The following is a 72,089-nucleotide window of genomic DNA, read 5'->3' as shown; positions in this document are numbered from 1 at the left end:
TTCTCACATGCCCATGATAAAATAAATAAAACTAATAATCTCATGATAGAAATGTTCAGTGGTTTTAGTGTTGTGTGTTTGTCAGGCACAAACAAGCAAATAACCATAGTCCCCATTTGTCACATTAACCTGTTTATGCATTTGACTGTTGAGCCTGTTTAATGCTTCTGCCCTGCTATGTTTTATGACTGAAAACATTTGTATGACCTGTCTATTCAGTCGCGGGGCACCAATTGTGATTGTTTACTGAACGACAGCCAGCAGCAGTCGTTTGGATGACTTACTGGTTTTATGACACCAACAAAAAAGTGTGTACAAAACTGGAACAGCTGGTTTTATGTGTACGAACACAATGTCCATGTTAATAACGTGGCGTTTACGGGCACAGTGACTGAGCGCTGTCACAGAACAGAGAAGTGATTGTTCAGCTAGTTAGTCTGCAGTCGCTGTTTATCAGAGGGGTCAAGGCTGGCGGTTATTGTTTGAGTGCAGCCACTGGTCCTCATGCTGCACGTACATGACTGTAATGAGCAAAAGGTTACCCTCGCTGATAACTGTCAGCAAACCAGAGTGTCACCACAGACATCAATCATTCCTCCAGCTGCTCAATTCGCCTCTTTGTGTCCGTTCTTTCTTCCTCTGTTTCCTTTTCTTTTCTTTCCTTTTTTCAGTCTTTTTTTTTTTTTATTACCCTGCAATTACAGCTTATCTACAGTGGTAAACTTGGCCCCTCCACTTCCTTATCTCTCTGGCTGGGCAGAGCAAGGGTCTCTTGGGTAAGAAGACAGGGAGAACAGAAGGAGGAGGAAGGGAGAGAGAGAGAGAGAGCAAGAGATAGTTGAAAATAAGAGATATCTTGTAGACGGAGACCTCAAGAAAATGAATGGACAAGATGCTAAAAGGAAGCAGGCTTTAGTTATAACTTCCACATGTATTGTCCCAGTCAGCACAATACATTTTCTTTTTATTTCACATAAAGACTTTTTGGTTTTTGTATGTTTTGCTGTATTGCTCAACCATTATGTATTTACTGATTTTTAATTGTATAGTACAAGTGGTGTATTGTGTCTTGTGTTATACGTATGTCTGCGTCTACTGTATGATTGTATCTCTGTGTTGTGACTGTTTTAGTTGTTTTTGTTCTGCTTTTTCCTTGATGGACTTGGAAGAATATAATAGTCAATTTCGACTTAATGTTTGGACTCCAGGAAGAATAGTTGTGCTAATGTGCTGGTGGTGCTAATGGAGATCCAATAAATGAAATGAAATGAAAGAAAATAGCTGGATTAGGTTTAATTCACATTTACAGAATAATGCTATAGGTTGAGGTTGAGTTTGTTTTTGTGTTTTACTTTTACTAAAATGATGAATGTCTTTTAATCTACTAATCTGTCAGGTTCATGCATATTTGCATAATCAAATATTAACCCATGTTTAACCATCATCACTTGTATTCAGACCTTTTCTTTTTTCTCTCAACCATCCCCCATCATCCTCATCTTTCACTCCCTATCACCGCTCCTCAGTGTCTCCTCTGTTGTCCCGGCTGGTCAGTGTGTGTATGTGTATGTGTGTGTCTGTGTGTGTGTGGTGTGTGTGTGTGTGTGTGTGTGTGTGAACGGGCAGAGGGGTTAGAGAGTAGACCTTGGCCTTGTGGTCTGACCCCAGAGAAGAGACTGGTGTCTGGGTCTGAATGCCCTGTCTGACCTCGCTGTCAAAGCCTGTATGTGTGTGTGTGCGTGTGTGTGTGTGTGTGACAAGATGCTTTGTGTGCACATCTTCCTGTGTTCTATATATTTGTGCTTATGTCTTCCTCTGCACGATTGCATGCACACACGCACACGTATGTTCATGTGTGCATCCGTGTGCACCTCCTCTTTTTATGCAACTGTTTGCATGTGTGCATTAGTCTTTCTGTTCTTGTCTTCGTCATTGTGTGTGTGTGTGCATCATCAAGTCCTCCCACTGTGTGTTTGGGGGGGACGGGGGACGGGGGGGGGGGTGTAAGGGAGCAGGGCTCTGGCCAGACGAGACAGAAGTGACAGGTATTGATCATCGTTCCAGTCAAGCAAAGACCCTCTCCAGCCTGTGTGCTTTGGGGAGAGTCCTGTCTGCATCCTGGGAGAGAGCGGGAGATAGGGACGACCACAATCGATGTCTGATCCTCCTTTCAGAGCGCTGGGGTCAGTCTGGATTTACCTCTCCTTTTTGTTCCTGAATGACAGCAGTAAAATAAGACATGTCAGTAAATGAACGTGAAAAAAGCAAAAACATTAAGTTTGTTTTTTCCTTATTCTCCCTGTTGAAAAAAAAAGGGGGATAGCTAAAGGAAACAATGATGACATAATAGTGAGTTCTGCAAAGAAGTTTGTCAGGTATGAAACAAGTTGTGCTAAATGACCACAGCTGTTATTCTGACTGTGACAACACAAGCCACATCTGTTTGTCCTGATCATATTGAGCGCTTCTACATTTTTAACGAATAATGCAAAAGGGAATGACATTGTCTTAGATTTAAAGGCTATGGGTTTTTCTGTTTTTTGTTTTTTGTTTTAGAAAAATATCATTATTTGTGGTATCTCCTGACTGGATGACTACATACATCTTTACTTGTCTGTTGTTGTGTGACATATTTGAGGGGTTTGGGTCAGTAATGTTTTATGACCTATATGTGTCTGACAAATGTAAACATTTTTGGAGTCCTGGTCGATGGGTTTCTCACATGCCCATGATAAATTAAATAAAACTAATAATCTCATAATATAAATGTTCTGTGGTTTTAGTGGTGTGTGTTTGTCAGACACAAACAAGTGAATAACCACAGTCCCCGTGTCACATTAACCTGTTTATGCATTTGACTGTTAAGCCTGTTTAATGCTTCTGCCCTGCTATGTCTTATGACTGAATGATGACATAATAGTGAGTTCTGCAAAGACGTTTGTCAGGTATAAAACAAGTTGTGCACAACTTGTTTATACAGCTTTTATTCTGACTATGACAACACAAGCCACATCTGTTTGTCCTGATCATATTGAGCGCTTCTTCATTTTTAACAAATAATGCAAAAGGGAATGACATTGTCTTAGGGCTGGAGCCCGGAGGGTTGCATACCTCAGGCTTTTCATCGTCCTCAGCGCTCCACAGCCCCCCCCCCCCCCAATCCCACCTCCTTGCCCTCACCCCTTCCACAGACAAATTGATTTGCAAGGGTCCGGAGCTGGCGAGCCCTCAGAGCACCACCTTTTTTGCATACAGAGCGCTGCGGGGATAGCACAATGACTGAGTCCAACAAAAGATGCGAGGAGAGAGGGATGAGGAGAGAGAGAGAGAGGGAGAGAGGGAGAGAGGCGGGAGGTTTGTACGGGTGGTGGGTGTGTGTTGGTGTGTGGGGGTTGGTTGCACCAGGCCAAACTCAGCAGGACAGAGAGAACTGACTGGTTCAGAGGTCCACCATATCAACTAACACACACACACACACACACACACAGGCAAATGCATGGATATCACCATGGACTCAGTCACACGCACACACACACGCACATACGCATGCACACACATATACACACACTCCAGTGCCCTCATGCCCTCAGCCCTCCCTCCTTGTCCCTTTATCCCTGTCTGGTTGGAAAGGTCAGTGCATGTCTGGGAACGGGGGTCCCAGGATCCCCAAACCCTCTTCACCGCACACACACACACACACACACACACACACACACACACACACACACACACACACACACACACACACACACACACAAAGACACATATATCTAACACCTCTGTCCATTCATTTCTATGTAAATTTGCCGTTACTGTACACACTTAAATATAGGTTGAGTTGGTGTTATGTGCAATGGTCAGCATCAGCTGAGCGCCCCCCCCACCCCACTTCAGACAGTGTAACCCTTACTACCCTAACCCCCCCCCCCCCAGGGCTCCAGTGAAAGAAGAGAGTGAACACATTCAAATGGAAAACACAGCCCATTGTGACCAGTGTTTTGTCTCCTCATGATGTAAATAGCTCCACTGGCCGGCAAACAGAAATGTGCAATAGTAGCAATAGCAGATAACAAGGCAGTGATGTCATCATATCACCTGTCATGTGACTCGTAGTTCTCATGCTTTTCTCGCTGTATTTTTGTAACATTTCTGTGTTTGTTTTTTACCCTCTGGATCAGTGTTGGCTCATATGCACTTAAATCACTTTATTATGCACACGCTCCAAAACTGCTGCTGCAGTATGAATGCCATGGTTTTTATTTTTGTTTAGATTATTGTCTTCTTATCCGATACGATTTTAACTTGTTTGAATTATTTATTATTTTTAATAAAGCACTGCGAGGAGCTGGTGAGAAACAGTATTTCGTTTCAGCCTATGTATTTGTACATACATCTGTGAGAAATGACAATAAAGTGTCTTGAGTCTTGAGTGTCTTGATATCATCTATACAACATGATGTAAGAGTATAGCCGTATAAAGTCAACTCCTATAGACATACATGTATATGTGTGTGTGCGTGTTTGGGTGTGTACAGGGATGATCTGCTGTCTGGCTCTCTTCCTTTTCCCCTGATGCCCCTGAGACACTGCCCCATGCACACACACACACACACACACACACAGGAACGCAGACACATAGTCTACGGTGGAGAGGGAAACCCTCTATATCCTTCATGAACCTCCTGACCTGGAGCTCTATAGCCTACCATGACAGGGGGGGAAAGAGGGAGAGAAGGGGGAAGGAAGGAGAGACCATAGGCCCAGCTGGGGTGTGGGAGGAGAATAAAAAAAACCTCCCCTCCTTCCCTTTTCTCCCTCACCTCACCCTCTGCTCTCTGACCTGCTGCAAGAAGGAGGACAAGCCATGTCTGGTCCACTACACGGCTGAGGATGAGTCGCTGAGCAGGACGCTGCAGAGAGACGGACATGTTCCTCCACTCATCTGCTCTCCTGCCACTGTGGAAGAATCTATCAGTACTGAGCAAACACTCTAATGTTACACTAAGCAGTTAGTGAAACTTAAGTATCAGACAGGACAACCGCCAATATTCAATCACAAATAGAAAACGCATTTCAGGACATTACATCCTCTGGGTACATAAAGAAGTTAACAAAGTTTGCATGTGGACATTTGATTTTTAAATAATAGTGTAAATTATTTACATATTTAAGTTTGTTAACTTAGTTATATATAGTTTATCTATTGCAGTAATATGCATATACATGAACTTCTATTTTCATCTCTGTCTTCTCATTCTGGTGAAGTGGTTTCAGACTTTTGGATCCCACTGTATAGAATATCAACATACTGTGTTGGCAGGCTGTTGATATATGTGTGCAAAATAAGCATATGTTTGTGCATATAAGTATATATGCACATTTGAATATTTGTGTGGGCTTTTAGAGATATTGTTTACATGTTTTATTTTACGTATCAATTAAATATGCAAATGTATTACATTACCATAGTAATACTAGACTAGAGTTCAGATTTGGATGAGACTGTTTTATCTTACTGGTAAATTGCATATAGAGCCACATTTGTTTCATTTTTATTACTGTCATAGCTGTTTTGAATGTTGATTTGGCTGGTGACATTTGATTTTAATATGATACATTAGTTTAGGCCATTAACACAATTTCCTGTGCTTATCACAGAGCTGTTTGCTCTCATTTAAACCAAGACTGTAATTTAACAATATAGGGTAATGACATTTTTACTTTGTTTAGTTTTCTCTCCTGTTTCTTTGCAGACTTTTGCATTTGTGTGCAAGCAGCTAAACTGATCTCTCTCCCTCACACATAGCCTATGTTGTTAGCAACTAACTTCAAAATAGAGATAAATTACAGTAATGAGCTAGGTGTCAAATCTAGAAGTACTGATCAGTGATAATGGATAAGAGGCAGAAATTTACATTGTATTGCATCATTTTGCTGTGAGGCACATATGATGAAAAACAAACAGGAGATGATGAAACGGAAGATGTTATGCTGTCGAATACACCATCATCAGGAGGGAAGAAAAGTCAGAACATCATCTGGAGTTTTCTATACGCTACATCAAACACTTGTCAAGGATCTTTGGGCACATAGCACTGGTTACAGGTGATGCACTGGCTCTATGCCAAGCTATCCAATTCCATTTTCCATAGTGTGGCTTTTACCTCTCACAGTGTGCCCGTAAGCAAGGCAGGTAACCCTCACCTGTTCTGCTTTAGAAGTGGCAAACAGCAGAATAGTGCTTTATAAAAGCAAACTCCTTGGGACCAGATGTCATGGCCGTCGATGAAAAGCAGCGTTCAAGACGCCGTTCCTACGTGTATAAAATAATGCTGTTGCAGAGGTTTATGTGTGCTGACCGAGACAAAGCTGCTGGTTGTCGACCTCAGCTTGAAAAGGGACCTCTTCTTCTTCTACTTGCTCTTCTTTGGTGTGATCTGCGCTCTAAAAGCAGCTGCCTGTAGGAGAAATGTACAGACAAAATAGTGACATGGACCAGCGTCAAGGACAAACACGCCGATAAGTCACAAAGAAAGACAGCGAGAGCAGGGGAGAAGGTGAAGGCTGTATTGTGTCTGAATCTGTTATTTGTCCGTGACACTGATGGAGTGCCATCGCTTTGTCTTTGCCTGTGTACTATTTGTATATGCACGTGTCTGTGCAAGAATCTGTATATTTGTGTGCGTATGTACCGTACGTCTGTGGTTACATATTTATACATCAGTGCTTCCGAAAGATAGGACCAAGGGTGATCGTTTCTTGGTTCTGCTTCACACACGCACGCACACACGGAGAGAGAGACAGACACACACACATTTCTGCTGGTCTTGCCCCTGATCTGGGTCAGGGGAGACTCCATTCAGGTCCATTCCATCCCCCCAGAACCCCCTGCTGCTTCTGTGCTCCATCCCCATCCCAGCAGCCTCTCACTCGCCCATGCCAGGGATTGTTTCCAAAGATTAGACTTAATATGAATATCCATAAACAGAATGGGACTCCCAGACTGTGAAAGCTATCAAAGACATATTTGCATCTAATCCTCAAAGAACCCCCCTCCCACCCCTTACAGAGAGCTTGCTACCCCCTTTCGGCCCCCCGAAAAGATCCTACTAAACCTCCCCCGAAAAAACCCTCAAACCTGCCATCCCCCCGGCACCCCCCAAAAAAAACCCTCCCCTCTTGCCCCCCAGACCATCCCATCCATTCCCCAACCGTTGGGCCAGACAAGACCAGACCAATTCTGTTGGGGATTATTTGGCTTAGTGATGAATAATGGATGACCATCTCCCCTCTGGCTCTCCACCACAGCAGCACCTCTCAATTGGCCTTGGCATGGAGCCATTCACTGGCCTGTCTGGATGGCTGTTTGGCCGGCTGGCTGGCTGGCTATACCCAGCCCAGGAGATCTACAGGGTGATTGCAATATTGGGAAAGTATGGGCAGAATATTAGTCATGAATATTGTAAAAAAAAAAAAAAAAAAAAGTTCATTTTAGTTACGTGTTGTCAGATCTGTAATTTCTCAGTAGAGGCGGTAATATCAGCTGTTACAAAATTCCTTCAGAATATCATATAATACGTGTTTAATGCTCAATATTAAATAACATTACAAAATTTTGTAATTGTCACCTGAGAGGGTTTGTCTCTCTGAAATATTCAGCATGGAGCTGCTCACTGAAAATTAAATTACTGAACACCTTTCAATAAATTAAAATATAAACTGATGGTCTTGGACATTGAGTAGACCACGGGGGCAGGGAGAGTGTTGTACAGAGCGTGGGAGAAAGGCCGGAACATTGTCCTTGCCCTGAAAAGCAAGGAAGCCACTCTTCTTTTATTCCTCCTCTCATCCTTGTTTTGCACTTTATCTCTTTTCATTCGCTGCGCTCTCCGTCTTATTTTCAATGGAGCACTTGGGGCCAAAGAGATGTCAATTCTGTGGATATACACACACACACACACATATACATGCACACTCACAAACACACACACAAGGACACACCTGGGCATAAGAGCGCCATCTGAAAGGAGACAAGTTCATCCAAAGGGCCTGGCTAACAGTAACACAGGAGGGGCCAAGTCCCTTTGTGCCCCCGGTCTGCTCAGAAGCTTCTTACCCCTCACTCTTCCTGAAGACAGGCTCCCAAGGTGCAATTCGACAAGATGGTTTTTGTACACTCATTATTTGTGACCCTTTTTTGTCTTTCATTTTCTTGTTTTACGGCTTTGTTTGTTTGTTTCTTTCAGCCGAGGGTAGAGTAGCCCTGGGTCTTTTGACGACAGCTGTGCTGCTGAGCGCTGCATAGAAACAACACAAGTTCAGCACAATGACTGACAAGCGCTTTGTAAGACAGGAGGCCCACAATGAATGTGTCCCCACTAAAGACCACCGGTTGGCCCCATAAAGACCAGAATATCAGAGGCTGCCCGGACCTAGAGAGTCGACTGCGCTCCTGCAACCCCCTGGAGTAGTTTGGACAACTGCGAGCTCCGTGCTCCGCAGGACGCCAGCATCTAGTCAAACGGTCTGGCAGTGAGCTTGGACAGGCTGACCGAGGACCAAAAAAGGAAGGAAAAGGTGTGGATGGAGGTGGAAACATGTACTTTCAAGACTGACAAGTGTGTACGTCTGAAAGTAAAGAGCGAAAAGGGGAGAACGAGGTGCAAGAAACGCTATGAAATACCAAATATGGACTTGACGCAAACTCTAACGCTCCCTCGCCTATGACTCAAACACATACTCTTTGTTTCTGACACTTTGTTTACTCAGAGGTAGGTAAAAGAAACCTCCAAAACATACAAGTTCAACTGTACTGCACAGAGGAGGAAGTATGTGCAGGGTGTAATAAGGTCAGTCTGGAAGGTCGAGCATGTGACCGCGGCCTTGCAGCCCCTCTGCCCCCTCTCCCCCCTCCCCCCTATCCTGCTCTCCCTGACCCCTGTGCCTCAGGAATGAACCAGTGAGTGAACTAGGAGTGAACCAGGATTGGCGCGGCAGTTCTCAGAAGCTTCCAGAAACTTCCTGAGCCCTCTCACCCCACAACCTCGGCCGGTCTTAGCCTCTGTCACCCCTGCAGCAGCTGGAGCGGCTCAGAGAGCTCTGCTGGCCCCCAGAGGGAGGGTCAGTACCGCGGAATACACCTTTAACACACACACACACACACACACACACACACACACACACACACACACACACACACACACACACACACATGGGAATGCATGTAGGTAATTATAGGCTAGATAAGAAAGGATAGAGAAAGAGTATGTAAACATGAAACATCTATGAGAACAGGGTCCAGCAGGGCTATAGCGAACTTTTACATCAAGTGTCATTGCTTTTAGAACTGTTGTTTTTTTTCACTATCTGTGCATGGCAGCCCTGCTGTGGTCAGAGTCAGGGAGAGATTGTAGTTCTAGTAAAATTATGGTCGAGGGTTGGGCAACCAAACGGCTTAGTTCAGGTCAGGAAAGGAGGAAGGACATTAAAGAGGAACTAAGCAGGATTTCTCCTGTGGCTATGCTACATTTTTACCTTCACTAAAAGCTCTGGAGTAATTGTGGTAGTTAACTACATGACTTGTGACTTGTTACAGTGACAACAGAGGCTCTCTGCCTTCACCTGGTGTCTCACAGCTGAAAACCAACCTTGCAACATGCCGCCCCGCTGTCCCAGCCCTCGTCTCTGCACACCGCGACACAAACGCGCTCTGTAACCCGTGATCTTTTGTTCATGACGGTTAAGAAGACAAACACACGCCGTAACATCGTATATGTTATGTAACTTTATCCACCGCTCCATTTATTGATTTTTCGCCGGGCTCGTTGTAAACAGATGCACGTGGGCGAGAGGAGCGTAACCAAAACAGAGGAAAAGTGAGCGGACTTGCATAGTTCCCCTTTAATGCAGCACTCATGTCATTCACCAAAGGGCTGAGATATAGATCAAACTCCCTGTTCACTTTTATACACTGGTATGTGAGTAAGGGGAAACTCTGTTCACCTGTAGTTAAACAAGCCAGTTAAAGCAGAAGTAAACGATCCGGTCATTTTGGCTAACTTCCTGTCATCGGATGGAGTTAGCAGTCCCTGCCCGCAAAATTTCTTTTACAACTATGGCCACGCCAAAACCCGCCTTACTAGGCCTCTTATTGGCTTATCACGATGTCCTCTACTCTGCCAGTTGGGTTTAGGTATGAAGAAGGGAGTGGTTAAGGTTAGGGTAAGATGCAGGTACAGGCATAGCCTTGCAGAGCTCAGCCAATCAGAGGCTGTAAGGCGGGTCTTGGCGTGGCCATAGTGGGAAAAAAGTATCGCTCCCTGCCCTTGTCCCTACGTCACCACATTCACCCCTTGGCTGCACACACAGAGAGGACCGCCCCTTTATGCCGTTCTCTCTCCTCATTGGATAAAGGTTGTAGGATACAAGGAAAGTTTTCTCCTCGGCTTACAGCAGAGCAGAGTGAAAGTGTGTGACTAAAGTGTCACAATATCAATCCACAGACCAGCAGGAATAAATCTGGGTGGGAATCAACATCACTGTGGTGCTTTTAACTCCAGCTGCATCAGTGGACAACTGTGGTTGGACTGGGGAAAATTCATGTAGGAGAGTGTGCAACTGTGTGGATGTGATGACGTAAAAGACACATTACCACAAAGGTTTTAAAAAAAGAAAAGAAAAGAAAAGAACATGTTTTATATTGACAGGCTGCTCCAGTAAAACCACAGGCCAAAAGAAATTATGGATTTCTCAGAATATGTCATTTTTTTCTTTATTTATCATCTGTTTCTTTTTTTTTCTTCACATTTTCTGTGTTTTTGCATTTAAGTGTTTCAAAGTGATGGTGTAGAAAATAATTTGTCAAAGGAGAGTATAATTTCCTTTCATTTTATGACCAAAAATACAATAACACAATACATACATGTACAATAAATGTATGGTTTCATATGTTAGAATAGGTTTCAACTATAGTGACTGTGACCAAACTGAATGGAATCTTGCAGCAAAGATGAATTGGTGGGGTGGACATCACTGACCCCTCACAGACACCAGCACCAGTCCATCTTTAATCTATACAGCGATATGCTCCAGGTGGGTCCTTTTTATTATAGTGAGTTTTCACAGATCTGAGGAATATTGCATTTCTTATTATGCTCCTTGGACATGAAAAAATCTGCAGCAAAGTCTAAAATGAGATAAATTCATATCCATTGAAACTGTTAAAGCCAATCATAAAGACTGTAGTAAATGAGACGTGTACTTGTTTTTCTTGAGAGGCCATTGAGCTCCAATTGCTGTCATGCCGTATACATGGTGTTTTATGTTTTATTCTGTATTTCAATGTGGTGAGCTTGAATGGCTGCTTTCTTGGCCAGGTCTCCCTTGTAAAAGAGAGTTTACATCTCAATGGGACTTCCTGGCAAAATAAAGGAAATAATAAAATAACTGAATGTCCCCCCAAAAAGTTTAATCCATTGCTTTAAGGATATTAAAAAAACATAAAGAATCTGACCTTCAAAAACCCCAACATAAACTCTGTGTCCTCAGTGGCAGTTATAGACCTGGACACAAGGCGTCAAAGTCTGGAGTAAAAATAGCTCTGCCTACCAAAAAAAGACAGTTCCTATACGTAGTATTGCAGTTCCATGTCAGCTGAAGTCAATCACTCTGGGTATAGCCCAACTGTCATGCGTGACATAGTTTACAAGCTATAAATGATGTATTTGCTGAGTTAGTGTCCAGCCTTCACTGACACTGAAATATAGTGGCATAAAGAGGCCAAAGGATGAACTTTGCCTCTTTATTCGCAGGACAGTAAACAGGCGCCCTACTGTCTCCCACTGCACACAGCATACAGCTCACACAAACAGAGACACACACATGCAGGTGCATTGAAAAGCACACACACAAAGTCAGAGGGTACTGATAATATGACCCTGTTTTACTGGTCATATAAATTTAGCCAGCGGCATTGCACCTGGAGAACACACACACACACACACATTCAAATATGACCATAAGCTCACACTAACACAACCATGTGCACGCATGTGAGTGCACACCACCGCCCCCCGTGCACACGTTTCTCCCCTTTTAACAGAAGCTGACACGCAGGTGTAAACAGCGTATGTTTTGCCCATGGCCAAGCCGTAACAGTTAGAACACGGTGCCACTCTGAGCTCAAGGTCAGACCAGCCGGCCTGTGGAATCTCCTGCCCCCGCCCCGCCCCACCTCTCTCACCCTCTGACCCCCCCCACCCGCAACAGCCATGCTCTGGAATGAGCCACCCCTGCAGCGTGCCAAAGGAAACCCCTTTCAGCGATTAGCCTTCGTCTTGTGTCAGCATTCTGCTACCATCTATGATGTTAGGGTCAGTTTTGACCCGTGTTTTAAATCAGCTGTAAAATACACTGAAACAATTATTTATCATCCCATTTGTTTCTCGCCTCTTGGTTACATTGTTAGGCTTCCTTATCCATGAAAATATTGGTTTTAATATTTTTTGGTGTGGACCCCTGGGCCTTTTTTGTCAGTCTACCCCTTGGCTTCAATGTAACCTTCCTCTTGTCAGCTTTCTGCTACCATCTATGGTGTTAGTGTCAGTTTTGACCCAAGTCTTAAATCAGCTGCAACACACTAAAACAATTTGTTTCTCATCTCTTTTTCACATTTTTAAGGCTTCCTTATTTATGAAAAGGTTGGTTTTGCACTTATGAATTGTTCTTATCGTTATAACCAGGTCAAATTGACCCTAAGACTACAAATGTCATAATTCTAACCAGAGCATTTTTATTTTATTTTGTTTAAATTGAGGTTCCTGACAAAGTCAAAAAGCCTTGATGCTATAAACAAATTTATGTGGTACTTGTATGAATGGAAAACCTGAAAACGGGTCACTGGTGACCTGAACACCAGAGAAAGATTAGACCAACCACATACTGATACTGTACAGTGCAGCTCTCACTGAAATAGTGCTGACCTGTACAAGGCCGGCCCTTGTGTATTACTGTAGCGTGCACACACTGTACACACACGCACACACACAAAGCTGTACAAACACTTGTGACACTGGAGAGTGAGTGTGAAGGAATGTCAGACGTCCAAGAGGTCAGTAATAAAGGCAATACCTTAGGGCTCATATCTGATTGTGCACCATGAAACCAAAAGAGGCCACTCAATTATGGTCGCCGCTGTATTCAAGACATTCCTCCTCCTCCTCCTCCTCCTTCCCCCTCCCCCCACCTCACCCCTCAGCCCCTGTCCTTCTTTTTCACTCCAGGGTCAAAGTTTTCACCTTATCTGGAAGCCATCAGCAGCAGTACCAGTCCCACCTCTGTGACTCATTTAGTCGAAACTGTTGCATGTCGTTAAAATCCCTCTTTCTATGTCTGAGTAGTAGGAAAAAAAAAAAAAAAAAAAAAAAAAAAAGATTGCACACACAGACATTTAAAGCAATACTTCACAGGCGAGGTAATCCAGGTCCCTGCCAAGATTTTCACTGCCAGTTACAGCGCATATTGTCTAGCGGGCAGACTACGACTCAGATGTTGTGAAGGGGAAGGAGGAGGAGGAGGAGGAGGAGAGGGAGGGGTTGGATTCTGCTGTGATCCAGTTTACTATTTTGGCTGGGGCTTTCTTCTCGCTGTGTGGTCATGGGGGGAGATCGGCACAGCCAGCAGGCACTGCATGAGGACACTGGCTGGCCACAGCCCGACACAGAAGCCACATGGTCAGAGAGAGGGAAAAGAGAAGGAGACTGAGTTAAAGAGAGAGAGAGAGAGAGAGAGAGAGAGGTGTATGGAGAAAAGGCAAAAGCGGAGCTATAGGGGTGAGGAATGCGGGTGAGGTTATTCTGGTTTTCATGTCCTCACATTTTCTCACTCCCCGTCTCTTCTTCTTCCTACTTCCTCTTTCTTTCTGCTCCCCCTTCGCTCTTGCACTTCAACTTCAGCCGTCTCTGCCTGACCAAACTTCAACTTAAGCTTCGTCCTCCTCCATCCATCCATCCCTCTGTCCCTCTGTTCTCCCTCCCTCCCTCCCCCCCTCCGCTACTCTCTCCTCAGACAGACACAGCTACCCTCCTGGACGTTTCCTTTCTGCTGGCCTGCCCCAACAAAGGTGCTCAGTCATGTGAAACCTAATCTCCAGCCCCCCAAAACCTGACCCTTGACCCCTTCAGTCTTCACACAGCCAGAGGGGGAGGGGAGCCGGGGCAGGAAAGGGAGGCTTTTGGGAAAAGGTCACATTCCCGAGGACACTTTTGTGTACGCACGTGTGTGTCTATGTGTGTGTGTGTGAGCGTGCATGCACCCAATCCATTATGTGGTTTGTGTTCCAGCATCAGCATGTGTGTTTGATTCCGTGTCTGCGTACAAATGTGCATTAGGGGAAGTTTGCCTGTATACTCCTGTGCGCTTAGAAGGCCTTTTAAGTTTTTGTGCATGCATGTCTATTGTACAGTAGCTATGAGTGTGTGTATGCATATGCACACAACTGTATGTGCGTGTTTGTGAGAAAACACTTTCAGCCCTGAAGCGCCGCTGCCCATAGACAAAACACAGACTTTGTTTTCCAGCCAGGCCAGACCTGTAAGTCTTGTCTGGGCAGAGCTCCTCGCCTTCCACCCTGCACTGACAATCCTCAGATCTTTGTGCGTGTGTGTATGTGTGTGTGTGTGAGGCACAGTGTGTATGTGTGAGGCACTGGGTGTCAGCTGTCCTGGGTGATTAGTGCTTTTATATTGTTCCAAGGAGCCCGGACGAGGCCCCCTCTTCACTGCACCACAGCACAGCTGCAGTCTGCCTCTCCATCTCTGTTCTTCAGCCTTCCTCTACTCACTGACACTCGTGAGATGGGCTCGGACCCAAGAAAAAATGAGCCTGAAACAGAGGCAAGAACTAGAAGAAGGGGAAGGGACAAAGAGACAGAGCAGGACAGGACAGGAGTGCATGGGGGTATACAGGACATGAAGAAAAAAAGGAGGGACAGGAGGACAGATAAAGAGACATGATCCGGTGACAGTTGACATGAGGACGAGACAGTAAGAACAAAGAGGAGGAAGGCAGAGGAATAGAGGGAGAAGCAGCGGACAGGGAGAAGTGGCATATTAGGAGGATTAGAGAGTCGATTCAATGAGCCGACTCTCTCCTGGACAGGATTTCCCCAGCTATGCCTGGGAGGCCTCCCCTGCTTTAAACACACAGGCAAGTCAGGACAGAGAGGTGAAGGAGGGGAGGAACGGAAAAGCAAAAGAGCGAGATAGAGAGAGAGAGAGAGAGAGAGAGAGAGAGAGAGAGAGAGAGAGAGAGAGAGGAGAGAGAGGTGGGGGGATCTTTATCTATTCACGAGTGTTTGTGAACTACTTTCGATTAGCATAATGAACTAATAAATTCTTGCCCTTCAACGGAGAAATCGGCGTATCCCCCGAAGATTTGCCAGAAATTAGAGGAACAAAAATAACACTTTCATTTTTCCTCTTAACATCTTGTTTTACAAATGGAAAACAAGTTTGATGAAGAAAAGCTATTCAAACAGGACTGTGGGCATTATTCCCCGCACGGCCAACTTTTTTTTTTTTTTTTTTTGGAAAACTCTCCTTTCAATCAGACACCACGAGTTACGAGTTAAGGACATATGTCTACACGAGGAGGAAGAGGAGGGGGCAGGGGACGGTAGGCAAGGGCCAAGAGTCTGCTATGGGAGAAGTATGTCTGCTATGCATGGGTTGTTTAGTGGCGGGATTTGTGGGCCAGAGCATTGTTGCTCTCTTGACATTGAACTTGGGAGAGACAAGAGGGGTGGGGGCAACCGCCCTCCTAAACATTGTAAGTGCGTATATGTGCGAGAACACACACAGGCTAACACATTTCTCACTCGCAACACCCACCCAACCGCCCCCACTTCCTTGCAACTCTGCTTTATCTTAACTGTCAACACCTGGCCTAAGCAGGAACCTCTCTCTATCTGTGAACTTTAATCTGGCCCTGCTAGGCAAACAGCGCCAGGCTCGGACAAGGAGAGCGATTAGTCTGTCACGTTGCCCTCCAGTGCTTCAGCGGGGAGAGGAGGAAACAGGGAAGGGAGAGATCGGAAGAAAAAAGAGAGAGACTGGGGCGGAGGAGGATATATGAAGTTAGATACAGCGTTATGGAAAAAAAAAAAGAGAAAAGGAGAGAAGGAGACACGAATGAAGTGCAAAGGCTGAGAGGTTGGTGTGGTAGGAAGAAAAAGAGGACGGGGGGAGGGAGAGAAGAGGAGATGGGAGGGTTGTTTGAGATATAACGCAGACACTTAGCTGACCTGACAAGGCCACAGACCAGAGATATGGAGGTGAACTTCCACCCCCATGACGGGTGACTAAAGCTGAGCCATGCAAACACACCTGGGCGCCATACATCCAAACAAATATGCTCACAGTGCTGAAGCACAATGAAGCATATGTTATGTGTGTGCTGTGGGGGTTCGGCTGGGTGTGCAGATCACAAGAAAAAATGAAGAGCAACAAATTCAGATATGTATGTAATACTTTTTTATTTTTTTCAAGACAAAATGGCCAAGTGAAGAGAATAATGCAGACAACAGCTGAAAATAGAGTGGCATCTCCGTAACTGAAAAATAACAACAACAAAATCTGTAAGTCAAGCAAGAACTCATAAAATGTTGGTCAATGACCTTTGGTCATCAAACAGAGAAATTAAACCATCACAATTCATCAGGAGGGAGAAAAATGAACTGATTTGTTTTGCAGTGACTCTGTTCTGAACAGAGTGTGTGTGTGTGTGTGTATAGTCATAATAAATAATGTCGACCAATGCCATAGGTCAACTTCAAGTTCAGTTCAGAACAAATAGCTTGAGAGTAAATACAGAACACAGGATGAAGGCAGGCTGAAGACCTAAATGTACCTCAATACCATCAGCAATGATAACATGTACCAAACCTTTTTCTGTCTATGATTTCACTTACATTTAGAATATGCCTTGCATATGACATGTACCATATTTAAATTATAAAGCACCATGGTTCTTTTGGCAATGACAAAACAAAATTCAAAATAAGGAAAAAAAAACAATCTGTAGCAAAAAAAAAAGAAAGAAAAAAAGGGAGAAAAAAAATGCTTTTCAGATTGATGTTGAATTGATTGCATATGACAAAAGGTCTTTTTCAAAAACGGCTGGAATGTTATCAGGTGGTACATGTTCAAGGACAGTAAAAATTTGGCTACCGAGAAAACCCAACAATAGCTTGTATTACTGCATATAAAATGGCAGGAGAGAAAAATATATAAAACAAACTAAAAAGATATGTACAACCACCTGTTTTTACCTTATTGTGGTCACCACAGCGGGACTGCCTGAAAAGGCCATTACATGACCTCTCACCCTTGGGGAACACCACAACATTTTATTTTTCAAAAACATACTTATTTTCAAGCATACAAATTATTCACACTATATTATCCTGCCAAATTAAGAAAATATACGGTGGCAGCTTGTTGGGATTTTTTTCACTACAGAAAAAAAAGGGTACATTGAAACCTTTAAAGAGTACAGGCAAAACAGTTAAAAATACAGGCTCCAACATAAATACTATAAGTGCCTACACTAAGTGAACATTAATTTCAAATACCATTCTAAATACAGGAAAAAAGTAGACCATAAATGTGTTTTGAACATAGGAACTTACATGAGTGTGCATTTTCCTATGTGTTTTAAGTTCTCTCTATATATTTATATATCATAAATCTCTCCCCAATGCAATTTTTTGTTCAACCTGAAGACTTGTGTATAGTAAAGGCAAAAAAGATGAGAGACATGTTCATCACAATTCATTACATAGTGATCAAGTGCCGGATGTCACCAAGACAGAAAAGAGAAACAACAATAAACAATAAAAAAATAAAATAAAATAAAACAAAATTTAAATAAGATTCTCCCCCAAAGATATCAATGTGTTACTTTTAAAAAATCAACAACACAATTTACTTATCTTTTTAAATCAAATTTGTAGAATTGTATCTTTCTGTAATGAGCACTATATTTCTATAGTTGGTATGAAGCAGGATATTTGTATGGCGGTTCCTGCATTGATACCCCTGAGAGGCTAAACTGATGTTTAGCTCTCAGGAGGAGACATGGCTGGCGACAGTTTCTAGTTCAACTCTTTTTCTTTTTTTCTGTTCGGTTTTTAATGCAAAGCAATGACACCACACTAATCTGTCAGCATAAGAGCAAGTTTTCCCTGGAGCGTCCAACTGTAAACTGGGAAAATTGAACAGTGCACGTAGGTAGTCCCAGATCTGAAATCTGGTCCTCATTTTATACTCAACCACTGTACCTCCGATTAGAGAGACAGATACAGAATCCAAGGCAGAGTGACAAGTGCTATATCATCAAAAATGACAGGGGATGGAGATAAAGATATAACTACCACAATGAGGTCTAGAGCATGTTAACATAAAGAACACATACTGTGAACATTTTACTCTTAAAAACTTGTGTGGAGGGGGTACTTTGTTACAAAAAAAAAAAAAAATCATTTTTTCATTTTGTTTCACGAAATTCTGATTCTTGACTTTTGATTTAAGATCATTTCCAATGTGAGTTAATAAAAAAGTTTTCAGATTACTTAAGGGTTTCTAAGATCTAATGCAGTAAAGAGAATAAGCGCTATAAGGACATAAACATTTGAATTGTAGAGACACCTGGTCAACCCACTCCCCACCCACTAGTCTGACCCTCCACCCACCCTTACCCTCATACACCCAGCCGAAACCCCCACCCCACCTGACCCCTCACCCAAAATCTGTCTGGCTTAGAACAAATAAAACCCACTCTGTGGTCTTCAAGTGGCTGCTGGCTACACTGCCTGCCTGGCTGACACTGAAGGAACATAATTTTGTGCTACTTACAAAAAAAACCCCTGCAAACTTTTAATTTTCAAAGAAAATAAACACTCTGGAAAATTAAGAGCTTTACGTTGGTTGAACGACTCGTCAGAGTACCCTCTCAGTACGGTACACACGTACCAGAAAATAATAAACACCTAAATCAAAATTCTACACACCAAACTCCTACTCCTCTTTAGCATGTAACATGCCAGTAAACAGAATCATAATCTGGAGAATAACAATATACATGAGTCAGGCAGATAAATGATTTACCAGAGATACACATCATCTTTTTTTCGTTTTTGTTTCAGCTGGTTCCTTATGCTCTGCTAAGTCACAAAACGACAGGGTCGTACAGGCGCTTGATGCAAGTACCTGCTTATTCCATATGTGCACAAAAATGTCCTGTAATCTTCGATAGCTGAAACTCCGAGCTTATAGCAAAAAGGAGGATTAACTAATGCAGGTAAAATATCCAAGGCACTCTTTGTTGTCATTTCACACCATATTGTTAATTTCATTGCTGTTTGTAAAAGAAATATTTAATGGCGCCAGTGCCTAGCTTTTCATAGGCAGCCCAATTATTTTCATATATATATATCTTATCTCAATCTTGCATGGAAAATCTTTCACAAAGATCAGTTTTACGTGTGACCCTGCTTGTCTTGATGTTTTGATAATATGACACTGTCCAACTATGTTCCAACACAAAACTGTACATGATATGTAAAACAGTAGGTACTGTATGCAGCATGGGTTCTCATTACTAACGTTGTTTTTTTTTATGTTGAAGAAATCAAAAGTATCAACAGCAACACATGTACAACCAAACCCACCAGCCGAGGACAATTTTCTCTCTAAGTAGCCAAAACACACCGAGCATGCTGTCCAGTTACAAAAAATACAAAACGTGGAAATTATTGCACAATAGAAAGGCTCAAAAAGTTTTGCGTTTGATGCAATAGTATTGCCCCAATGATGGATCATGCATTTAGCTTTTTCCAGTCTGGGATTTTAACAGGGCTGTACTGTGTACTGGTGTCTAACCCTGTTGTCCTTTCCCCTCACTTATCGGCTAGTTAGCCAGGGTCGCTTTTTAGCCGGGGGAGCTGAGAGAGAGAGCTGCCAGCATGCTGCTCTTTGCCTACTCAGTCTTAATGTCATTAGCCAGAGGGCGGTCGTTGTGCCACTTCTTCATGTGTTTCTCCAGAGTGCTGTATACACTGAAAGGCATGTGGCAGATTTCACATTTGTACACGTCCTTGCCCATCTGTCCGTGGGTCTTCATGTGGCGGGTGAGCTTTGAGCTCTGGGCACATGCATAGCTGCACAGCTCACACTTGTAGGGCCGCTCTCCAGTGTGACTGCGTCGGTGCACTGTCAAGTTGCTGCAGTTCTTGAACACCTTGCCACAAAACTCACACGTGTCACTGCGGCGGCCATCCTTGGAGTTTGGCCTGCCGTTCCCACTGCCGCCGTGAGGAGTGCTGGCCCCGCTGCCGGTGCCGCTGCGTCCCGAGGCGGCTCGCTCCCCGTCCAGCTCGCCGGGAGGCGTGGAGAAGCGCAGGCTGCCGTTTTCCGACGAGTGCTCCGACGAGGAGGCGAAAGGCGATTGTCTGGAGTCCCCACCTGTGAAAGTGATGAAGGGGTCCTTGAGTTGTCGTGAGGCAGCGTAGCCGGCGAGCCACTGGGAGTACACGTTCTCTGTGTTGGGGATGGTGGGCATGGGGGGGTCCAGGTCCTTCTCCACCTTGATGCGCTTGGACAGGGGGCTGAGGGAGCCGGGGCTTACTGCTCCGCCCAGCAGCTTTCGGGACAGGTTGTCAGAGGACAGAGGTCCCAGGCCGTTGATGGTGGTGGTGCCTCCGTCCTCCGCCCGGTCCGACTCCAGGGCTGAGTCCTCGTCCACGGGCTCCCGGGACGAGCTGCGGCGGCGGGGGTGCAGGGCCTCGCTGTTCTGGTGGTGGCGGGCCCCTTCTAGCCGCAGGCTGAAACGATAGTCATTCCTCCCCTCTTCTTCTTCCACTCCAGGCTTGCTCTCAATTTCCTCCTCCTCCTCCTCTTCTTCCTCCTCCTCTTCCTCCTCCTCCTCTTCCTCTTCTTCCTCCTCTTCCTCCTCCTCCTCCTCCTCTTCTCCGTTTTCAGGCATCAGGCCGTTGTTCTCGCTCTTGAACTTGGCCACCACCGACTTGAGGGCGTCGGTGGCGCTGCCCATCAGCTCACTGGTACCGGGTTCAGGAGAGCTGGCGGTCGAGAGGCCGTCATCTGACTTGGTGTTGAGTGCTGACGACTTGTTCTGACAGTGTGTCTTCATGTGTCGCTTCAGTTTGCTGGCCTGAGTGCAGGCGTGGTTACAGAGGTGACACTTGAATGGCTTTTCCCCCGTGTGGCTCCGCCGGTGAACGATTAGGTTGCTCTGGAACTTGAAAGTCTTCCCGCAGAACTCGCAAGACTTTGCCTTGAGAGGTGTGCCCGGCTGGACTGCATTAGATACGGTATTAGGGGTGGAACGTGAGCCAGAAGGTGACTGAGAGGTGGAGAGGGGAGGTGTAGCTGAGAACGGAGGCTTGGATCCTGGCTGGAATGGCTGCAGCAGCCGTTGCATAGGGTTGGGCCTGTTAGGGGAGAGAGGCGGGGAAGCGCCGGTGGCGTTCCCAGCCAGCTCGCGCAGACGCCTGGAGAAGTCCATGGTCGGAGGCGGATCTATCGGCACCGAGTTGAGCCTCATCACCCTGTCAAAGGCGCTGGGATGGTGGGTTGCCAGGGCCAGGTCGTCAGGGCTGAGATGATGGCGTGGCGGCGGGCTGAACAGCGGCGGGGTCCGGGGGTAGCGACCCTCACGAGGTGTGGATGCCGATTCCCGACCGGACCCCGAGCCCGGCATCCTCAGGAGGCTGTAGGGACTGCCGTCGGCTAAGTGGACGGCGTGGAGTGGGGGCTGAGAGGAGGCACAGTCGCCGCCCATCCCAGGAGCTGCAGCGACGCGGGGGGTGAGGGGGCTGCCGGGCTCGCTCTCCAGGTAGATGCGGAAGCCGTGGGTGTTCTGGGCGTGCTGCAGCAGGAACCAGGCGCTGCTGAAGGGCTGCTTACACGTGGTGCAGGTGTAACTGCTGGGCTCATCTTTATCTGAAGGAAACACAGAGAGGCACAACGTTGTTATCACCCTGACAAAAGACTTCCTGAACACTCAAGTCATTATTATGACAATTAAAATGATTTGAAAATATATAAAATATCCAATATGATCATCAATAATTGAATTGATTTGTTATGATTTAACTCATTTGCTAATGTCCAAAAACGTCCTGATGTCTATATGACCTGATGTTTCAGACCAAAATGACTCTTGAAATGGCAAACATAATTGGATGAAAATAATTATAACAAAGAGAGACTAAGCTCCTGTTTTGATAGTGTAAGCAAGACTGAATATTAACACAATGTTGTTTAAAAATTGTTATTACAAATATGTGCCACCCTGAGCTACACAGTAAAATATGTTAAAGCTTAAATATGATTTTTTTTTTTTTATAATTTCATCAAACCAGCATTAACTTGCAGTGGGTGTTCACTCAACAAAAGAATGAATAAAACAATCACGAGAGGTATCTCAGGCAGCAAATACACAATTTACACAGTCGAGAAGACACAGGAATATTTCAAACAATAATTGACTTTCAATAGCACTTGCACGCTGACCTGAGATTTGCCTGACAATGCACGCCTAATCTCGTTAAACACACTCATCTCCCCTCCAATGCCTTGTTTACAGAATTAGCAAGGCTAAAGTGGGACATGTATCTGATGCTGCATATTAACGCTGAATACAAATAAGAGGTCACATGTTCATAAATTGTACCAGCGTTTATCACGAAAAACACACATTCACAGCGACAAGAAGCGAAGGGGAAAATTGTGTGTGTGTTTGTGTGTGGGTGGGGAGGCTTCTATGAAAATGCATTTCATGCATTACTTTTCTATTTCTGATATTTCATGCTTTATGGATTTATTTAAATCCTCTCAGGTGAATAGAAAAGGAGAAGAAGGGGAAAGCAGAAGTGAGAGATATGCAAAATAAGAAGCATCCGCCACTTGCAAATGTGCTCCCTCTTTCATCTTTTGGCTTTCTTATCCTTTCTTCTCTTTTTTCTTTTTTCACTGGAGGGCATTTTTCTGAAGTCATTTGCAGACACTGAACCCAAAAACCATGGCCACAGTGTGCTGGAGAGGGAGAACAAGGGAGAGGGAGGAAGGAAGATGGGTCGAGCTCATGTGTGTGTGTATGTGTGTGATTGCGACTATGAGATTCCTAAGATGGTGGATGGACAGTCTTGCATGTTTTAAGCCTGCTGTGGCTCAGAGACAAAGGGGTGAAGAAGGGGCAGAAAGAGAGGACGGCGGCGGAGAGAAAAGAAGGATGTTGTGGATGAGCAATAGAGGGAGCAGATTGGTGTTTTGTGGTTCTTGTTTTTCTCTCGTGTGTCCACGGCCACCGTGCCCCCTCTGAACAATCTCACTTAAAGACCAGAACACGGCATAAAATGTGCACCCAATCAGACCTACACGCAAACCTTTTTCTCTTGACTGAAAAGAGTTGGAAGGGGGGGTATACTGGTAAATTATGGATCATTACAATCTGCAAAAATTACAGTTAATTGCTGCCACCTGCAAGGGGCTTTGACCCACTATGGAATTTTTCCATCATAAAAAAGCCATTTGCCCATACACGTTTTTGCTCCCTCTCTCATAAGCACAAATAAAATGTGCCCATTACATTGGTTTGGCTATATGCATGTTTCCTGATTATGTGTGTTTTTATGGCTTTAAATAGAAAGCCCCATATCACTCGTAAAACGGTTGTAATAACCTGGCTTCTCCTGTTCACTTTCCTTTGATTTGCAGCCTATACTCACTTCCCTCTGCTAATGTGTGAGCAGACAGTGTATATGCATGAGGAGGAAAATGAATTTTCTGTTGTTGTGAAGGACGAGATAGGGAGATGGTGGGGAGGAGGGGCGGGGGGTGTTGGCTCGAATGTCGTCTTCTCCTCCGAGACACAGCCCGCGTCCGTCAGAGAAAAGAGAGCGCTGAGGGAAGGAGAAGTAAGGAGGCAGGGAAAAAGGAAGGGAGTGAAGGAGAGAGAGAAGTGTGGCGTGAAGGGGACATGCCTAATGACAACCCACCACATGTCTGAAGGACACCACAGCCACAACACAGCACTTCAAAGGCAGTAGTCAATTCGTTTTCTTATGTATCAAAAAATGCAGTGTCTTGTGCTATGCAATCACAAGCCCATCAATGGGCATTTGACAAACAGTGCTCATGCCACAAGCAGCGGCAATAATTGTTATGCCCATGCAAGAAGTGGACACATTGATGGGCATCAACAAGCCAGACCAACGCATGCCCATGAATCACTACACTGACAGGAGAAATACCTAAATAAGGCCACCATTGTCCTTAATAGCTGTCCTCAAAGGGACGAAAGGACAGTTATTCAAAAGTAGAAAAGACATTTTACAAGGCATTTGATGGCCTTGCAGGCTTTTTTGCTAATATAGAAGAGCAGAGAACTGTGCAAGGCAGAGAGGATGATCTTATAAACGAGTCTGTCCTCTAATGGAATAAAGGAGAGTTCTCTCTCACACTCTCCGTCTGCTTCTCTCCTTCCAGTAACTCCAAGTCTGTGGTGAGTTAGGGCTGGAGAGCAGGAGAGCTGGGGCTAATACTGGATCTCCAGGTCCCTTTGAAATAGGATCAGCAGAGAGGAGAAATCACACTGACAACCCCTTAGCTGCCATTTCATGGCAGGGGCTGAAAGAGGGGACTTTGGGGGAGAAAAGACAGAAAGCGTAGAGTGAGAGGGAGCAGGAGGATCAGGGTCAGAGAAGTAGGAGAACGATAATCAGAAAAAAAAGGGGGCAGAACTATACTGTAAGAAGTATAGAAGCGGAGCACAGAGCAGAGACATTGAAGGGGTGGGGGCTTAAACAACTTCTTCAAAGCCATTTCAGCACATTGCAACACAAAGCAGGGGGAAGCTATTACAGTGTCTAACGGACATAGTGTGCTGCTATCAGGCAGAGAATATGATCCAGGGCTCAGGCAAAAAGAACAAGACCAACTGACGCAACAAGGGCAGAGGGGAAATGATGGCGCCGTGGACAGCAGATGTGTTGGCCTGTAGCTGCTGATCCTTCTCACACCGCACCACTGTTGACCATACAAAGCAACACACACAAAGCAAATACGGTGAGGCTGAGGATTCATGTGCACTTTGTTCATACAGAGTGCCTCCATTGTCAGGGACACAACCCCCAAACACAGTCACACACACACACTTCTTCCCTCTGTCATCCCACACACAGTATCCAGCAATGACAGGTTAATGAAAAAAAAACGTCATTGTCTTTCTTCCTTGATCACTCAATCAAATACAACATGCACATCGATCCACCTGCTTGCTTAAACTTTCCAGTCATACATCCAAAATTTAGCAGACTTGGCTTGACCCCCAGTCTTTTTTTTTTTTTTTTTTGGTGTTGTCCTTGACCAACCCTGATAGTGGGCACAGGCCGTCCTGGTGTGACCACGCAGCTCTCACTGATATTGGTCATTTAGCTAATGGAGGAACGAGCTAACAGGATTAGCCCGCAGGCCTTCCAAAAGCAGAAGGAGGCGGAGGAGGAGGAGGAGGAGGAGGAAGACACAGAGACACGGAGACACGAGCGGACGCAGCATGTCACTGCCATTTCCCAAAGTTATCCGTCGCCCGGGCTACTGAGCACTCGCACACACCTGAAAAGTGATTATGCTAATAGCAGGTCTTTGCCAATATTCATAAGTGTTTATAGGTGTTGGAGTGAGTGGCTTGGGAAGACGGAGGGTTGTCAATACAGTACCTCTTAAGAGCGCCTCAGCCGTAACTGGCGTTAATGTGATTACTACTCTGTTTATGTCATTAGGGTATTCACAGTCAGGGATTGGACAGGGGTGAAGGGTGAAGCAGGAGAGGAGAGGCTGAGGAGGAAGATGGGGAAGGAGTGGAGGCTCCCATTAGAGCTCTTCTTCAGTTTCTGATTTCATCCTCTTGTACATGACTTTCAGCTGACTTAGCTGGCAAGGGCCTTGGTGGAAAAACTTTGAAACAAACAAATGAACTATAATTATTCATCAGCTTTCATATTAGGATGTTGTGTGGGGTGTCTCACACAGAGATGCTGTGGATCTGTCCCTGGATCAATTTGCATTTGTGAGAATACCTGATAGAGCAGCTGGCAGGCACTGACCTTCCTCCTTACTTCTCTATCTCCCTCTGTTTGTCTGTGTTTCAGTGCCACAGCCACACACACACACATACACACACCCCTGCTCATACACTCACTTCTTTGTCCCGAGCCAGACTTGTTGTGGTGAGCTGAGCCACTGGCCAGAGACAAAAGGCTTGTTTGACCAACACTTGTCCCTGAGACAAAGCCGGATGCAGGAAATACGGTTTACTAAACAGAAAGCCAGCCAGGGAATAGAACAGGCCTAAATCCCAGCCTTTTACAAGTCCGGTGTGGACCGGGGCCTGCAACGCTGGCTGGTGTTGGAGTCACACATTACACAATTGGGAGAAGCTGACCACTAACCGCTACACACATTACACATGGAGAAAAAGAAGAAAAAAAGGCGGGGGGGCATAGACAGAGGTGGTGGGGAAAAGAGAGTGGAGCCAAAGATGCGGACAGAGAGAGGTACACCAGGAAAAGAAAAGCCACACTGGCATGAACAAGCAAGGGGAGGGGGCAGATGGCCAGATAAAGATGCATGGTGGTCTTTGAGGGCCGGTGCCCAGTAGAAAGTAATCTGCTGGCTGAGGCTTTGTCTCCAATCAGACTTTCACACTTCTTACCTTTCCTTTCCGCTTCTCCTTCTCCTGAAAGTTGATAAGAGCAACAGTGGAACTGGGCCGTCTCTGAGCCACTAAGAAACCATTATGGACAGATGGTCCTCACACAGAGGCCAATGAATGTGTGCACCATACGCAATAGACACATGTGTGTATGTGTGTGTGTGCGCATGCTGGGGAAGTCAGTGTATTTTTCATATGGATGCACTTTTGCGTGTGAGTGAGTGTATCTGTAATGGGCCTGTATGCTCATTGTCAGCGAGTATGACCACATGATTGTGTCCATATATCCCATGCATTCAGGTATGTGTGTGTGTGTGTGTGTGTGTTTTGTGTGGGTGTGTGTGTTTGTATTTAACACACTTGCCGCAATCATTTTAAAATTAGAATCGCTCTATGTTGTCTGCAACCTTAGTCCCTTTGATCTTTTCTCGGTTGAACTGTATTTGAACTGACCATCCACCTACCCATCCGTTTGTCTGTCTGTCTCTCTCTCTATCCCTCCATCTATCTATCCATTCATCCATTCCCACTAAGCCCAGCTGGACAGCTTCGTGCTTGGGTGCGGCTGGGTCCGGCAGACCTTATAATAGGCTGGGCCGGCCGTGTCTCTGATGCAGATCATTATTTGCTCTCTGCTTACCAGCGACGGTGGGAGGCCGCACTCTGTTGTTTCTCATCCCAGCTCTAATGGTACAGTGAAAAGACCTCTGGGCTTCTAAGCTTAACCAGTCTAATTAAATGGACCATCGCTTATGTAAGCATCCGCAGAGATTATTTATTGAGTTGGGATCCGCTTCACAGGATCAAACTGCCGTCAACAAAAGCCAACGCTCAGTAGAGTAGGTATTAAATAAAGGAGAGGAATCAAAGAAACTGCAAACTGCCAAGTGTCAGTTTAAGCACACATATCCAGGTACATAAGAAGACTTAATCAAGCAGGAGTATTTTTGGACTCGGGCAATATCCCAGATGGGCAAGGAGTCTCTGAGCACTTCAGAGGGGAAATGTGAAAAGTGTTCTGTCAAAGAAAAGATATGTCTCAATAAACCGCAGCTTAGGGGGAGGAAAGTAGAGTAAAGTAGGCTAATGAAGAATCTAACAGGGTAGAAAAGAATTGAATACAACACAATAGAGTAGTGCATATTTATACTTTCACAATGCAGCATTCAGACAAGAGCATCTGCTGTCTTTCCTTACAAGCATCATCCCTGTTTGAAGTGCACAGACAAGATAGCCTCAGTGAGACATGAGGCCAGCAGCCTCAGCTTCACTATCTCTGCATAGCTCAGCTTATGACAGGCTGGCGTCCCTGCAGAAAGGATGGAGGGGGACCAGGGAGGTCGACTAGCTGCACATTTCTGCATAAATCTCCAGATAGATAGCATCAGGAGAGGAAAAACAGGGTAGGGAGGCAGGCAAGCAGCGAGGGATGATAAGGCCCCCGGGGCAGGGCATTCGACACTGTCAAAACTGTTTCGTCTCCGGCTATTGGACGAGTGGAGCGCGTTATGAGCCTGCATACCATTTGCCGGGACGCGATTTGGCTTCACCGGAGCATACAGGGCCCTGTATCTGACCTCCCCGCTTTCCCCCTCTTCAGTCTTCATAGACATGCAGGGAGATGGACAGAGCAGCACAAACACCACCGGGAAAAACACTATGAAGATCTGGAGTGAGACTGCTTTTTTCTAAGATGTTACCTGTGAATATTTAAGCAAGATGAACGCAAATCACAAGAGGCCAACATGTCAGAGGTTTAAGATGCCGTGTTATTTGACAAGCTCAGGAGTTTGATCCAGAACAAGTCAAACCCCACGAACAGCAAGGAGCGGGAGTGACAGATGAAGGCTCACAGACGGTAATGAGGCTCAAAAGTCACAACATGTTTGCTAAATGTAACACAATGAAGAATCAGCACCTCTGTGAGATAGATCTAAAAACATGTGCGCCTTTATAAAAACTGCATCATTTGAGCTTTACAACATTGATCTATGTCATTTTGAATCACCTGTATGCAAAGACCTAGAGCCAGAACATGTGAACTGCTAAACTGCAGTTTTGTTTTAACCTTGTAGCTATTTCATTATTTTCTTCCATCATTAATTCATGTTTACCGACAAAAACCGAGAAAGCCTTGGCTGTATTTTACATGTAGTTTATATATTTTATTTAATCCTTAGATAAAGAATTATATATGTCCCCTCTGGCAGAGGTACATCACCAGCAGCACTGTATCATCTTTGCATTAAATCAACTAGCTTAGACAGGCAGGAACAACCTCCATTTTATAGTAAAAATGACTGAACCTTTTTATTAAAGGTTCTGTGCTCTCAAGTGTGACACAGATTTTCTAATTCTCTGGTATAGCGGGGTTTTCCTCTCTAAGAAAAGGTCTCATTGAGTAAAATGTTTGACATTGCTGCCGTATAATGTCAGTGTTTCTGTTATTGTGACCACCTTTTTTGACTGTATTCCCGTATTAAGGACTAACTACTACTACTACTAAGTGAAATGGTTGGGTTATGTATGAGGTAAAATCAGGACTCAGTCTGCACTCATAATGAGCTTCCACAACACAGCATATATGTTACACACAGACATATACGTATAGTTACAGTCATGAATTAAAAAGTGCAGGTGAAACAAAAAGGCTGCATGCTCTGTTGGGAGAGATGAGGGTGTGAGAGTGAGTGAAGAGGGAAGAGAGAGCAAGTGAGTGAGTGAGAGGAAGAGAGAGTGGGGAAAAGTTGAAGAGGAAGAGTGGGCAGTGAGGGTTAGAGACTTTGCCTGATCTACAGGCACAGACCTGCAGCCGGGGTATGTGAGCTGATGAAATACACACACACACACACACACACACACACACACACACACACACACACACACACACACACACACACACACACACACACACACACACACACACACACACGCAGTCTATCTGGACTGAGTAAACACTTCAGTGTCTGGAGGATAGAGTCATTGCCTCCCTCACTTGCTCTCCGGCCCTCATGCAGCCTGCATGCTCCTCCGTCACTCCTCCTTCCATCATGCTATTTCCTTAACATGCTCTGATGACAACACTGAGAGAGGTTAAAGTGGGTCTGTCTCACACAAACACACACAGACTCACATGATCTCCCTCACACATTTTCCTTTACCTCTAAAATCTCTATGCTTGGTCTATAACACACAAAACACGCTCACACAGTCATTCTTTTCTGAAGCTCCAACAGACGCTATACATTTGGCCATAAAACACCTGGGCCACGATATACCTCTCATCTTCTCCACCCACTCATTTAGTGGCAGACTGATCTCAAACTCCATCCATCAGGCCAGTCTTTTTTTTCCCTCCTACCTTTTGCCTGAGGTGCTCTGTCACTGTAAATAATATTTCCAGAGAAAATGAGACGCACAGACTGGGCAAAGGAAAGAGGGAAGAGATGAGACGGGTGAAGATACTCATCATTATCTTAATCTCTGTGGACTGCAGGTGGAGTACTTTGAGGGTCCATGCATTTTCTGGGTTCCAGATGCACGTGGATCAGCAGGAAAATACCGTATTTTCACGGCCTGGTGTTTAAGCGGAAGTGGGGAGCAGATAGGAAAGACAAAGTTACACTAATGTTGACCTCGGTTGTTTGTTCCGAAACACACAAACTCACACACACTCACAGACACACACTAGGCCCAGAAGCTCTCAAGCACGGGCCATCATTTAGATCCCAGTGAACAAGGGCCGTTTTAAACATGCAGTTATTTTTCACCCTGTCCTACCACCTCAGGGTGAGAGGACCAGGGCATGTGAGCTTGGGCCAACCATAGCAGCTCGTTATGCATATGAGCCTCAAGGCATTGTGGAGGGACATGGCACTTTAAAACAAGAGGGCCAGTGTGTTGGAGTGTCCCGTGGCCCGGAGCTGTGGAGGCTGAGGGTTTAACACGCGTCCCATCTGGTGTGTGTGACTGTGCGCACGGTGGTCGAGTGGTTAAAGAAGCATCAATAGCCGGACTCTTTAGATCAAGGGGTATCTCAGGTCAGATGTGGCTCACAAATCTGTTTTTTCCCTAGAAACGTACAAGTGGAGAGGCCTATTGCATGTACATGTGGTGACCGCAGAACTAAAGTGTGGGGGGAAATTCAGGGGAGAAATGTTCAGTGTATTTTCTTTAATGTGCATATCATACATCCTCGTTTCACCGAGTTATACTCACTGCAATGTCAAGCCAAAGATGTGAAGTTCACTTATCCTGTAACAAGGACACGGCCACTTGCAGTGGGACCTCAATGCTCCAACCGACCGACCACTATCCGTTCATCCAACCCTCCATTTCCTGTGCCATTATTAATTCATGGAGGAGAAAACAGTGCTGGGCCACTTCTCAACTCAGACTCTTTCCAAAACCTGATTAAAATTGCAAAATGGCCTCCTGTTCAGCCCTATTTCATCCCCTTCAAGACATTCTGACAGAAGCAGGAAGTGACACAGGAGAGCGAGGAAGTGTAATACTGCTGCTGCCAGGCAGACTTGAGCAGCTTCACACCAACAAGTGCTTCACCTTATTGTGGACAACAGAAATCACACGAGTCAAGGTCGGATTGTACATTACAGGGCACAGTTTTCTTTCCCACTGACACAAGACTGTACTGTCCATGCCATGGAGAAGACTATAGGTTTAGAATGAGCCAGCTAATACCTACATGTAACGTTTACCATCAATAACAGTCCATAAGATGGATGGGCCATATGCTTGGCAATGGCAGGCCACGCTCCACACAATTCTTCATCTCCTGGGCTCGCCGTACCAGATTCCTGCTTACTAATTGAAGACATGTGGTCTGATCAGCCACCATAGCGACGTGCAGGAGGCGGGTAAAACGGCGGACAATAGGACCTAGTGCAGCCCAGAAACTGAACACCCAGATCCCCAGAAGACAAAATCTGCATTATATCAGTTTAACGTTGTGGAACCGTGTAAGAATCATTTGAAATGATATCTAACACAGCTACGTGTGTCTTTTCAGTTCCATCTTCCTCTCACACACACCGTCACTGGCCTGTAAAAAAATACTGCGTGCAGACCCTTCCGTTTATTCTCCCTAGAGGTGTGTCAGGAACATGCATAGGTCCACGCAGTAGTGAGCGTGATATTAATTAAGGTAGCCAACCTGTAGGTTCCTTTGTGCCCAGCTGTAGAGCATAAATCAGGCTTTTAACGAGGCTAGGGCCCTAAGATCTCAAACCGTGCTGGAATGCTACCTGCACAGCCATGCCAAAAATCTGTCTGGGTCTAGGGCTCCTATAGATCACTATGTTTATAAGGGGGGCTATAGCGACCTACCCTGGGGAGGGAGGGAGGAGGGAGGGAAAGGGGGAGGGCAGAGCAGAGGAGCAGAAAAGGCGGGTGGCAAAAGGGGGGCATGAGCTATTTCTATTGGGTCATCAGGTTTAAGTAAACATGTGTGGTGTTGGTGTGTGAGTGTGTGAGGGCGTAGATGTGCTGCACCACAACAAATTCTCCTGTTTTTAACAGGATGCTAAAAAACAAAGGTAAGCAAGGAAAACGAGTCACAGACGGAGCGAATAAGAGATGGCGAGATGATTACTTGAGGCCGAGGGGAAAGAGCTGCAGTAAGGTACAACGTTCTCCAGGGGATCAGCAAAGGTCAAAGAATCATCAGCAAAAAAAGTGAAGTAAATTCCTTTTCTAATGCTCAAGATATCGCTGTTAAACTTCTGAGAGAAACTCTAAAACAAAGCTTCAGGACCTGAGAAAGCGTTCATGAGCAGGATACGTGAAGAAAGCCTGTGTTCCTTTGGTGACAGAAGGATTTATTCACAGACAGCTGCAGGACAGGACACACGCACGTATAGACTGACTGACTGACTGGCTGGGCTGTTGGACTGGCTGACTGGCTAAACAGCAGGCTGAGTCCAGCTCAAAGCCACTGCTTCTGCACAGAGAGGCTCCATGAATTCAGACATTCCACAACAGGCAGTGGCAAGACACTTAGACACACACACACACACAAATACAAGCATGATTCAAATACACACTCACAAGAACTTAATCACACAAACACTGTAGTTTATTTTCATATGCATTAAATAAGTGCAGTAGCACTTTCCAGTGCGATGCCAACGCTGCTGGAGAGCTTATCAGCTAACCAACCGTATATAAATAAATCAGAGTGGAAGTGCGGAAATTTGGATTAATGGCTGATCAGGGGATGGGTAGAGCTGGTTTTTCAGGCTGCACTCTGCAGCACCACCTGAGATTTATGGGCCAGATGTTTGTGCTATTGCTTCTCTAACAGACTATAAAACTTCATTTACAGAAGGCAACAGTCAAGTCTCAATGTAAAGTGCCGCCAACATGCTAAAACGTTGCTGCACTGATGCAAATGTCAACTGCAAATAATTAAAGAATGTAATTAACAAACAGCTTTCATTACTGCACACCGCTGCAGTTTGTTGTTTTCTCTCTCTTTTTGCTTTCTATTTCTCTCTTGTGTGGCTTGGACAGTGACAGCCCTGACATGAATGTAACTCCACTCGCTGCCAACATGAACTCAGGTTCTCAAGATCCACCCTGTCAATTTGAGGGAGGCTGACAACCTCTGACTGACACAAGGGTCATGGGGACATTGACCCCAGTGGACTGCTTGTGTTGCATTCTGAGAAATGAACTTTGAGAATTTGCGCAAGGTCAAACTGGAAAGATCCTATACACCCGTTCCACACTTGTCCAGCTGATACGCTGGAGGCCTGCAGAAAACCCAGAGAGGGGAAAGTGTCTGAGAATGACCCAGCCCATATCTGCTGTACCTTTGACACTGCCATATAGATATATAGACACATAAAAAGATATGTTTGCTTTTAAAACACATGGCCTTTATTGCTCTCGTCCGGTTTCCTCACCTTTGCAGTGCACAGAGGGGTAGCAGATGAAAAGAGGAATTAAGGGCAGTGAAAGAACAAGGATATTATCTGAAGAGGAAGGGGTGTAGTTGCGGGGTGTCAAGAATGGTGTAAAAAGCTGTGGAGAGGAGAAGAAGGGAAAAACAAAAGAGTGGTGGACAGCTTTACACTGCAGCACCCCATTCTAGATTACATTAGTGGCAGCTGCTTCCTTTGTGCGGTTTTATGGCCTGGCCCCAAGAAAAAGCTGCTAAAATTTCATTTAATCTGCCGCAGAAACTCAAGTGTCTGTCAGCCACGCAAACAAGGGGCCTAAAAGCACTATGCTCTCAGATAACGCAGGCCAAATAACACTAATAATATCTCTCTCCGTGGCCATACAGGCAGACATTTTGTGTAACCAAAGAGGGCTCGTCTGTGCCACCGGTGCATGGGAAACTGGCCCGCTCTGGCAGTCCAGGGGCAGGCCTTTAATGGCCAGTGAGGGAGCCAGACAACGTCCCCCTTCTTCCCTCCTCACCCCCACCCCCTTTATCTCCACCTCCTGTTCATCCTTCCAAGTCATTAGCTTATGTTAATCACTAAAACTACCAAGACTGACCCCCAATTTCATTTAGTATGCCACTACACTTAACAGCAGATGACAACGCAGCTGCTACAACTGATTTATTGAAGTAAATAACTGTAAGAGTGAGCCTATGTTTTGTCATTTGTTGACATTAGCTGTTGAAGACTGTTAAAATATGTGTGAGATCAGATCAAACTTAACCCACAGTCCCTTTTTTACTTCATTAAATAGAAATAAATTAATCACCTCATGCTCATTCAAAAACAAACACTTTGTTTAACTGCTTGAATATATTCACCCTGTAAACTCTGGACTCTGGCTCTGCAAATAACTTTAGCCAAAAACCTAGGCAGAAAATTGCCTAAATTTTAATAAGATCTAAACCATAATTGAACAGGCTATGAAGAACTTGATCCAAAAAATGGAAGTGGCCACATTATCCCTTAAAAACAAGGCTATATCTCAATTGCCTGGTCAATATCCTGCTCCCAAAGACCCAGATACCCACAAGTAAACACAAAAAAAGCCGCACAACACTTTGCTGGCTGTGTTGGTCTGACACAGGGATGGAGCTTTGACAGCAGCGGTAACTGACAGAAAGCAGCAGCACAGGCAGCGGTTGGGGCAGCTTCCTTCCTGGGCTTTGGGTTTACAAAGCGGCATGTCCATGTACTGTACGTGCATATACATTTTGTTCAGATAAATTGAGAGGAAAGAGAGGAGGACGAGGAGATGCAAACACCCGCCCCCCCCCCCCCCCCTCTTTTGGCCTCTCAGATAAAAAGATGGTAGGAGTGAGGCGATCTCGTGGCATGAGCAGGGGAGAGGATACAGGAAAAGGCCCTTAGCAGAGATAGAGGCAGAGGGAGTTATAGCAGTCCGTCCGGACAGGATCTCCTCTGCTCTGTTTGAATGGGGAAGATCACAGATGACAAATTTAAAGCTTGGGACTCTATATCCCACAGGAGCTGGTCTCACTTGCACTGTGTTCATCCTCTCAGTTTTGGCTAAAGTGCAAGAGACTTACACCACTGTGTGAGGATAATGACAATGAAGCATGGCCACCACGTAAAAGGAAAGCAGATTTTCACACAATTTTTGAAATTATTCTGATGATACATTTTTTATTGCTTCCTATTGAGCATCCTGAGTCAGTCATCTGAGAGTGCAGCTGGCAATTTCTAGTTAGATTAGAAATACTTTGTGTGCAATTGAACAATGGCACCTACAGTAAATGTATTTGCTTTCTTGTCAGGAGAAGACTGATCCACTCTTACATCTGTCGGTTCAAGGTGAGGCAACAACTAGCAGGTAATTTGCTTAGCTTAGCACAACAACTAGAAAAAGGGGGAACACAATGTCAAACTTTTCCTCTGTTGTCCTCCATCCTCCAGTGGCACCGGTCAGTTTAATCAAAGGCAAAAACCATACTTTTGAAACCACTGAAACTTGCTGGTTCAGAAAATGTATGACAGTGAAATTCATCTGTAGTACATTCTCTGTGTAAAACAATGTTTACAAAAGGCCACTACAAGAGGAAACAAAAAAGCAAGAGGAAAAGCAACACAGACTCACAAATGAGTGCTAATGAAGACATAGCAAGCTGTAGAGGGGAGAAGGCGGAAGAGATGGGCGAGGGCAAATTAACCTTTTTAATTGGAGATTGGTAGCCCTCTTTGGACCCTGCAGTTGGATCCAGAGTGCTGACAGATGATGAGAGGGAAATGGCAGGCCTATTACAGGCAATCTGGCCCTGCAACTTGGCAGACCACAGCAGTACCAGAGCCTGGGGAGAACAGGGCATGTCCAGCATGGAAAGCATTCCCTGCCAGACCGCTCGCTGGCAGAGAAGGGCTTGCCTCAATAAAGGTATAAATAGAGAATGGTTATCTTGGCACTTTGAACTACAGGGTAAAGGGTTGTCATAAGGGAGTCTGGTTTCTCGTCTGATAACAAAATACTACCTGGTCAAGAAAAAGGAGAAGGGCTTTGCTTTAATGAAAGAGAGAGAGAACCAGTCTGACAGGTATGAGAGAAGAGAGGGGTCCAAGAGGGGGGGGGGGGGGGGGGTGTGAGGGTGAAGAAATGCACACTGAAAAAATTCACACATCATTTGGGTTCACATGATATGCACTCATGCACACATCCATTTTCAATCCCAAAACATCTGCACCAGTGTTCACCAAGGAGCCAGATGTAAGAAAAAGACATCAGAGAGGATGACTTCCTGCCTGTCTGTGTGTCTGGATGCAGAGCCATGTTTATGTCTGAGGATACAAGAAAAACAAACATCAAGGTCAGAGAAGCTGGAGTCTGTCCAAGCAAGAGATAGCCCTTTCTTAACGGGGCTGCAGGCCTGCTTTAACATACAGCCCCAGGGGGACACCAGGATTTAGACAGAACCCTTAGGCAGAGTTTCATATCGAATATCAGGACCCTCTTAGAGCTGCAGACTCCTCACCTGACATCTAAGTGAACAGCATGAATGATGTCATAGTGAAAAGGAAATACCAAATCTGATCTGAAATTCAACTTCTTTGCACAAACATGGCTGCAAACGTTTCTTATCTACACTTGATGACAACCACCTCCTTCTCCGTAGACAGTTGATGTAAACATAATCCTGACGCCTCTTTCATGCTGACCCCATTAGCCAGACGTCCATGGACATGTCGGCAGTAGGTCAACGCGGCTACGACAAAGAATCACCAGTCCTTTGACACACACACACACACACACACACACACACACCATACCTTTTTCTATCTATCTCTGTCTTTGTCTATCTGCGTTGCATTGTGCCATCTAATGCATGGAGAACAAGGCACTGGCAACATGGCAGACCACACGGGGTTGCTTTTAATTACACCATTCATGGCCATTTGAGAGATGATAAATTCAAGTGTCTCACAATCTATATATGACACACACACACACACACACACACACACACACTGTCCCTCCATCAGCATCCTCTGCCTCCACCTCATGCACATACACACTCTCGCTTGCAAATTTCTCCCTCACTCTCTCTTGTACACACACACACACACACACACACACCAGACACATGGCCGAAGAGAGCAGACTACCATCTGGAAGTAGTGGCCGGCTTTGTCTGGGAGGGGGGTTGGAGGGGGGGTGGGGGGGTGAAAACGCCAACACGACCCCCCTTCAATACACACTCACTCACACATAAACTATACACACAACCCTTACAATGGCCCCATCGCCCTCCCTATCCAACTGCTCTAAGTGTGAGAGCTCTTCTCATACAATCTGTGCATATACATATGCAAATTTGCAGGGGGGGCATTATAAAAACAGCCATCATCACACACACACAGGAGCGAGATATTTTGTTGGCTTCGGCACCAAAGTGGCCACGCAAGAGTTCTGGAAAAGAAAACATGTTTCTGAGAAATAGAGCAAGAGCTGGAAGGCTGCGAGAAAAAGGGGAGATGAAAAGAAGAACCTTCTTTATAAATAACAAATTAATGTGAGCATGTGTGAAATACATGCAAATGGGATTGCATGCATTTACATGGAGACACACATAAACACATGCACACACAGACACGCACACATATATTATCCATGTTTGCCCCGCAGCATGCATGTGATGAATTTATACATGAAAACTCTCTCTGTCAATTGACACAAGATGTAACACAACTGTCCCACAACATCCCGCACCGCATCTGACCAGACATTCAGTGCCAGCGTAGTTGTCATAAACATATACCAGATTTCAAGGAATGAAATGCAGTTAATGAAACAATGATATCTGATATGAGATGAATCAAGTTCTCTGTGGCTGCACTTGAACTTCAAGTCTTTTGTCTAGTGCCCATTTGTCATAATCAAAACCCACAAGACCCTGAGTGAGGACAGAAGAAGACAGACAGAGAGAGAGAGAGAGAGAGAGAGAGAGAGAGAGAGAGAGAGAGAGAGAGAGAGAGAGAGAGAGAGAGAGAGAGAGAGAGAGAGAGAAAGACAGACAGACACCTGCAAAGCTAGCTGGAAAAACGACACCTAACCCTCTCCAGTTGTTACATAAACCTTGTGTCTTCACACACAACCTTTCACACTAGTTTCTCCCTTTTAACAAATCACTTTTCTCACCTCAGCAGCTCATATTCACATTTGCTTCAGCCATCATCATATTTTATCCTTTCAAATCAGGGATTTTACTTGAAATTCCACTCAAAACTTAAAAAATAAAATTACTCTAAGAAACAGTAAAATGGAGGTGATAGACAAATAATAATAGCTGTGACCTAAAGAGCCACTCAAATTAATAAATCCCACAGTCCTACAGCAATAAACTCTCAGTTCCTTGAATTCTTTAGATGTTCATGATGTGACAGAGCTTTCTGATCTGCCATCTTGAGGCAGGGTTTGTGTGTGAGCTAAAAGCATTTGAAGTGGAATAGTGAACAGCCTGCTCTCAAAACTCAAGGGACACATCCGAGTCGTAATTAGGAGAGGAGCTGCGTCCATATTTTATGGCGTTCACAGACACAAACACATTCAAAGACACAATTTCTTCTATGAGTACACGTATGAAATATGGATCTGTGGATGTATTTATGCATGTTGGAGCTGACACAGATAGAAGGCTCCTTGCCCACACAGCACAACAGTCCATTATGTACATCTTCCATATCAAATTCTCTCCCCCAGTTTTCACCACTCTCATGTTTGCTGTAATGTTTTCAGTACACAATAGCAGCGGTGGTGTTAAGCTCATGTTGCCCCATCAAGAGGAGAGCACCAACAACAACCAAACACTTTTCCCTCCTCTTCCCACCCTGTTTACGACCAGATCCATTCCTTTCTCACTTTGTTCCCACGCTCCCTCCCTTCTTTTTTCTCTCCTCTGCATTGTCCTGTGCCCTCAGGTTAGAGGTTCTCTCTGTTTCCTCCACTAAAGCTTGGAAAACAGAGGAGGAGAGCTGCAGAGAGAGAGAGAGAGAGAGAGAGAGAGAGAGAGAGAGAGAGAGAGAGAGGAGGGCCGGGCCACCAGGCCTGTCCGTCTGCCTCCTTCGGCCTGGCTGGATAACCGGTCTGAACTGGTTCTGACATAGGTGAACCAGAGACGTGTCCTCTTTCGCCTCTGGACAAAAAAGAACCATGGTGGCATTCCATCCGTGGTCAGCAGGTACCAGGGCCGTATCCATCCATGTGTGTGTGTGTGTGTGTGTGTGTGTGTCCCTGTCTCCCAAGACCTTTGAGGCCTGGACCATTGCCAAGTTCATCTGTTAATGGACAGCTACGAGGAGAGCTGCCCCATCCCCCTCTTTCCCTCCGCTCTGTGTCTCCAGCAGCCGTGCCTGCTCACGACCCCCCCTTAACCTCCCCAACCCCCAGCCAGGCCTGCCCAGATACAGACCCTCACTCTCCCTCGCCCTCCTCCTCCACTCCCTTTCTCTCCCTTCCCCTGAAAGCTATATCATTCCCTTTCTCCTCCTCCTCCTCCTCCTCCTCCTCCTCCTCCTCCTCCTCCTCCTCCTCCTCCTCACTGCCCCCCAACACTCTGTGCTTCTCCTATTCAAGATAAACAGAGTGCTTCAAGTTCAGGGGACACCCTGGGACCCTTTAACAAAGCCATCTATCATGCTGTCTGCCTGAGACTCCTTTGGCCATAGCGGGCTCTGCTGCTGCTGCTGCTACATCTCTCTCTCTCTCTCTCCCTCTCTGTGTGTGTGTGTGTGTGTGAGTGTGAACACACACAGGCTGGACATAGACCAACCAGCCAGCCTGCAAACCCTGACTAGCTACTTTGCTCTAGCTGATCCTGAGCTGGACAATTTCCCCATTGTGTTTGTGGCCCCTCCTGGCCCCTTCAAGACCAAGAGCAAAGACAGACCCCCCCCCACCCACCCACCGCCCTCCTCCTGCCAATGTAAGCCCCCCCCCCCCCCCCCCCCTTGCCCCTTAAAACGAGACAAACTCAAGACATGAAGGCATGCCACAGAGTGAAGAACAGCATGCACACGTAGGACACTTTCTCTCCACACCTCTGAGACAGACTCCGCTGACCCCTCTCCCATTCCCCTCAAGTCCAACTGCAGGACGATTAACCCAACTGTCAACAGCTTAATAGTGTGGGAATAAGAAACTGACAGTATGAGCTGTGTTTGTAAACATGATGGAGATTATGAACAGAACATGACGGAATGAGAGAAAAAGAAGAAACAGGGAGTCGCCCCATTCACACTAAGATCGTGCAACATTTATGGATTCAATTATCTGGCTGGCAGTTTTCAGCATTTAAGCATAGGCCTTGCTACTGTACATGGAAGTACTATAGCATGACAGCAAGTGGGAAAATAAGGGCACGACAGAGGAAGAGCACCGTGAATCACCACACAGGCTAACTAAATGATTCATTTCAAAACTTACACTCAGCTGAATCTCATTTAGAGAGACTTTAATTGAACTTAATGCTCACTTTGAAGGCTGTAATTTGACTTGGCATGTACTGAGAGGTGTTTCTAATATTTAGTTCAGTCCATTTACATCAACAACAGTGTAGTAAATGTAAATGCGTAGTAAATGTATTTTTGCAGAACTGTGCCTTATGGGTTGAGCTAAGTGTCCTTTAGTGCTTCATCCTTTAGGCATCACAACACACTTGGCAACTCTGGTGGCTATCAGGCAAAAAAAAATGTTGTAACATTTGCTGTTCTTGCTTTATTTTATTTTTTCCTTTAATTGAATTTAATTTTAATATATTTTGAGGTTAATAAGGTTTAAGATTTTCCAGAACTAATGCCCTGACAGAGGTCTGTACATGAGGAAACAGCTCCTGTTCCCACATAACGCCGACAAGTACTATTTACATGTTAAGGTGCATACACAGCCAGAGAGAGTGAGAGAGTTTCCTGGCTACCAATTGTGACAAGAGCTACCTAATCAACTCTTGACTCTTGGTATGGGTTATGGACTAGGACTTGGTCACACAAACACACACATACATTTTCCATCCCTCCTCCTCCCTTTTTCACTCCCTCTCTTTTTCCCGCTTTCATGCTTCTCTCCGACAAACAGCTACGGCCACGGCCCCAAAGGCCCAGCAGCTGCTGTCCTCTCCAGCCTGCCATCGAGTGGGAGCAGCCTGCCGGTTTTAGAGCGCTAAATTATCCATTAGATGTTATCAAGTTGTAGCAGGGTGATGCCATTCTGCTAGAAGCTATCAATCTTTCATAAGTCCTAGGCACAGCGTGGATTGGGATGCACTACCAGACCCTCCCCACCACTCCCGACCCATCCGGCTTGACGAACTGCACGCAAACTTGGACATGTACACACAGAGAGGCGGACACAGTCAACAAATACACAAGCTGACGTGAATGCAGCCAGGTACACGCTCTTGCACTCAAGCTCGGCAGAAACAACCTGGACGGAGTTTGTTTAGGGAACATCCAGTTCTACAATTCCTGCCTTGTGTCTTTCATCCCCCTTTTTCTTCCTAAACACAACTAACATTTTGAGCCAAACCTCGAAATTTATGCTGCCTAAACCGTGTGTCCATGCCCTCACACTAGCTCCCCTCGCACGCTCTCCCTTTTTATCTCTCCTCCTCATCTCTCCCTCCCTCCCTCTGCTTCTTGCCGTGGCCTGGCAGCCAGGCAGGGCAGACATGTTCAGAATGCGCTCCGGTAATGGGCTAATCAAAAATGCAAAACAATTGGCAATTACCGCGCGGGGCCCTAATGGTCATTAGAATTTACAACAAGGTAATGAACTGAGAGTCAGCTCAGTCCATGCATATTCATAAAGCAATCAGGCCTTTGAAGATTAAAGAAGCGCTTCAAATTTAAATGAGGGCGCCAGCATGTTATCAGTGAGATTCAGCCTGCAAAAGTAAAGGGTGCCTGGGACAGGAGTGTGCATTTATAAGTATGTGTGTGTGTGTGTATGTGTGTGTGTGTGTCTGCGTGTGATGAGGGTTGGGGGGTCAGTTTGGTGTGGGGGATGGAGTGGAGGTGTAAGTATGTGTGTGTGCATGCATCTGTGATGACAGTGTGTGTCAGTCTCACTGGTGTGCCAAATTGTGCTTGCATGCATTCAGCGCAAAGCAAACGGCAGTACACAGACAGCAGTATATAGCCTAAAGTGCCTCTAATAACCAAATTAACACTCTCTTAAAAATGAATGAAGGCCCTATCTTCTGATCATCATTTATAAGATGTGGGATTTGAATCTAAGATCAAATGTACAGTTAACTTGAGCTATTAGGAGGCAATGAGCTTTTGAATACAAAACCCCCTGAGGAATACAGCAACCTATTAGTATACATTTATGAAAAAGTGCTGCTGCAGACACGGTTTGCATGCACATGTACACGCTAAAGCACTCTAAGACTCTCTCCCTCACACACACATACACATGCACACAGAGGGCTGTGAGTTTTCACAAGTGTAACGTCAGACACTGGGGCCCTCTCTGTGCCATATCTCTCTGGTGGAGATAAGGCTGGCGAGACACAGCTGTAGACGACCACCCACCAACATACAAAAGGTACAAATAGCCCAGCACACACCCATAGACAGACCAAGCCCAGCACTGGGACCTGCACTGGGACAGATAGTGGAGGAAGAAACACTAGCTAGACAGATAGTGACCAGGATCAGTAGGTTCAGACTAACGTGAGGCCCCGGTCCATGTGGCTCTCCCATGGCCTCAGCATTATCACCATGGGTGTGAGAAAGACAAAGCAACAGCCCCGCAGCACCACATCTATAAACACTACAGTCATAATAGGAACACAAGAGGTTGAGGCGACATACTGAGTAGTGATACAGGTTGTGATAATGTGACAGAGGCTCTTCAAAATACTGAGTAAAAAAATCTGGATGAGTGTCAATCGGTGAGCTAAATTGGACCTTAAAGGGGGAAATAAAAACAGGGGAGGTTTTTTTAGAAAATGAAAATTACCATGTTAAAGTGTAAAAGTCTCTCTTCCTATTCTCACCCAAAAGTAACCTGCCTTCCTAAAATACCGCTTCTGTCCCTTTTGCTCTCATCCGCCACTTCCTGAGCTACAGCTGTATCAAAGACACTTTTTCTTCTCTGTTTCTGTTCTGTCTAAAAATAAAGTCATTAACCTGCAGGTGGTGAAACCGGCGGCTGGTGTGACAGGCCCTGACGCTGTCAGATGACCCCTGACCCTGTGATGTGACTGCCTGCCACGCTATTGACAGGACAGCGGCAGGACACGCTTATTTCTGAGGATACTTTTTCATCCCGTGTGACGCGGCTGTGGACAAACAAGGTTGTTTCTGTTGTATGTTGCTTGACAGTAGGTAGAGGGGATAGGAAGCGGCAGGGTATGTGTGAGGGTAAACGTATATGTGTATGTGTGTGTGTATGTGTGTGTATGTGTGTCTCCTGGCTTGCTCTGCAGCCAAATCTGTGAGAGTGAGAATGAGGTCTAGAGTGGATGTTGGAAGCCTTTAAGAGGTGCAGACACGCTAATGTAGCCAAAACTTAGAGTTTCCAGTCCCTCGAGACAAACTACTGGAGCGATGTGTGGAGAGAGAGCGTGAGTGAGACAGAGAGAGAGAGAGAGAGAGAGTGAGAGAGATGAAGAGAGTGGGGAAGCGCAGAATGACGGGGGTGAGGGTGTGTGTGTATTGTAGGAGTGATTGGAGGGGGCTAAAATAAGGATCATATGTTTCTGACAGATCTCATCAACTCACAACACATCATGGGGCCTCTGCCACAACACATTTACTACAGACAAAACACAGTTTCACAGGAGGGGGGGGGGGGTTACACTGGGCATGTGTGTGTGTACAGTATGTGTGTGTTTGTATGTGTGTGTGTGTGTGGGGGGGGTACATTCATTGTTGTGTTCATAAAACAGGTGTGTGTACATTGTGTGGGTAAGTGCATGCATTTGTTTAAGCCTCCTTTGTGCTGTTGTGTGCATGTTTGTGTTTTTGTGTGCTCCTATGTGTGTGTATGTGTGTGCATACTTCAACTAGCCTCCACCTGAATGGCCTGAGGCTGTCGTACCGGGTTGTTAGAAGACAAACAGAGACACAGGAAGCCCGAGCTAGGAGCCCTGGGGACAGCACACACACACACACACACACACACACTCACACAGTCTCCCGCATACCTACCCTTAAGTACACACACTCCCGCTGTCAGTCACACACATAGCCGCCACCTCACCATAAGTCCTGTTTTCTAAGCCCACAAAACATCATTTTAAAGAGATACGCCAACTTTTTTTTTTTGTGGCTTGCCTCACTCCCGAGTCCATGACCAGCAGATAGACACCATCCTTTCGACTGTGCGTGCAGTAACACGGGAGATACGGGCAGAGCTGGCGCACCGCTAATTAGCTTAGCTCAAACGCTGGAAGTGTATAGGTAGTGTTAGCCTGCCTCTACCTAAAGTCATCAGAGAAACTCTTCGTTCTTTCTAAACGGAAACCGACGGGTCGATCTTCGTCTCAGAGCTGACAAAACTCTCCGGTACGGCATCTTGAGTGGTCAAATGCCGGTAACGGGACGAGATCGGTCAAAACGGAGGGTTCAAGCTAAGACGGTTTATTTTGGCAACGGGTGTTTTATTTTGTGAAAGTAACCGGAAGTGCGTTGGTCACAACGGCTAGAACAAAATTGTAAACAGCTGGTATTTAGACAAATGAACGACACACTGCTGATCTAAACGGCTACTTTCTCGCCTAAAAATGTTTGAAATGTCGATAAAGTGATATATTTACAGAGTTTAGAGCTAAAATGAAATCAGCTTCTGACTGCTGATTTCAGCTCGGGTAGGAGGCAGGCTAACACTACCTATACACTTCCAGTGTTTGAGCTAAGCTAATTAGCGGTGCGCCAGCTCTGCCCGTATCTCTACGGCTCTACTCGGCTACTGCACGCACAGTGGAAAGGATGGTGTCTATCTGCTGGTCATGGACTCGGGAGAGAGGCAAGACACGAAAAAAAAATGTTGGTGTATCCCTTTAAGTACACACACACTCACACTGTCAGTCACACACATAGCCGCCACCTCACCTTAAGTCCTGTTTCCTAAGCCCACAAAACATCATTTTAACACACACAGATACACCTCCTCTACCTCTCTCTTACACACACATATTTAGGCCCAGCCCCTCCCTCAGGCCCTGCGCTCTGTGCCAAGTCTGTCCTGGCATGGTCCACAGAGGGGTGTCCTCAGGCCAGGCTTGCCAAGTCAAAGACCCTTTCATGTTCAGCCTGCACGCCCAGGGTAGTAAAGCCTTAACAAACAGCCCGACACACACACACACACACACACACACACACACACTCTTTCTCTCGCACACACACATGGAAAGCTATAAACAGCTTAAGTGGTCAAAACCCACACTCGTACACACACATGCACACATATACACATACATTAGTCTAACACTGCATCCACACTCGAGATGTAAACATCCGCTAGACCTCAGTACTTGAATACAGCCAAGGCCACTAACACTCAATCCAACAACAAAGGCTGACGAATCGCCGCCGACAACATTTGTGGGTGTTTAGAGCTTGGCTTCGGAATACAAAAATGTCCTCTATGAAAAATTCATCCTAAAAACCATTCCTGTTCACCTTCATTAAAACTTAGTGGAGCCCACAGCCAAAAATAGGACTGATTTTATCAGAGCCCGGAGCAGCTGTAGGATCAAATTAGAGTCAGTTTTTACAGACAATGGAGTTTATGTTGAAAATATTAGCTGGTATCCAATAATTACAATAGCATGCATCTGGGCCTTTTCAGTATCAATTAAAGTGATCACCGAAACAAAGGCACACGCCACATGTGAACTTGCACAGCGACCCGTATGCACGCACAGACATACTGGACACGGGAAAAAAAAGACATCACAACCAAGGAGCCTCTTACCCCCAGCCATTCACACACACACACACATGCACACACACTCCACATGCATGGCCCAGCCCCCAGTTCTCCCTGACAGATACCCAGTGTGTATATGTGTGCTTATGAGGGAGGGAGGGGAGAAGTTGCAGGGGGAGGGGGGCTGGTGGTTTGGAGAAAGGTGGCACAGTGCCAATACAGAGGCTGCTAAATACCTTTGTCTCCACAACACACAGGGACAAACAGGACAGGCAAGCTGCTGCACGAAGACACACTACAGCCACAGAAAGGTGTTACAAGAAATGCCGCTCTGTTGTAAGAATGTTTTCCTTCTCATGGAGGGAAAAAGGGGAAAGGTGGCTGCCATAATTAACTCAGTATCGATTTAGAGTCCAGGTTACAATGGAGGCAGTGCGCTGGAAAGAGGCAGAAGTGTGAGATGGTGGTCGATTTACGCGGCTACAATGGCCTCATTACCACACGCAGCTACACTGGCGAGGATGCAAGAGGTGTTAATGCTGGAATGGATAAATACAGGCCACAGTAATGCAGCAATACGAGCACGAGAATGTGGCACCGCACTCATAAAATGTAGCGAAGAGAAATGATTTGTAAAAATACTAATTATGGTATGTAGGACAAGATGAAGCTTTTACACAGTAGTGTGGTTGCGCATCCTAAATCAGACCAAACAAACACGATAACAATTCGCATTTAGTCTGCGTAATAATGAATGTGAACGTAAATAAAAACTATGAATCTAATTCACAACACTACCTCTTTATTAGGAATTATATACTGTGGAATAAATCCAGTTTTACACGACACTGTCGTCACATAGTTTGTGTGAGAAACTGTCATCTGCTCTTTTTCTGGGCCATCCATAATCTGGAGACAAGCTACGGTGTCCCTATGCATATCTTAAATTGTTTATCATGCAAATGATGGCACGCAGGCTGCTCTGCCCTCTTCTAACGGCCCAGAGCTCCAGACTACAGACCCCAGCCCCAGCTGCAGCCATGAGACTCCCAGACGGCCTCAGCTGTCCCGTGGACGGAGAGCGAGAAGCAAAGCTTCATCTCCTGTGCTGGGTGTATCACAACTGCCCCCCCGCCCCCCCTCCCCAATTCACAGTTCAAACATCCTGGGTGTCAACTCCCTTTAAATCCAGCAGCTTCTTTCCTACACCTAACCCAAGCCCCCGCCTGTTTAAGCTCCTCTCCATACAGAGATCTATCTGTGTCGACTGACATTTCAGGAGGAGGGCGGGGAGTGTAGGGGTCACATTCATTTGAGTGTATGCGGCACAGCAGCATACGCTAAATCTTGTAACATGTAATACACTCCACTGGAATGAAGTGGACATGAAGCCAGTATGGCACAGATACAGTGTGTGGGGACAGTATGTATTGAGATGCCTCAGCTCAGTGTCAGCCTCTAACTGAGCGGGGTGAGAGAACATGGCAGCTAGCATATGGAGAATGGGGTGGCGCGCTGGCACTGCCAGTCTGGATCCATCAATCTTGGACACAGAAAACAGAGATGCAGGAGGGGGAGGGCTGACTTTTATGTATATATATGACTGATGTGTGGTCTGTTCTGCACAGTGGCTGCGTCTTCACCAGTTTGACCCCAAATCTCTCGCTGGTTTCTCCTGTTTCTTATCTCCTCACACACTCACCTCACACAATCTAATGAAGCATCACAATGGGAACAACCTCACTCTTCATTCAAACCAGGTTAATCTATTCATTATTAAGCCAAGTAAAATCTGGCTGTTACACAATGTGCAGAGACATGAGTCCTATAAATAAAGCTCTGCTCACAATGTTAGTGACCTTATGATATCATGTGAACTCCACTGCACGATGAACTAAATGAGCAAGGAAAACATGGTCAAACAGCTGACAGGGCCAAGAGGCATGTCGAATGTGTATGTGTGTGAGGCTGTGTGTGTGTGTGTCTGTGTGCGTGTACACATGTCCGTGTGTGTGGGTGTATGTGTGTGTGTGTGTGTGTGTGTGTGTGTGTTTGTGTCTTGCACACAGATGTTTAACAAACTGCACGCTAATGAACAGTGGTCATTCTGTATGACAGAGGGCTAACTAGCTAACAACAGATAACAGTGGTCCCTTTACAATGCCATCTGCAAAGCTGAAGCACTAACTAATGCAGTACAGTAGTGCACATTGTTGAGTGCTACTCTCCATGCATTTAGCCTGAATTGGCTTCGAATTAAATCACAACTGCCCAGACAATCAGCCCAATCTGGCACACGGTATCGGATCTGTTAAAGGAAATGAATAAACATTCAAATAGGCTGGTCAAAATCAAACCCCACTCTGTAAAACCAGTCATGAGGGACCCATGCTTGTTTGCACAGAAACTCGTGTTTTCACTACAGCCTCATTTAGCCCCGGTGGACAACCGACAAACCAAGCAGCTGCCTTAAGAAGTCCTTAATTACTCAAATCAAGAAAAAACACTGACAATTAGTGGCTGTAAGGCTCCTCAAATAAACGCTTCTTCCTTGATAGATCAGCATAATTACATTCTTTTCTGTCTCTTTTTAATTTTAGCATCATAGTGAGCCTTTGCAGGCGCATATTTGAGGGAGAGGGAGATATGACAGTGTAATAAGCCAGGGAGGGATGGAGATACATCTCTCACCACCACATGAGAGGGACTGTGGAGGCCACAGGATCTAAGCACATCTGTGATGCAGCAACAAACCAAAAGAAATTCTTTTTTTACTCTCTCTCTCTTTCTCTCTCTCTCTCCGTGTGTGTCATTTTCACTGTCTGTATATCTTTCCATTTCTCACAATCGTTTTGAGGACGGCTTGTTTTCATGTGGCTTCATGGCTCAGCTGAGCGAGATTCACAGCTCCTAAATGCAGCGGCAGATATTTCACACCCTGGCTATGCAGATTGGATACATAGTCACAATCAGTAACAAGAAAATCTCAGAGAGAAATTGTCAATTGTTCTGGTTTGAAATAAACTCTCTATGAACCTTGCAGAGTGACCTACTCCAGACACCTTCACACCTCAAAGACTCACCCCCACAATTTTTTTTCCTGCTCATTTGCTCACTCTTGCATGGCAGCCATTTTAAGCTCCCAGTGTGTTTACCTGTGATATTCTCCAGCTTGGGGATTATTCCTTGCAAGGGTGCAGATAAACAATCCTCATCCTGCGGCGACACCTGAACAGCCACCTCCACAGGGTGACACACCCTCCGCGGTTGCTGATGGTGGGTGCGGGAGTGCGAGGAGGATGTGGAGAGGGGGGAGGCGAGCGGGGAGGACGGTGGCCTGTCCAGAGGTTTGTCCGTGCAGAGGCTGCCGTGGCACTGCCTCCGTTTGTGTTCAATGAACAGCAAGATGTCAGCCAGGGGGAAGCGAGAGTGGCACTGGCCGCAGGTCAGCAGGTCCTGGTCCCCTTTTAGGGGATCACCCTGAGCCACTCCCAGCCTGGGGGAGTCCTGAGAGTCTTCTTCTGGTAGAACACCTGACAGCGGCTCAGCTGGATGGACAGGCAAGAGGGAGAAGTGTCACAAGATACAATACAGATACACATTCTGTGGTGCTTGTAAACGATTATATTTAAGGACATACTGAAATAAGGTCAGGCTGTAAACAATGTTTTAAAGAGGGAGAGAGAGAGAGACAAAGAGAAAGAAAGAAAGAAAGAAAGAAAGAAAGAAAGAAAGAAAGAAAGAAAGAAAGAAAGAAAGAAAGAAAGAAAGAAAGAAAGAAAGAAAGAGTGCACCTATACTACTTCGATAAGGACTGACATGTTCAGCTTGCAGGCAGCAGCCAAATGATTAAGTTGCTTGACCCTCTTTATTGTGCTGCCAATCTCGCTTTTTTAATGAACCTAACACCTCTGAGAATCAAAAAATAGATTCTAATTTGAGTTCAAGATGATTGGACCCCATTTCGTTAAAAGTGCTGGGATCTCGTGAACCAAGGTTAGACATTGAGGGGTTGGATGTGGAGTAGGTCCCTGAAGTACCGACAGAGAGAGAGAGAGAGAGAGAGAGAGAGAGAGTGAGAGACGAAAGAGGAGAGAGAGAGAGAGAGAGGGCATTTTAAAAGAAGTAATCTAGCCACACGGTAAACGACACTGGGCGCCCCGACTGGGATGTTGAGATAAGATGTGATGAATTCTTGCCGCTGGTTCAACCTTTAATTCCGTGTCGGGTCAGACGAGAAGGTGGTGAGGGACTATGCAAGATAGGCCCTGTTACTTGTATGTTCAACTGCATTAAAGATGAGGGAATTCGCCCCTATTTTACTGGAGCTTATCTTAACCAGCTTATGCCATGGACATAGGAGAGGTGTGTGAGGCTGGGTTAGGTGGAAAGATTTTCTACAAACCAAATAATCTCATTTTGATACCAAGCCAGAGTGATGTGAATAACTTTGAAAACTAAAATATAATCCTTTTTTCAGACATTGGACTGCGCCAGAATTTCAAGTAGTTTAGGCCAATGTTTCCCACTGGGATACTGAGGTAGGTCTGTTCCACTATCAGGAAAATCATTAGGGCCTCTTCGTTTGCCATTTTAGTCTATTATGACTTCCTGTAGATCAATAATTTCAGCCAACTCACTCACAGAAAAATGGAAAAATTGAGATGTTTTCTTTTTCCTTTTCAAACCAATGAATAAAAAGAATGATGCATCGGATACATACAGAACATTCATGTCCACTCTGCTCATATGAATATGTGATAAAGTGTGCCTTTGCTACAGGACAGCTCAACACTAAACCTGCAATAAAATCATGCAAGTGTGATCATGCAGCCGTAAGTATTGTCCTGTTCAAATTAATAATGTGCACATATAAAAATGTGACTGTTATCCCAAACTAAGTGAAACTAAACTAAATCAGAGTCAGAGTCAAACACTGAAATTAGAAAGATTAAATGAAAAATCTGTAAGAGGTTTTAAACATGTCTAATTTCTGTGAATTGCTTATTTACCAACAGGCCCTCAGCTGTTCTTTTTGAACATTTCCCTCTGCATCTTCTTTGAATAATCTCAATATTTGATTTTATATTATCTCCCATAAAAAAAACATGAGCGAGGTAATAGACATGACATTATGCTACGATCTCTTATTTATGCTAAACCCGTCCCTTTGGTCAAGCAGCAGTAGGATAAAGTGGATCAAGTTCAAGTTCAGCAGTGGCCTACATGACTACAATCATATTGCGCCCCCCACTGGCAAAACGTCTGACAACTGTCCGGCAAATGAAAGCGTACATGTAGAGAGAGCATAATTGGTTTCAGTAGAAAAGGGAACAACCGTGCAGATAAAAGGTTTTCGACGGAAATAATTAAGAACAAACGAAAAACAATGAGTTCGCATCTCCAATTAAAACTTAAATGAAGCCAATCTGTGTATCTGGAGACATCTCCTCATTCACTGACGCGCGTAAGTGTATTGATGAAGCGGTTCCTGCTGGCATCAGACAAATGGTTCGGAAATAATTCTCCTGCAAACATTAATGTATCTTAATGCTTTAAAAAACCATCATGCAACCTCAAGCAGTGTCCTGCAATTTTATTACACACGCGCGTAAAAAACACTTTCCTGGTTTTCGTCTCTCCTGGTTGTAAATCACAAGTATCGCGCTCGCGTACATTTCCATGGATCAATGCAATGTATATCTATTAATGGTGAAAGATAACATACTACACATTACATACAGTGGTTGTAAGCAAGCGACTGCACGGAAACAATATTCCTTGTAACGCACACGCGGTCTCCGCGCTGTGGACAAGTGGGTATGTAAACACCACTTCCCTGTGTCCAAACCAGCCCAAACCTCTGGAAATACATTCACACAACAAAAAAGAGACTCGGTTGTAGTGGTGGAATAGCGTTACAGGCCACACCTGAAAACTTCTCAGCGGATGGCAGCAGCAGTAGTATGGACTGTCTTCATATAGGCAAAGGTCTCTGGCCATTAAGCCCATGCATGCCCTTTAATGGCGAAAGAAACCTTGAAGGCTGCGTTATACAACACCTTAACCAACACAAGTTGAAGCTGTCACGTTGTTTCAAAACTTTCTCCGTATGCGGTAAAAAAAAAAAGAAAAAAAAAGTAAACCCTCTGCCTTGGATATGTTTGCCTTGTTTAATTTCACTCGGGACAGTGACTCCGTACGTGGCCGTATCCTACCTATTAAAATTCCCCAAGGAAGTTGCCCTGAACAGAGAAAAGAGGTGGCTCGCTGAGAGGTGAAAAGCAGCCAAATGAAAACAAAATGCGATTTATCTCCACTTACGCGAAAACTCCCGTTTGCTCAAGTGCTGGGGTTTGCCTTGCTTGCGGCGAGACATGTTGGTTTAGTGGCAGCTTTTCAGCTGAGTTCACATTGGGAAATCCGTTCCTACAAGGTAGACTCCAAACGAAATATCTTCATTGATGCGTCTGACATCCAACTAGGAAAGAAAAAACACACCAAGTGAAGAGCGGATCATACAGAGGCTGAGGCGTGGAGCGCTACGGGCTGTGCGGAGCTCTTCATGACTTTTTCGCAAAGACAGAGTGATGGGGGTACGGCGAAGCCCCCCTGAGCTGCAAGTTCAAGTGCGGACGTGACGTTCCTGCGAACTTGAACGTCAGGAGATGGACGGACTGAGACATACAAAACATGGGCAGGGCGAAGGCAGCCAGTGGGAGGGGGACAAGCCATAATAAAAACCAATGGACACTCATTATGGACTACCTATGGAAGGAGGAGGGGGGTGGTGGAAGGAGAAAAGAGACACTGAAGACACCAATGGACAGAGGGGATCAAGGGGGCTGGGCTAAGGGAGAGAGAGAGAGAGAGAGAGAGAGAGAGAGAGAGAGAGAGAGAGAGTTATCCAAGGAAGTCGAGGAGCAGTAAAAAGCGCACGAAGCAAAGAGCGGTCTGCAGCAGAGATGTGGTGGAGGATGAGTCTATCACCGGTTCATTCATAGTTATCACATCTTATTTTCTATATGCACATGCACCAATTATGTAAATTTAAAATGTAGACTGTATGATGTATGACTTGTAATGTGTAATTAAAAATATACGTATATATATTACTCCTAAAATGTTATGATGTGCGAAAACAGAGGAGATTCCCACTGCTTATTTTCCTCTCATTTTGTTCAATTTGTTTCACAATGATGTTAAAACTTTGTGAAAGGGACACTCTCTGTATGCTACTTTGGTTTGGGTCCAGCTTTTGGAGAGAATAAACAGAATGCAAAAATGAAATGGGGTGGCCTTAATTCAAGAGAAAGAAGAATAAAAATATTTTGCAAAAATTCAGGTTTGTTTATCATGTACTGTAAATTTGCTCCAATAGGCTGCATAAGTTGCGCGTGCCTGACGTGAGGTAAGGTGAAACTAATAAAGAAAAAAGCTATACGATTAGAGTTTGTAGATTTTGATTTATAGTGTACAGCAGCACCATTTGATTTAATATAAGGTGATAAAACACTTATCTGTGTGTGTGAACAATGCGCCTGAGTCTGTTTTCAGTGTTGTTTTAAAACTATAAAGTCAAAAGGTGATTTGTCTCTTGCTGTTATCTTTATGTTTGCATCTGTGAGGCAGATAAGCAGAATCATTTCTATAACAAAATACAACATAGTTATGATAACAATAACAAAAGCCCACATTCACGTGGAAGGTTTAACACACCACTGAGAAGTTACAATATATTCTGTTTTATGATGATGTGATATCCATTGAGTAAAATCTCTCTTGTTAATGTTATTTATAGCGTCTAACTCTTTTTTTTTTTTTTTTTTTTTTTTTACAGTTGTGTTTTTAATGGCCTGTAGCCTTAACTGTACGGTAGCACAGACAGTAGGCGGCTCCAGATTTATAGTCACGTGCGACCAGGAAAATAATTTCATCTTTGAAATTTGGAGCCAAAACATTGGGATGAATTAACACAATGTTAACTTAATAATTGTCATAGATAAATACATTTCTCCCTCACTGATTTTAAGCTACAAAACAATTATTTATTTACCATAAAAGCCTGAGTGAAAGAAATGTTTCTATCGCTCAGGCAACACCACCGAGGACTGATGCAGCAGTCAAGTGTCGCTCTTTATGTGATGGGCTGAGTAATGGAGCCTCTGAGAGGAGTCCAGCTAAAACAGTTAAAGTCAGTTAAATGAAGATTAACAAAGCATTGTTTCTATCTGTGGCCTGGAACCCATTGTTGTATGTATATGATTCACATACATGTAGAAAATAATCAAACGAAAAGGTGAATTTCATTTCATTTAATTCAATTTTATAGCTTGGTTTCATATCGCAATCACGTTAAATAGGCTACCGTATTAGGTCTGTGCCACATAAGTCACAAAGCCTATAGATTTCAGACTGTAACATCTTAATTTAATGAGGGGCCCATAAACAAAATCAGCTGTTACCATGAGGGATAATTCACATAAACCCATAAACACATAGATGTGAAAGTCCAAAAATGTCTCATGTAACTGCTGCTGCCCTGAACACTGTCCAGTGTTTTGATTGGCTTTGATTTCCTATTTTTTAACTTAAGTGTTAGTAATTGTGTTAGTGCCATGTAGCCTCATAATAGATCAACCTCAACAACTGCAGCTAAGGCAGCATCCACATTACAGAACAATACTTTGGCGCCATCTTGTGTTCTGATTTGAGACTGACTCTAAAAAATATTACCTGTGGTCAATTATTATTATACAGACATTTAGTTGGCAAAACTTTCCTCTAACTCAAACATTTAGCTTTATTTATCGCATCAGCTGTTTTCTCTAAGACCAAACTGCTCTAAAAATAGCTAGACTACACAGTGTTCATCAGTTTGCAATGTAACAATGGAGCAAGGCTCCACATACATAACACTAAGGCACAAACACTGAGGCCAAACATCACCTCTGCAAACTCAATGAAATCCTATCTTAATATTAGAGTCAACAGCGCTCAGGCAAAGTGATAGGCCTCAAAACATTTGATAAAGTACAGTAAATAAATACAAAACTGTATACCTTCTACGCTGTGACACTAGTAGCGCCAACTCAATTTTGCCTTACTTCTGTCCTGTTGGAATGCATTACCGTTATCCTAGAGAACATAAGGAATACAAAAACAATCACAGTTACAGCAAAATAAAGGAGAAATGCCTTCGTATTGCATTAACAGATGAGGATGATCTAGGCCTCTGCCACGTCTGTTTGCATTCGGGAAACTTTCCTTATACTCATTGTCAGTTGTTTTTTTTTCTTTGTGCTTTTCATTGTCTGTAAGTAGCCTACCGTATTATCATTCTTGTTATTTTAGGCTATTACACCTGGCTTTAGGGACTACAGATGGAAATTAGCTGTGAGCTAAATCTGGTGAAACCATCTTTTCATTTTTTCCTGCAAATGATTAAAGCAGAAGTAAGTGATATATTTGTGTTAATATAAGTCTTATATAGTTATATCTTCCGACAGCAATCACTTACATAGAGTGTTTGGACCGAAACACGGGTCTGTCAGTCACTCTGCTCTGCTCTGAGCCGAGGAGAAAACATTTCTCGTATCCTACAGTTTTTATCCAATGAGGAGAGAGAACGGCATGCAGGGCTGTGTGTGCAGCCAAGGGATGCCGTGAATGTGGTGACGTAGGGACGAGGACTGTTATGGTGCATTCACGGCAACTCGTAACTCGTGTTTTTCCGACCTGTGAAGTCGTACCAGTTCGATCTGGTACGAGTTCACGGGTCGGAAGTTACGAGTGGCCATTATAGTGACTTTCACAGGTAAAACAGGTCGGAAAAACACGAGTGGGTTGCCTGGAACGCTACAAAGTCGTAAGTTGTGACTTGAAGCTGTAATTTACGGTTTCAAAAGCCGGCCTGGAACGCAGCATTAGCCAAAACGACCGGATCGCTTACTTCTGCTTTAATGTAATTGCACACTGTCCCTTATTAAACTAATAAACTAAACTTTAGGACACTTTTTTGAAGCAAAATGGGAAATAGCCTAGGTCTTTTGTTCTGATGGCAGTCAGACTTTTTAACAGTTCCAGACAGTTTGTGATGTAGTGTTGTGGATGCTGTTGTTACATCATTATCATCTTTAGCACTTTAACCCCTTGCACTTTAAAACTGCTTTTATCTTTTTTGTCTACCATCAAGCACTTTCAGCCTGTTATTTTTATCCAACAAGCACTGAGAGCACAGTATTTTTGTTATATATAATGCATTATATGTAGCCTATATAGCCTAAACTTTTTACAATTGTATAGCCTATAGTTCAAGATATTTATTTATCACTCATAATGCCCTGTTTCTCTTTTTATGCTGCTGTGACAAATACATTTCCCCTCAGGGATGAATAAAGTTTAACCTAACCTAGTTCGAAAAAAGTTTTAAAACAACACAAGTAGCAGATGTAGCATTATGTTAGACATTGTATCTTTTTTAAGCCAGTGTGTTCAAAAATAGGCTACAAGTTAGTCTTAAGTGTTTCCTATGGTGTAAGTTTGGATGTGAGTATGTTAGCTACAAAAAAATTAACACAATAAAACTGAAAAAAATGTGAATATGTGCACCAGCTTCAAGAAAATAACAGCAGGTGTGTGGCCTAGCCATGAACAACAGCTAACAGCTAAATTAGCATTGACTACACACAATAGCCTTTGATTCAGCCCTGAACAGTTTAACTACAAACAGGAAATTCGTAACTAAAATAAATTCAGTTAAAAATAAATATATTTTTTCTCACCGCAAAATATTTTTTTCATTCAAAAACTGCCTGTTGCTAACTTGCTACAGGATGCTCCCCGCTCTCTGACACAGGTAGAGGTGTAAACAGGTGTTTCGTATCTTGTTCCTGATTGGAAGCGTTACCTTAGTTACAGTCATCCACAGTCTGCATTAGCTGCTAATTTTAAATCGACCCAATGAGACATTTCATGCACACCTGTCTCTACGTAACCTACCATCATCTGTGACTGTGTTAGGCCATGTCTGACTCTTGGGCCTATATATATTAGGGTCACCGACAACACATACGGGTCACTTTAGCCTACTATGTAACTGTATTGTTGCTACTATGCTATTACATAATATCATGTGCTCTTCCTATAGGCCAGTATGTCCACAGCGCCACCGTGAGACCAAGACACGGTACTGTCGAAGGAGCTGGGCTGGGCAGCGAGCTGCGGGGAGCAGCGCGAGCGCTCTTCATAATCCTCCACATATCGGATGCTGATTGACCGTAGAGCTCTCGGTAAGTGGCATGTTCCTCTGCTTATTGTGTGACTGAGCGTGTGTGCGTGTATGTGTGTGTATTATTGTAACAAGCCGGCCCTCGTGTCTTTTATGCTGCCTCCTGTGCTCTGAAGATGGAGACAGTGAAGTGAGCATCGCTGTGTTTGTGCGACAAACCCCAGCCTAGCTATATGTCGTCCATAACGGATAGCCTTGGCTGCACATCGGCAGACAGGCTCCATAACCTGAGTTTTACAATAACACGTGATGTGTTGTTGTTAATCTGTCTAAATTAGCCTGTAGTTTTTGGTTTGCAGAGCGTGCGTAAATGAAGCACGTCAAGGATCAATACGCTTCAAATGACAAGTCGGTAATCAGCATCCACGGAAGATGCACTATAGCTGGGTGTATTTAACCACAATGTGCATGATTTCCCATAACATGAAGCTTTTTTTTTTTTTTTTTAAACCGAATACTCCTCACTACAATGATGTCATTGTGAAATGGCTCCACGATAAACGCTGGACTGAGACATGGCCTAACTGGGCTAATTTTCAGGCGCTGTCATTGGCTGTAACCCATCAGCCGCCGCCGCCGCCGCCGCTTGCAAGCACAGTTGATGTGTTGTCATTTGCAGAGGAGATTCATATCTGAGAGTGGATGGTAGCCGTGTGCGGCCAAGAGGAAATCTGGGCCACTAATAGGAGCAGCCAGGCCACAGAAAGGGTTAACCACGACCATCCCCTCACCAGGGGAGAGAGAGAGAGAGAGGGGAGTCTGTCAAGTCCCGTGGGGGTTGACTTGATGCACAAAACACGAGCCCCAGATATGACAAAGCAAGCGTGCTTAATTAAATCCCACTAATTCACCTATGCTCATACTCCAGAGCAGTGAGTCAGCAAGGCCTGTGAGCGAGCGGATGGTGCTCCTGCTGAGGGCTGGCTGTGTCCCACTGAAAAGAGCTGTTGTGCATGCACAGTGAATCATATGAGAGAATCATGGGTAGCAGTGTTTTTTTAAAAAGACAATCATGTTATTGCTCTCTTTATCCTCTTGTCCCACTTCCTGCCTCTTGTGCATCATGTGTGAATAAGTGTGGTTCTGTGTGCATCCGACTAAATTAGCTGTCCTAATGCACATAGATCAGTATCTCTTTTTCTTTCTCATAATTCACCCCGAGTCATTCTCACTCTCTCTCTCTCTCTCCCCCTCTGACTCCTCCTCTTCTGTGTTTCAGCGGTGAAGCGCTGGATGTGGTGACTGGAAGACTCGGCTGAGAAATTCAATTTGGGAGTTTAATAGGATGCCTGGGATTCTGTAAGCTGTTAGTTGATTTCCACACTTATGGTTCTTGTTTAATGTTGTTAGCTCGACTACAGGCAGAGATAAGCGTGACACTGTCCCCGGGTGATACCTGAAATAGCTACTGCCCGTATGAGGCACATGCACAGATGTTGAAGTAATGTACTGTAACTGTATGAACCTGAAGGCCTCATTCACGGCTGTTAACTATATAAGAACTAATCTTTTTAACTAATCAAACTGACTCATAATAAGAAACAGCCGAAAGATAAGTCGATGTACCTAGAGCGGCATCTGTGCAGTTTTAACACTGTTTCTGTTTTCAGAAGGATGTGTTAAGGGTCATAGGTCATCTAGTGAGGCAGAGATGAGTCTGACTTCCTGGTTCCTGGTGAGCAGCGGGGGGACACGCCATCGTCTCCCCAGGGAGATGATCTTTGTGGGGAGGGACGACTGTGAGCTTATGCTGCAGGTACAAATACTGTCTCAACTTGACACCTGATCTGAGCTGTGGTTCTTCGTCCAGCTGGATTGTTATCTGAAGCCCTGCAGATTAGCATGGATTACCGTGATTGATGGGATTTTGTGTGATTTAGTCCCGCAGTGTGGACAAGCAACACGCTGTCATCAACTACGAGCCAAACACAGACGAACACAAAGTCAAGGACCTGGGCAGCTTAAATGGGGTGAGTGTGTTGTGTCGTTACTACTATATCACTGATCTACTCTCTGTTCCTATAGCAGATTAATAATAATGTACAGCACTGTGTAAACTTGTACCTGGTGACAAAATAATAGATTCATTTTTACAATTAAAAAAAAAACAATACACATATGAAATGCATACACTACACACATAGGTATTAGTTGGTCATTCCCCCCTGTTTTTGCTGGCCTTTAATAGATCCCTTCCTGATGATGAGTGATAGGTCACCCAAAATTCAAATTTCACTCATTTTCTACTCACCCTCATGTCGACTAAGGGTTGGGAGAAGTTTCAGAGTCATGCGTGCCTTTTTGGAGTTACAGGGGGGATCCGGGCAGCACTGCATGTCCATATGACGGTCGCAAACGGGGCTCACATTTCTTCGTCCAAAAAGACACACCCAAAAACATCCAAATACCTCCATACTGCTCGTCAGTAATGTGACATTACAAGTGAGCCCCGTTTGCGACCGTCATATGGCCATGCAGTGCTGCACGGACCCCCCCGTAACTCCAAAAAGTATGACTCTGAAACTTCTCCCAACCCTTAGTCGACATGAGGGTGAGTAGAAAATGAGTGAAATTTGAATTTTGGGTGACGTATCCCTTTAAGAACAAAATCTACAGTCCTGCTCTGTTTGAAGATAATACAAAATTGATGAAGATAATATTTAATTCTTCATGATAATATAGCTGTAATAATGTATCACAATGTTTTGACTATCGTTGACTTTTGAAGCTTCATAGCTTCTGCTGAACTTTTGGAGGACTCCGAATGTTGTTTGTTCCTCATCACTTACATTTGGATCAGATCAGATAGAGGTCTGGAACAAAGTGGAACAAATACTGTTTCAACGTTTATATGGGCATCTGAGTTTAAGATTAAATTCCCAAGATAGACAGATAGACAAATAATTAATAATGCTTAAATTCAGGACATCACTGAATACATCATGTTCCTAGTGTAGCCTACTCATCAAAAAGAATAAAGCTTAGCAAACAACAGATATGACTTAACTAAGAGTGCCAGTGTGATACTTTTGTTTTCTAGAAAACTCATTTCTATTTGGTGCAACCTCTCCCAACACAGACATTTGCCAAAATAAAGTGTAAAAATAGCAAAGCTGTGATTCAAATCAGGAAGTATCTGTCTAAAGTAAACCAGGCAAGGACTCAGACCAAGCATCTGGTCCAGATTTTGTATAAATGGTATGGTAGTTTTCAGTGTTAGGGCTTATTCAGTCATTTCTGTCCTGTTGTTTTTAACCTCAATCTGCTTTTTTCTGCAGACGTTTGTCAATGACGTCAGAATACAGGAGCAGATCTATGTCACGCTGAAAACCGATGACAAACTGAGGTTTGGATATGATATCCTTTGAATATGGTCTTGTATTATCTGTCAAAACCCTGTGACACACAGCACAAGGTCAGTGAGCATGGACAACACAGTAACTGTATCTGTCCTAGTGGTGAATGGTCTCTGCACTCCGCCTGCTGCATAATACATAAGTCGATCAGTGCATGTTTCTCACCCCTGCAAAGAGCTCACTGTCTTTTACCTTAACCCGCCTCACATACCAACCTGTTCACCGTGGTCCGAGGAGAGCTGCATATCCCCGAGGAGGCCCTCAAGGTTAGACGCTGGCTCGTGCATGTAGTGAGAAAACTTACTGCATGTTGTGAGTTCATATGTTAACTGAAAGGTTTAACATATCTGCTCTAAAGACAACCTGAAATTTCTTCTCTTATTTTTTTCATGAGTTTGTGAAATTGCACGGAGAGGTCGATTTTTATGAGAGCAAATTGTTCTGCTGACTTGGTAAAAAAAAAAAAAAGTTTTTACACTCGATGATTCTGCTGTTTCCTCGCAGCAAACTGCTCAGGTAGCTGCAGAAAAGACAAGATCTCATCCTAACGAGCTACATGAAATTTCTGCTTTAGCATTCAGATCGTCTCCTCAAATAACTGAGATTAAAGAAACCTTTATATCCCATATTTAGCGCCGTTTGACCCTTGTGGTTTGCTTCCATCTGTGTAAACTCTCCTCGCTCTTGTCTCATCTATCAGCATGAGAAATACAGCATCCAGCTTCAACTGAGCCAGAAGAGGCCTGCGGAGGGGGAGCCATCTAAACCACAGGTGAAACCCGCCGAGGCTGCAGCGGCGCCGGTGTGCGAGGGGGCGACCGCTAAGCCCCCTGAAATCAGAGGGACAGAGGACAAGTCCACAGGTGAGCCCCGGATATCCAGACAGCCAGTGACACAGGTGAACTGTTGGTCTACAGGTCGCAGCACCAGCAGCGCAACAGAGAGCTCAGTCTTCTGCTGCCTGAATCTGCTGGGTAACATTTCATAGACAAAATGAGTAATACATTAATACATAATAGTAATAAATAATAAGCAGATAAAAATAATTATCACTGACACCCCTCAACTACACTGTAAAGGCAGCAATTACACCAGCTGCAGCCCAAGTTGTTCAACACCAGTTTCTCTGGTTACTTTTCTGCCTTTATTTGTCAGTGGACGACATTAGAGAGATAAAAGGAGAATTAGAAGGCAGATGGCACACAACGAAGGTGGGACAAAGGCTGGATGCAAACTGGGGACATTGATCACACAGCTCCTAAGTCCCTATGCCAAACCTTTTATCGATGGCAAATGTCTGCATGTTTTCTTTTGTAAAAACTAAATGACTGGTTGTTTTTTTACCCTGGAGATGTAGCAATGATGCACAGGGGAACGCCCCTTTATGGCCAGCCAGCCTGGTGGGGAGACGGAGATGCCCAGCAACCAGGGAGGCCTGAGGACAAGAACTCAGACAGGAAGCGGGAAAAACCTGAAACAGGTATTAAAGGAATAGTTGAACATTTTGGCAAATTGGCCCATTGCCATAATCCCATTAGTCATAGCAGTAGGTTCGTTACCTTTAATTGTCGGTGCAAGCTATTTTTAGAACGGTGGAGCAGAGCCGTGAGCTGCTAAGAGCTACGCTACGGAGGCTCATGGGATTTCTTGGTTTCCCTCATCAAACTCATCAAATACACAATCCAACAACTCCAAAACGCTCTGGTGGACAAGTTGTGACCTGCACATTCACCACGCTATGAGATAATAACAGAACGTTACCAGACAGAGTTGTTTTCGAGGTAAATACAGAGACTGCTTGCCGAAAAACTGCTCCTGACAGGAACGCACATCAGCGATTTTGCATGAATTCCCCTCTAAAACAACTCTGTCTGGTAACGTTCTGTTATTATCTCATAGCGTGGTGAATGTGCAGGTCACAACTTGTCCACCAGAGCGTTTTGGAGTGTTGGATTGTGTATTTGATGAGTGAGCCTCTCTGCTCTGCTCTGAGCAGCTCACGGCTCAGCAATGGGCCAATTTGCCATCTATCTATCTATATCAGTTATTACTTCCCTTTTTGTGTTCATTCTACGTTCATATGTTCATTTTGACAGACACCAGGAAAACTGCAGAACTCCCCAAGACCAACCAACAACCAAACTCCAACCAGGAGCCCAGTTACTTTGAGATCCCAACCAAGGATACTTCGCCAGTAGGTAAAGGGAGTGGCGAGGCCCCCTCACGAGACCCAGAGGCTGCTTCCGGAGCTGCTGCAGAGTCGGTCCATGGCCACGCCTCCTTCACCATTGAATTCGACCCCGGAGCGTTGGGCAAAGTCACTGTCAAAGACAGAGTGGCGAAGGTGGGACCGGAGACCAGGCCACGTCCTAAACGACCTGTTGGGGAGGAGCTGAGTCCACTTCAGACGGCCATGGTCGCAGCAGAGGTCAAAGTCGCTGATTGGCTGGCCCAGAATGAGCTGCCATTGGCTCTTAAAGAGACGGTTGCAGAGGAGGACGGGGAAAGTGTGAAGAGTGACGTTCCCGTACAGCTGAAGAGTCTTAAAGGTGCGTGAATGTGCATGATTGCTACAGCTTACTAACATTTGACAGTAAGATGTGCAGTACTGTATATATGCAGGTGCTACAGTCTAAAAGTAATGAATACCAGGTGGATTGGCAACTCTAAATTGCCCATAGGTGTGAATGTGAGTGTGTGAGGTTGTTCGTCTCTATATGTCGGCCCTGTGATAGACTGGTAACCTGTCCAGGGAGAACCCCGCCCCCACCCTCTGTCAGCTGGGATTGGCTCCTTCACCCCGACCCTGCACGGATAAACGGTAGAGAAAATGGATTAGATAAGATAAGATAAGATAAGTGGAAATTTCCAGTATGACGACAGCAGACATCAATGAAAGGAATAAAAAGTACTAACTAAAAAAACTAAAAACAATATTTGTAAAAAAAAAACTAAAAAAACATGATAATTGATGGGTAGATGGATATTTTCTTGTTCATTTAGATTAACTTCTATCTCTTTCTCTAACTTCTGACCCCATGACCTCCCGCTCTGCTCCTCCCATGTCAGGCAGTAAACATGAGGACGGCACACAGAGCGATTCAGAGAACGCACTTGGCGAGCAGCGCCGGGCTGCGGTACATGAGGAACGCTCATGGGGCCTTTGGGGCGGTGCAGGGATGAAGATTAGAGAGGGTCGTGCTAATGTTCCAGAGGGTCTCTTCGCAGAGGAGGACAGTCCCGCACGCCGCCGCAAATCTTCGACTTCCAAAGTGGCAAGCGGATTCGTGGAGAGGCGACGTGGCTCAGCACCGCACCAACAGAACGGACGCGACGAGTGCCATCACCACGGGGATGATTATAGCGACAGAGGGACGTACACCATCGAGCTGGAGAATGGAGACCATGAGGAAGAAGAGGCCAGGAAAATGATCGACAAGGTGGGAGACCTCCTGTATCTGCTTAGCTTCTTGTTAGATCACTAAAACTAAGTTCATACATATGTATGTGTATGTGTGTGCACTTGTGTGTGTGTTAAGGTGTTTGGTGTGGATGCACAGGAGGCTGTGTGTGTGTCGAGGTTGGGTGGTGCTGACCAAAGAGAGAGGATCACTTCCCAGAGGTCTGGAACCGGAGACAGAGGGAAACCTGGACGCATGGAGACAGAGGTGCAGAAACTGAATGCATCCTTTTAAATTCAAGTCAAAAAGTCACCCGCTGTCTAAACCGACAGCCAAAAAAGAAAAGAAAAGCAGTCGAAAGTGTCTCATGTCCTCATGACCTCTGTCTTTCATTAGCATAAAACCAACAAACAGCATCTGCTACTCCATTAAAATGATCTAAGTTTTCTCTTGTATTCCTGCTGCCTTTACCCAGGTACTGTCTGAGGAACTGGTGGTGGGTGGTCCTCGCTGGGTCTCACAGTGGGCTACTCTGGCCGCAAGTCACATTAGGACGGATCCTGAGGGCTCTGGAGCGGAATGTCACGTCATGGTCACAGAGGACAGAGGTACTTACAGAAACCCAAACGATACAAAGACCATAGCACGGCTTTAAAGTAGCACTATGTCACATCTGAAAGGAGACACAACACAGTTGTCCTTTTAAAAGTGAAAAACTGGGGGCATATAGCTCACTAGGTTGACCAGGTGCCCCATATACAGTACAGACATGGATGCAGATCCCAGGGGGGGGGGACATGTCCCCCCCAGTTTCTGAAAAACATGAATTGTCCCCCCCAATAAAAATACCCCAAACTATTCAAAATTTAACAAATGTATTTTCAGACTTCACATTCTTCACATAAATTATTGAAATGGTGGAACAAATAATGTTTGACAAAAATATTTCTGACTCCACATTCCATCAGTGGTCTCCTCCAATATAATGCAAATGAATGGGTAGTTTCGTACACAGACGCTGATGACATCAGCAGGCTTTAAAAAAATGACCCCCTCAATCTTAGGGCTTCATATTTTGATATTCATCCATATCAATTAATCGTGCATAAAGTAGTACCATACACTGGGAGAAAAGGAAGATGGTGAGAAGAATTGGGGATCTGGGAGGGTCAGTGGGAGGCGAAAGATAAGAACGTGAGGAGACATTACATGTCCGAGACCCTTAAAATTATAATTTACTAATATAACGGCTGTTGGCTGTTGGTTGTTTAGGACAAATAAACAAGAAAGGTAAGCACAATAAATTATTCCCTGTGCTGTACTTTTTGAATGATATGCCGAGCCTCTACGGAGTTGTGATTTATGGTGGCATGGTATGAGTTGCATATGGGCAAAAAAAAAAAAATCTCTTTTGTGTCCCCCCCAATCCTGGCATCAGATCTGCACCCCTGAGTACAGAGGCTTTAGTCCTTTAGCTATAGCCTTTGCTGCGTGTCATTCCCCCTCTCTGTCTCCCCATTTCCTGTCTCTCTCTTATTATCCTATCATTTAAAGGCATAAAAGCCCCCAAAAAGTGAAAAACTGTGAGAAAAAAGGTTGAAAAAATTACTTGTTTGAAATAAAATGCGCCATTGTTCAACTGAACTCACTGAGGGACTGGTATGACCAGAACGTGGCTAATATTAGCAAATCCTAAATACATTGCAAAGTATCTGTCAGTTTGCAGATTTTATGGCACAAAAGTTAAATAGTTTCACTCTTAGCAAAGGTTTCACTTTAAAGTATTGTAGGATATTATATATCAACGTTTTCTGGTTTTATAGCCACATTTAATTTCAACAAATTAACAGATTCATGCCGGCACTCATTGTAAATGATCCTTGCTGACATTTTTCAGCTCCATTAAAATGCCACACTGCTTGATAATTCATAAGTGTATGAAGAATGAAGGAACTTGTCATGGTTTCATCTGGTAGACAGAGAATCGCTGAATGGAAAACACAGCCCAGGTTTCTACTTGTGCGTCAATTCGCCTGGAAATAACACCCACAACTGATCTGTAATACATCCATCTGAGAAGTATCTTTGCTATTAATAGATTTCCTCTCCTTTCAGCTGAAATAAGCGAGTCCAGCCACTCAGCCTCCTTTGCCTCCTCAGGCTACACAGAGCGCAAGAGGAGAACCCTGCCCCAGCTGCCAGGGGAGGAGCTTGTCCTGGGAAGGAGGACTCCCGGCTCCGGCCTGCGCACAGATATGGGAGAGAAGCAGGACACCGAGCCACAGGAGAAGGAGAACCAGGAGGAGAAGGTGGCCCGGGGGAAGACCCGCCCCGGTCAGAGCACAGGAGGCGTGGGCAGCCACGGCGGGAGCCCGAGTCGCTCCTCACCGGCCAAGTCGCAGGACAGCGGCGGTGGGAGATCAGGTCAGCCGGGCGGGCTGACCAAGCTCCCCCCTCGTCCTCTGACCAGCGGGGAGAAGAGGATGGAGGAGGCACGGAGGAGGAAAAAGGAGGAGGAGAAAGCTCGGGAAAGCAGCGGGAAACCACTGCTGAGGCAGGAGAGTTTCACCGTGGAGAAACCCAGCTCCAACGTCCCCATCGAGCTCATACCGCGTATCGACGGGCTCCCAGGCAGCAGGAAGGAGACCAACGTCGACAGCGTCACTCTGCAGAAAGACTCTGAAGCGGTGGCGGCCTTTTTAGAGACCACCGTTTCAGACCAAGGCGATCCGCCCAGCCAGTCCATCGAAGGCTCCATGTCGCCCGAGTCGGACGTGGACACGACGAGCACCGTCAGCCAGGCCGACGGAGCCAGGAAAGTTGTCCAGAAACGCCGGACCCTCGCAGGACAGCAGAAGGAGAGAACAATAGTGTGCTCATCTAGTAAGGGGCATGCAGGGGGCAGAGAGAGCCAGGACAGGAGGCCCAAGACCAGAACCTCCGGTGCTCCGCACACCAGCCGACCCTGGACCTCCCTGGACCTCACCGACGACGACCTCAACTCCAACTCGCTCCTCTCGGACTCGCAGCACACCTCCACGCAGAACTCCAGAAGCTCCCACACCAGAGGCCAGACAGGAAGCACCACTCTGGGGGCCAGCACCAAGTCCAGTCGGGCTAAGGTCACCCAGGGGCCCGCCTCGTCCGCACCCGCTAAAAACGCCAACGCCCCCAAACCCAGGCCGACCAGGGCGTCTCTGCTGAGACGAGCCCGGCTGGGGGACTCCTCAGACACCGAACCCGCCGATTTCGACCGCATGTCGGTGGCGTCGGAGGCCTCCACCGCCAGCTCCACGTCCAGGACGGGGATGATGAGGAGGGGGATGTCGAGGATAGAGGCTCTGGCGCAGCCCAGGAGGCCCAGGGTGGGGTCCCCGTCAGCGCAGAGCGACTCCGAGGCCACCGTGACCAGGAGCAGAGGTCTGGGGGCCCGCAGCGTGGCGGGAGATTATGCAGTCAGACAGGGACTGAGAGGAACCAGCGCCGCCTCAGTGTCTGGACCCAGAGCCAGGGCCAACAGCGCCTCCAAGCTGCCTGACAAGGGGAAAGGAAGCTCCTCACACGGACACGTCGCATCTGCACGTAAGTGTTCTGGTCATCACAAAATCTGTCCTCAGCATGCAATCGTCTACATCTCACTGATCAACTCTGAACATATTTGTTTTATTCGCACATTGTATAACCTGCATAAACAATGAAAATAGTCAAATTAAACATTGTGCAGGAGAGGTAGAAGCCAAAAAAGGCTTATAAAAATACCTCCCCTATGTAAAAAACAACAACAACAGTGGTGGTCTTCAAAGTAAGAAGTTAATACAGAAATGTATTACATAAAAAATAGAAAAGAAAGAAAAACAAATTAACATAGAAAAATGAAAGATTCTGAATTAATAAAAAAAAAAAAAAAAAAAAACAATTTACATGAAAAAAAAATTAAAGGTACAAATTGACAGATCCAGAAATATTACAAATCTTAACTAAAGAATGATTTTTTCAGTTGTTTTTTGAACAAAGTCAGTGTGAGTATTGATTTTAATGATGTAGATAGATCCATTAGGATGGTCCTCTGTATTTTAAAGTGCGTTGATTGTATGAAGTCAGACAAAAGGGAAGGTGGAAGTCCTTTGAGTGTCTTGTCTGATATGAATGGATGTCTCAGGAAAACTTAAAAAAATTCTGGAAACTAAACGCCATCTTTGCTGTGCTCTCTTCTTAGCTGGCACTCGATGGCGCCGCGTGCCCGTGGAGTACGCCTCCACCTCGGAGGACGAGTACGGCTCAAACCGCCACATGTCCAAGCCGTTTCTGTCCACTCGGGTGGCTCAGCTGGGAGGTTCGGCCCCAGCGACGCCTAACCCTTCCAGCCTGTCGGCCCTGAAGCAGAACTCCAGAGAACAGGACGAGTACATGAGAGACTGGACAGCGCACAGCGAGGAGATAGCCAGGTACGTAACAGATAGGTACACATATTACATGTCTGAGAATGATTTTGACCTTTTTATTCTGGGTTGTGATGCTTTCACTTTGACCATTATGAGGTATATGGAAATATAAATAAAAAATACACATCAATCATTCATGATTTATTGTTGTTTATCAGGATCAGCCAAGATCTTGCCAAAGACCTCGCCATGCTCGCCAGAGAAATCCATGACGTGGCAGGAGAGATCGACTCAGTCAGCCCTGCAGCTACTGATCCTGGAGCTCTGGTATAATCAACACATTTTACAAAACCAAACAGAAATCCACAATAAAACATGTCTCTATCTGCTGGATTAAATACAAAAAAAAACATACACATTCTTATTATCCTTATTATATTGGCACTGTTCAGATTAAACTTTATGATACAAGGATATGTGAATGAATGAATGAATGAATGAATGAATGAATGAATGAATGAATGAATGAATTTATGTAAAAACATATATTTTTTAAATTCTTTTAATTGTGTTTTTAGTTGGAGGAGAGAGTATTTGATGACAGCTTGGACCTGGGTGGTCCCTCCACAGAGCGGTCTGTGGAGCTGCGACCCCGAGGCTCTGGGGGACAGAGCTCCCGCTCCATCCGCCGACAGACATGGAACAGAGACGACGTGAGTCCGCTTCAATATTCAACACTAGTCTGTCATCACAATATAGTGCTATCCTACAAAACACAGAGCTCTATCAATTCATGGCAGTGTGAACATATACACATTGTGATATGAGTGAAATGAATAATTAAATACATTGAATTAAAGGGATAGTTCACCCAATATTGAAATTTCACTCATTATCTACTCACCCTCATGTGGACTAAGGGCTGGGAGAAGTTTCAGAGTTATCCGTGGCTTCTCTGAGTTACAGGGGGTCTCGGCATACAGTGCATGTCCATATAACGGTTGCAAATGGATACCAACTGTCTTCGTAACAAAAAGACACACCAAAAAACATCCAAATACCTCCATGCTGCTCGTATGTAATGTCCGTCTTGTATTGAAGCCCCAAAATGCAAAATGGTCCCGGAAAAAATTTAATTAATCTATATTTCAAGCTTGTTTGTAGCGGAAGCTCCTCTTCCCGGTTCGTCAAATTTGGACGAACCAGGGTCTGTCCTCTTCCCAGTTCGTCCAAATTTGACGAACCAGGAAGAGGAGCTTCGAGAAGCTTCCGCTACAAACAAGCTTGAAATAAAGACTTATTTAATTTTTTTCGGGACAATTTCGCATTTCGGGGCTTCAATACAAGACGGACATTACATACGAGCAGCATGGAGGTATTTGGATGTTTTTTGGTGTGTCTTTTTGTTACGAAGACAGTTGGTATCCATTTGCAACCGTTATTCGACATGAGGGTGAGTAGATAATGAGTGAAATTTCAGTTTTGGGTGAACTATCCCTTTAAGTTTAAATTCTGCCTGTGCTGTGTAACTGGTTAATGTTGACAGTCATATATGTATGTTAGATGTTGAATAACTGGTTAACATGTCAGTCTGTACCATGGTGTGCCACTGGAGGGCGCTCTCTCCATATCAACCATTAGTCACTCCTTAACAGTCAGGCTGTGCTTCTGACTGGAGCCAGCGCTGCGGCCTGAGCCAATGAGAATGAATGTAATAGTCTTTGCTATTGCTAAATTCAGGATCAGCATGGGAAAGGTTTTTTTTCCTACCTGTTCTAGTTTCTCTCAAGAACTCCTCAGTGTTGTCATTGTTATCCAAACATGACACTGATACGTCACTTCATATCCTCCATCAGTTGGTGCTCGACAGTTTACTCCTCGCATCTGTGAACCAACTCTCGACCAGGATTCGTCAGTCTGTTGACAAAACAAGCTGCAAAATCAGGTGAGCATGGTGCTACAGATCAGGGAGACGTTCTGCTGTTGTAATCTGCTGTAAGTTTAACACTGTACTGAGATAAGAGCAAATGGGAATATACTGTTTGTTGTTTGAAGATTCCTCACTGTTTTATGTTGAAACTGGGCCAACTAGCACAATATGAGTGGCACATCACAGAGGTTTACTTTGACACATCCCTACTCATTATAACTCATAGGATGGCAGCCCAAAGGCTTATTTCACTCCTACAAGCCTTAGTTCAGTCAATTTAACAGTCAGTATATTAAGCATATTTTCATGAATTTATTTTCATCTATTTTTAACAACCTGGTCTCCAGGATCCTCTTCAAGGATAGAGAACGGAAATGGGAGGAGATTGAGACCAAACTGCAGGCGGAGCACGACTCATTGCTACTCAAGAGCTCCAACAAGGTGATGAACACTTCCACCTCTCACACATTGTCTGTTATGAGCTAGAGGTATTTTTAGCCACACTAGCAGCATGGGTTGAGGAATGACCGTGCTAGTTTGTCATTAGGTTGGTTAGACTAGAAAAATTGCAACGCAGCCTTTCTATCTGCTGTGCCCAGAGGTCGAATCCTAATGTGTTCCTCTGTGGTTTCCTTCGCACACATTGACATTAATCTATGGGATGTGACGACGTTAATGATACCTAAACTTTTTCTCTTGCATCATCACTTGATTTAAATCTAATTTCATCCAATATTTGCCACTCAAAATCCTAATCCTTCCTTCTGCCTCACCTATTTTTTGTTGTGTTGTAATGATAAATCAGGATATCAAAGGGATAGTTCAACATTTTGGCAAATAGGCCCATTGCCATAATCCCTATAGTCATAGCAGTAGGTTCGTTACCTTTAATTGTCGGTGCAAGCTATTTTTAGAACGGCGGAGCAGAGCCGTGAGCTGCTCAGAGCTACGCTACGGAGGCTAATGGGGTTTCTTGGTTTCCCTCATCAAACTCATCAAATACACAATCCAACAACGAGATGGAGTTGTTTTGAGGTAAATTCATGCCAAATCCGCTGATCCCGTGTCCTGGTGTTCCCGTCGGGGGCAGTTTTTCGGCAAGCAGTCTCTGCATTTGCCTCGAAAACAACTCTGTCTTGTAACTGAGAAAATTGAGAATATAACAAAAACCACACCTGCTTTAATGACAGTTAGCATTGTCAACTTGACCAAATCATGTTGTAACCATCCAGCTCTGTTCAGCCTCACAGAGCTGTTGGACTGTTTCAATCCTCTATCAGGATTCATGTGTGAGGTGAAACTTTCACTGCAGTCTCAAACTATTTCATTAAAAAATGAAGCTTAAAAATGGGGTTATAATTTTTCAATTTAATTTTTAAGATGCCTGAATGATCCTGGGGCACTGGCCTTGGCTGGCAGTCGCTCTAAAGAAGGAAGGTCATTGGAAAACTAAATCTGTGCCTGTATATCAGTGAATGGTGATTATCTGTAACTACTGCAACTCTGCATCTGCAATATATCTGGCTACACTGAGCCAAAGGACAGCACAAGGTATTGACTCCTAACTCTTGCGATACTAAATCTACT

At 44.9% G+C, this 72,089-nt stretch overlaps 2 protein-coding genes across 2 annotated transcripts in view; one reads left to right on the top strand and one right to left on the bottom strand.

The window, feature by feature from the left end:
• Positions 1-20,034: 20,034 nt before the first annotated feature.
• LOC310988506 (B-cell lymphoma/leukemia 11A-like) lies at positions 20,035-52,522 on the bottom strand (the record flags this gene model as incomplete). The annotated part of the gene is made up of 3 exons (XM_083975142.1): positions 20,035-22,016; positions 49,299-49,691; positions 52,468-52,522. 3 exons carry the CDS (start codon positions 52,520-52,522, stop codon positions 20,035-20,037), a joined length of 2,430 nt encoding a protein of 809 aa, XP_083831268.1.
• A 6,562-nt stretch (positions 52,523-59,084) lies between these two features.
• Positions 59,085-72,089, top strand: part of cep170ab (centrosomal protein 170Ab) — a gene marked incomplete at both ends in the record, with an annotated part of 14,176 nt that continues 1,171 nt past the window's right edge. The window contains 16 exons of the mRNA XM_083981216.1: positions 59,085-59,189; positions 59,314-59,403; positions 60,712-60,790; positions 60,997-61,055; positions 61,490-61,652; positions 62,141-62,269; positions 62,886-63,338; positions 63,859-64,229; positions 64,329-64,457; positions 64,666-64,798; positions 66,306-67,772; positions 68,407-68,635; positions 68,791-68,899; positions 69,151-69,285; positions 70,429-70,517; positions 70,850-70,943. Coding sequence (XP_083837342.1) covers positions 59,085-59,189; positions 59,314-59,403; positions 60,712-60,790; positions 60,997-61,055; positions 61,490-61,652; positions 62,141-62,269; positions 62,886-63,338; positions 63,859-64,229; positions 64,329-64,457; positions 64,666-64,798; positions 66,306-67,772; positions 68,407-68,635; positions 68,791-68,899; positions 69,151-69,285; positions 70,429-70,517; positions 70,850-70,943 — 3,834 coding nt within the window. The remainder of the gene's footprint in view (positions 59,190-59,313; positions 59,404-60,711; positions 60,791-60,996; positions 61,056-61,489; positions 61,653-62,140; positions 62,270-62,885; positions 63,339-63,858; positions 64,230-64,328; positions 64,458-64,665; positions 64,799-66,305; positions 67,773-68,406; positions 68,636-68,790; positions 68,900-69,150; positions 69,286-70,428; positions 70,518-70,849; positions 70,944-72,089) is intronic.

The sequence above is a fragment of the Trachurus trachurus genome, assembly GCF_905171665.1.
Source record: "Trachurus trachurus genome assembly, chromosome: 1".
Taxonomy (NCBI): Eukaryota; Metazoa; Chordata; class Actinopteri; order Carangiformes; family Carangidae; genus Trachurus; species Trachurus trachurus.
Note: the sequence above shows the minus strand (reverse complement) of the source record. Positions and strands in the feature narration are given on the sequence as shown.